Here is a 72,089-nt window from a genome sequence, read left to right on the forward strand (position 1 = left end):
CGGTTCTCGCATGGCCTCGCCATGGGTAAAACCCCTTCGCTCCCACCAGATGTACCACACCGCCACCACCGCAAGCTCCTTCCTGGTCACCCCGGGGAGCGATGGTACAGTGGCATTGGGCATGAGCAACAGATCACCTAGGACCGACGAGCCCTCCAACTCCGCTTCACAAAGTTCATTAATAGTGGGTAGCAAACCCAGCTTAGTCCAGATTTCTTGGACCCTGTTGCATCTGAAGAAAGAATGGCGTACACTTTCACAATCAGCTTCACAAATTGGACAGTCAGACATTGTGATCATATGTCGGTTTGCTAGCACACCTCGACACGGAATTGCACCATACAACGCTCTCCAAACATGCACTTTAACTTCTGCCGGTACTCGAAGCTTCCATAGAATGCGCCATACAGGACTAGTACTTGAAGACAATACCGAATTCGTTTGTCTCAACTTTCGTCCATGTTGATGATCCCACTCCATGTGATAAGCCGTCCTGACCGAGAAAATTCCTGATTTGTTGTAGTGCCATGAAACAAAGTCCTCCATCATCCCCGTAGCCAGTGGTATATTCAAAATACGATTAGCATCAATTGGCCAGAAATATATATCTAATAATTTGCTCATCCCAGCACCCATTCTCCTCATCCATCAGTTCAGAAACTTTTGTAGGTAGGATATTACCTCGTGGAGTCATTACCTTTCTATTTGGGCTGCTGGGTATCCAAGGATCACTCCAAATACTTATTTGAGTGCCATCTCCCACTCTCCATATATAACCTTTTTTGAAAGTCTGAATACCACTCCACAAACTTTGCCATGTGTAAGAGCTGTCTTTCTTGAGAGGACAGTTCAGCAAATCATCGTCCGGGAAATACTTTGCCCTTAATACTCTTGCACACAAAGAATCAGGTTCTGCTAACAGTCTCCAGCACTGCTTTGCTAGGAGCGCCAGATTGAAGCAGTGTACATCTCTAAACCCCATACCTCCATTGCTCTTTGGCACACACATTTTCCACCACGCAAACCAGTGCATATGCTTCTTGTCATCCTCATCTCCCCACCAGTACTGTGACATAGCAGTTGTTATTGCATTACAAATCTGTTTTGGTAGCTTAAAGACTTGCATAGCATATGAAGGAATAGCTTGAATGACAGCTTTCAACAACACTTCTCTTCCTCCAAAGGAGAGTTTCTTCTCCTTCCAGCCTCTGATCCTAATTAGGATTATATCAACAATATACCAATGACACGGAGTTTGCCATGCGCTGGGACCGAGTTGCCGCATGTTCGCTCGTTATCTTTGTTGATATTGTCAACGCAATTGTAAGGGCCTCTCCTAGTTATTTCTTGTTAGACAATAATAATAATTTGACACATTTATTTATTTTTTATTGTAAAATAAATAAAAATACATAATTATTTTTAAAAATATGGGGGTTTTCTCGCAAACGTAGATTGGACATGATATTCATGGAAACAGTTATTAGGAAGAAAATCAAAGCTTAAAGAGTACATTTCGCTATAAATCAAATGTCAGATTTTTTAGCATGGCAAATTGAATGTTAGAGATAGCAAATCTTTGCCATGTTTAGCTTTCTGTCAAGATTTGACATGCTTGCTAAAGAAAATCCCATCCTCGCAATAGAAAACATTCGATTCGCCATGCTTACAAATCTGATCTTTGATTTTCAGCATTGCCCTAAAAAAAGCTAACATCATAAATTCTCGAAAAAAGGGGATAAAAAAGATAACATCAAGCTTTCTCGTGGGAAAAAAGGGCAAAGGAAAAATAGGAAACAAATTATAATCGCAAAGTTCTAGTGTAGCCGCAAATCTCGGGATCGTCCGTGCAGCCGCACTAGTTGATTTCCTCTGTAGATCTGCAGGTAACTGAATCCCGCTCCAGTTCTTGTGCGATTTTCTACTGCTCCCCAGATTCCTTCACGCTGCCCGCTGACAAATTTGTGTATTTGGGGTTTCGTTTTCTACAGGGAGGATCAGGGCATTGGGGTTTTTCCACCAGACTAGCTAGCTAGAGGCGCGTTCATGTCGCAAGAACTGGAGCATGCGGAGGTGGCAGCCATGGCGCCCGACGAGGTTCCGACGCCCTTGGCCACCCCTGTTCTTCCGCGGGCCAAAAGGGTGAAGGAAGTGTAAGAAAAAAGCTTTAGGTTTATTGCAATCGGTTCATTTGCCTAGCATTAGATCACTTAAGATATGATTAACAGAGAGGTTTGTGAGATCTTACAGGCTTGCTCGATGTAGGCACAACGGAGCCCATGATCTCCAGTGGCGAGGATGAGCAGCACCAGTGGCGCCAAGGTGATGTAGTCGTGGAGAGGCAGCAGCTCATCCAGGAGCTTCGCGGTGGCAGCAGGAAACCACCGGCACAGCCTTGCGGCGGCTGGCGATGAAAACGGCCTTCCCATTGCTTCAACACACCCCCTAGATCGGTAGGTTTGAGGGAATTAAGGGGCTGGATATTATGTACGTGAACTCAGATTGCCATAAGTATCCAGGCCCCACCTTTTATATGTGTGCTGGCAATAGGAGACCAAAACCATCTGTTGGTTAGAGGTGCCCCCGATCAGGGCGATTCTGTTGGGGTCAACAGCCACGTATGTTGGTTCGTGGCCCATACCCTTAACGATACTTTTTACCCGGTCAGAGCCGAGATCAACCAACATTCCCCCCCTTAATCGTTAGGCTCAACTTCATTCGTCCATTTTCCATAGGAATAATATATAAAAATAAGGTGTTACAACAGTGAATGCAATGCTATTAAACCTCAATACTTATAATACATCAACCTACTTCAAAATGGAAAACATATTACTTAATGGGAGTGGTTTGTTTAGAAGGTCCTTACTTCCAGGATCAAAAGGCTTTCCAACAACCCATGCTAGCAACATAATCATACAATTGGGTGGTAAGCCTTCGATAAACGGATCCGTAAAACATTCAGACGTACTCATACGCTCAACTTCAATAGCTTGATCATGGATTCTATCTTTCACAACAAAAAACATATTGTCAATGGTTTTGGCAACGCCATTTGACTTGTTGTTACTCGTATAGAAAATTGCACATTAATATTGCAGTAGGTGGTTTAGAAATGTTCTCTACCACCATAATTTCGAGAATAAAACTTACTTGACATACAACCTGTTCAGTAGCCTCTTAACATGCCACATAATAAACTGCATCATTACTGACGCCATCATTGTCATTATGGAGCTTTTCCACGATATAGCTCCATATGCGAGGGTGGGGATGTAACATAACGTGGAAACTCAATATCCACACACCTCGCAAAAAACAATGTCTGAATAGCCTACGATATTGAGGTTACTAAGACCTCTTATTATTGAGCATGTAAAATTTATTGCCTTGATTTACTGCGAAACTTTTCAGCGGCCTTTTGAGTGGTCCATTTCTTAACTTGTACATTTGCCAATTATCCCGATCATAAATAGGGCACATTTATACTTGAATACTTATATTTCTTCTGACAGCTGAAGCATAAGGAACTAACATTATCTGATCAGTTCATAATGGTTCCTTGAACACTAAGATGTCCACTTTTATTGCCCTTAACTTTAATAGCAGGTGAGACAGAGTACTAGTACATAACCCCCTTTTTTCGTACTCTATTGACATATGCCATCATAATAAAACTTATACTCCTTTTGGACCAATATATTGGCAAAACTCAATACAAGCAAAGTAATATGAGGCATCGCCAAGACTCATACTCATAAATAGAAGATAGAAATTTCTTGGCTCGACAAAAATATTTCATCTTCACAAGGTAGTGAGCTTACTCCCCCTCGACTTATGGTATGAGTGTCCCAACGCTTGTCTTGTTTCATAATTGTATTTCTTTGAATAATATGCCTTATGTCAACTTTATCTTCATGACGGAACCTTACTATTGAGTCATACATACATTTTTAACTCGGCCAACACAAGAGCATGTTATAATAATAACACAAGCGTCACAACAACTCACCAAGAAAACTCTATTGAGTTACATCATTATAGCTCGTAACGTTCATCCTATATGGCAAGAACGCGCTAAGATGATCATTCACACACATTATCAAACGCAGGGAAATTGTTAAGGCTCAACACTAAGTGTTGCATTAGGAATTTCTTCTCAAATTACCTAATGCATATGAACAAAGATCTAATGGAGTTATCCTTAAGATTCATATTCATATGCTCCAGGTTCCCTGATAATCACTTTAAAAATGGAGAACATAAATCCAAAAACTTGATGACAATCATCTTAGCTCTAAACCACAACACCGTTGGGTAGAAGATGGGAAAGAACTTCATGAGTTGCGACACATGATTATAAAACAACGTTGGTCAGAAATATAAACATGAGCCACATGATACCGACAAACTTGCCACTTCAATAAAGTGTGACACATGATTATAAACGACGTTGGTCAGAAGTATAACCATAGTCACATCATAATCAACATTAGATTAGCAAGCTTGCCACTTCAACATTCATGTGTGCTTCATAATTCTCATAAGGGAGCAAGTACATGTAATTTCTCATAAAAAAAGAAGTCAAGACATTCATGTGATCTTTCACTCGCTATAATCATTCATTCTCCAAAATAAGACTTCTCGTTGGTTCCATCCTACTCAGAGAATTAATTAATGCGTTCATCATTTCCAATATTCAATGAGACATTCCATTCTCCCCCTCAAAATGTGGTAAACATGACCACAATTTTGACGAGGTCTCATTATTCACATACATCTTAAGTGTGCCATGGCACATATCATTATTGCAAATACTTCGTTCATAAATATTCTCACCACATGGTAAGACCATCATAAAAGGGTTGATTATGAAGGACAAAAGGTTCATATGAATAAACAAAATGTCTTCTATTGCTTTATTCTTTATTGTCCTCGTAGCAAAACCCCTTAAAGCCCATCTTCAACGGGTAAATATCTTTAAATGTTCCTTAATAGAGCCCAATTACTTATTGACATATACCAAAAATAACATTCTTTATCTTAGAGGAGATGGTATGCTTCATGATAAGGAGTGAAATATGGTTTCTCCCACTCAATTGCTTTCAAGTCATACTTTTCCATCTTGTCATCAGAGTTCACAATAGAAAACTCGTGAAGGTCCAAAACCTCTATCATGAAGAGAGCCCTTTCCTTCCATTTGTGAAAATCAGCTCCGTTGTTCAAATAAATGAACTCAACTTTGTGGTCCGTTGCTAAAAAAAGGACACGATTTTATGAGCATCATTATTAAACATCAGACAAAACACATGAATGGCCTCAACCAAAACAAGATACTCATGTTCTAATCCGTATCACCGTTGGGTTGAAAACGGAGAAGAGCACTTTTGATCCAAAATTTGGACATAACAATAATCAACGTTGGTCAGAATATTGTCATATACCATTAAACATATGCTCATAAATGACATCTCTAATAAAAACTTCCTGTTTTGGCTCTAGAAACTTCGAATCACATAATGATCAGCAAAATTATTACTAAATTAATAGCCAAAAGATTAATATAAAGCACCATTATATGGTGCAATCCTATGTGTTATCAGACACATGGATTCATAATTTATCACTGATCATCTTGCATTAAACTTTGACATCATAATGTCAATAACATCAATAAAATATGTCTAAGGTTTATCATTAAAAGACTTCAATCACATCAGAGTAAACATTAGATTGACACCCTTTGTGTAATGACATCATAAACATTCTCCAAACAAAATTTGGACATTACACCATGCTTTCACCGAATAATAACATTTGGTAAACTTTTAACAGTCAATAAATGACAGCTCATGACCATGATATGACATTAAAGTTCTCTAAATATTCTTCTTCTGTGAATCATTATGCCGAGCCTCCATCACCTTCTGTCAGTGCATGCCAAAAGACACAAAATGCACCTCACATAGTGGTTTAACATTATGGCTCATCATCATTAGACTGCGTAGTGCGGTGCGGAAAAGCCGAACCACGCGGCCACTAACACTTCCTTAAGATGGCCTCGACCAGACTTGAGAGATGATCACAACTTAAACTTTATGCTCAAGTAAAATCTTCGAACAAAATGTCCAGAAACTTTAGAGAGTTACACGTAATCATGCAAATAAAACCATCTCATCACGTTAATAATTCAACATTAAAATGCTATTAAAGAGAGATTATCACTAAAAATAGTACCATATAAATAACATCATAATCTCATAGCATTATTCACCCCTTAAATTTCGGGCATTCTCCAATTTAAAACAGTACATAAGACATTATTTGAAAAATTCAAACTCCATAAACTGTACTGAAAACAAGAAAATGCCTGAATAATTAATCATACATATTGGCCACATCATTCTCATATTAAATATAAATTTGACAACATTAATTTTCAATGTCAATGGATATTTAAAATGATACTCAACATTAAATTTCATGTGTCAAAATAAAACAAAAAAATATTTCTTATTGGCTCCTTTTAATTCTGTAAACATAACATAATTTTCTAGCTATTCTCATTTAAAACAGTGCAAGAAATTATGAGAATCATCATAATACAAAACAGCACTGAATAAGGGAAAATACACAGAACATCAGAATTGGCCCATGAGAACTACCTCAGAATTTTATTGATTCGGCCTAGGAGAAAAGATTCAGAGGAAAGAAAAAATCCTCCCGGGCTTAGACAAACTGGGCCGAAGCCCAGCCGCAAAAGCGTCCTGTAAGACTCCCGAAGGCCCATGCGGCCACCACCTTGATCGTGGCCGTACGATTGAATCGGACGGACCAGATCGATCTCTAGTGGAACAAAACCGCCACCAGTCAAAACCCTAGCCCTCATTTTTCACCATCCCTCCCGATTTTCTCGCTCTCTCCAGAGGAGTGGTCCAACTGCGGCGGCGACGGCGAGGCGCGCGCGCACAAGAAGACACGGCGGCGCGAGGCACGCCGGACATGGCGACGCGGTAGCTTCGCTCGCCGGAGCAGCATGCACAAGGACTTGGTCCGGCGCGCTCCTCCGTCGAGCGTAGCTCCGGAGACGCGACCACGTAGCCGTGGCGTTTACGGGTATTTCGCCGGCGGCTGCCGGCGCACGCTTTGACGGCGACGGCGAGGAACAAGGCACGAAGTCCAGCAGCGGTTGCATCTTCTTTCCGCGCGCCGTCCCGAGAGACGGCGGCGTTCCGGCCATGGCGTACACGCACGGCGGACCCTAAGGACGGCATGCTCATAAACGTAAGATCCAGCCCCTCTTTAGTTTCTTTTCTTTCGATTTGAGGCATGGGATTGACTTTGTAGGGTTCCCAAAAATTTGGGGATTGACTAGAGTTAGGGTTCGTCTGAATTGGGGCTTTCTTTAATTGCGCCAATTCATCATATTCTAATCGATAACAGGGGCTAGTTATCATGATTACATTAACATTATGCGGAAGCATGGCAAAATAATAATAATTAGACTAGCCGAATGGGTTAATCATCATTATTCTCTGATTAGGACTAAACCCCCTAGCGAATTAGATCTTGACCGAAAAGAACGAACCCTAATGCTAGACGGCTAACACCAACAGATTGTCTGAACTTAATCATTAACCTTAAACAGTGTTCATCTGAACTTAATTGATGATATTAACATAATTAGATGATCATTAGGGATCTAATCTAGGCTTACACGACTCAAGATACCATTGTTAGAAAAAAGCTTTAGGTTTATTGCAATCGGTTCATTTGCCTAGCATTAGATCACCTAAGATATGATTAACAGAGAGGTTCGTGAGATCTTACAGGCTTGCTCGATGCAGGCACAACGGAGCCCATGATCTCCAGTGGCAAGGATGAGCAGCACCAGTGGCGCCAAGGTGATGTCGTGGAGAGGCAGCAGCTCATCCAGGAGCTTCGCGGTGGCAGCAGGAAACCGCCGGCACAGCCTTGCGGCGGCTGGCGATGGAAACGGCTTTCCCATTGCTTCAACACACCCCCTAGATCGGTAGGTTTGAGGGAATTAAGGGGTTGGATATCATGTACGTGAACTCAGATTGCCATAAGTATCCAGGCCCCACCCTTTATGTGTGCTGGCAATAGGGGACCAAAACCATCTGTTGGTTAGAAGTGCCCCCGATCAGGGTGATTCTGTTGGGGTCAACAGTCACGATACCTTGGTTCGTGGCCCATACCCTTAACGATACTTTTTACCCGGTCAGGGCCGAGATCAACCAACAGGAAGATCCGGCCATGGCGGCTAAAGACTGGTCCAGTGGTCCATGCTCCCGCCCGAACTCCTCCGCCTCATCGCCGAATCCTTCCTCGATACCAACGACGTCGACTGCTACATGGACTTCCGCGCCGTCTGCCCCAGCTGGCGTGCTGCCACCGACGACCCAAAGGACAACACCTCCGACCGCCCCTTCCATCCGCGGCGGTGGATCGTCCTCGACGAGGTTTTCCACAGCGATGGGAAACTTTTCCTGCTGAACGCCGACACGGGCCGCTTCGTCCACAGGAAGCTCCCGCTGCTCAGCGAATACTATGTGGTGGCGACCACTAACAGTGGCTACGTCGTCCTGGCGGACAACAGCCCTCCTCACGTGGCTAGCGTCCTCAACCCTCTCACCGGTGTCGTCGTCCGCTTTGCGGTGCCCGTGCCCCTCGACGCCGGGGTTGCTCATGTCGTCTCCCATGGCGGCTCTCTGCGCACGCTGGTTTTACAATGCAAACTCCTCTCGCAGACATTACATGGCCGGCCCCGACTTTCAGCGTTTCGCCGTCCTTATGGCCGCGCCAGATTACGATCTCCTACTCAAGGCCGCCGTAGGTGGTGGCGTCTACGCGTACCTCAAGCCATTCGTACATGATGTGGTCACTGTTATCTACAACTTCTTGGGGATCTATCGTTTTGATCCTCTCAAGTTCTTCTCCGGCCATGCCAACTACGGCCGGGGTTTCCTTGTTGGTCTAGCTGGACAGATGCTGCTCGTCTTCAAGCCAAGTGGAATCCACTATCCCCGTGTTCTCAGATTCGATAATGCGACATGCCAGCTTGTGCTTGTGCAGAGAATCGGCAAATATGCCATCTTCGTTGGCCATCAGAGGTGTCTAGCTGTGGATTCTGACAAGTGACAGGTTCCCAGGCGTCGAGGAGAACTGCGTCTACTACATTCAACATCTGGGTTCATCCACTTTCATATACAAGTGCAACATCACGGACAAGAAAGTGGAGAAGATCTCTGAATCAGACGATTTCGTGAGGCGGGACAAGCAGTTTGTCCTAGTGGCCGGCCGTCCTTTCACCACCATCCATATTCTCTCCAGCTACACCATTAACATCCCAGATTCTCAACTCGCCATGCAACAGATGTCATGAAGGGCCGGCAAATCTTCATTCTACTTTGGGGATAGTTACCATGATGACCGACCGGCAGGACTATAATTTTGCTAAGTAAATGTTCCTGTTTTCTCTACAGTCTTTTCCTTTGTTATTATTTTGGACTTTTGGCTATGCATTGCCTTGTTATGGGTAAGAAACAGGTTGTTTGTTGTCTTAATCAAGACATGGTACGTATCAACCTAATGCTACACCAATTGTGTCCACTTCTTCCCTTGTATTACTTCTTAGCAATGCAATCTATCTAGCGCTTAATTTCTAGCAGTACTCGAAAGTTTTGCTAGCACCGTGAGTTACTACTGGAAAAGTTTCGAGAGTGCCATTTAAATGCCGAGTTCACCTGGTGTGAAGCATGAATGATGGTAGTCATTTGGAAGTAGTGGTATGAGCTAGAACACAATACATACTGCTGTTGTCTTTTAAAAGATAGAAAATGAACTCTCCACTTAACCTTTCCACAACATTCATTCAAAATAATGACCTGCCCAAGAGAAAAAAAAGTTACTCATCCTTGCTCAATACATGGACCCTCGATTACTGGAACATATATAATGTTTGGCCCTAGCTATATTGTGGTTAATTCGTAGTAGAACCACAATTTACAATCCTTGATCTCCAATGACTACAGAATGATATAAGCATCCAACTCCAATCTAGGTCAACTTGACCCGTTCGGCAATCCACCAACTCCTAGGACTTGTGGAGCGGTTGTTCCCTCGCTCCAAGATTTTGAACTACAGTTCCATCCGCTCCTGGAGCGGAGCCGTGGAGCGGAGTGACACCGAACGGGCCCTTAATCCTACATTGTACATGGATATGAGTGTATCCCAATTTTCATTGCTTGGATATAGTCAAATAAGATTGACTATAAAGCACTAGATTATCACTCACAGCTATTACTACCTTGTAACTTGATCTAGCTATATGGCAAAAGTAAACGAGTTTGTGCTGAAATTTTTAAATTTCACCCCTGAACCACCTAATCGTCTATCCAGTCAGCAAATTGATATTATTTCTAAGAACTTTTTTTTGATATGCTAACTTAATGAATTGATGATCTCGATGGCAGACCATGCTAACTTAATCCTTCTTCATCAAGCATGGCAAATCTTGGCAAACCATGCTTGCTCAAGGAAATTGACAGCCTTTTTTTTGCGGGGAATTGACAGCCTTGCCACAACATGATTTGCCATCTCCGACGTTCATTTCGCCATGCTAAGAAATTTGACGTGGGATTCCTAGCGAAATCCATTTCTAAGCTTTGATTTGCTTCCTAAGAAGAATATCACGTCCTATCTATGCTTCCAAGGAAAAATAACTTGTTTTTGGTAATAATTATAGTTTTTTATTTGTTTCCAAAAAAATAAAGAAATATATCGATTATCTTTCTTTAACAAGCAATAACTAGTAGAGGCCCATACAATTGCGCGGACAATATCGGCAAAGATAATGAGCGGAGATGCGGTAACTCGGTCCCAACGCATTACAAACTCCATGCCGTTGGATTTGGTTCGCACACGTCGTGTAGGTTGGGTATGTTGATGTCATGCACGAGGTGGCTACAAGAGTAGGAATTCCACTGAACGCCAAAAAAAGAGAGTAGGAACTCCACTTTCAATAGTCATGGCATCTCGTTCCAACGGTGATTAAATGTCTGTTTTGTTATAGTGATAACTTGGAATGAACTTACAGAACAAAGCGCCCTCTTTGCGAGAAGATTGACAGGATTATGATGGGCGATATGGTTGACCGTGAGATTGACGTTGCTGCCAGATTTCTAGCTATACCAATCTTATCGGGTGAAGTAAAAAAGGCCAAAAGAAATACCAACCAAAAAGTCACTTTGGAACCCGGGTGCATTGGAGCCCTATTTTTTGAACAGTGCCAAAATGCTATTTTGAAGTTTCAAAAAATTCTGAAAACAAATCAACATGTTTATATAAATGTATGTTACACATGTGTAAATTTTGATGCTGAAATAAGTAACCATGTGACTTACACAAAAATGACAAAATCACGATTTTGGAAAGATGAAATGTATTATTCACTATTTGAAAATCACCATTTTTGTCATTTTTGTATAGGTTGCATATTTACTTATTTCATCACCAAACTTTACACATGTGTAACATACATTCATATGATCACGTAGAATTTTTTTTGGAATTTTTTGAAACTTTAATGTGATTTTCAAAGTATTTAAAATAAGGTCCTCCAATACACATGTGTTTCAAAAATCCACTCTCAATACCAACATCCTTTGTTAAAGCAAAATGAGAAACAAATCATAATATTATTTGACACTAAACGAGTTTCTAAGGGAAGTAGGTCATAATGGCTAGCTTTATTGAATGGGAATATTGGTTGCATCCTAAGAAAGTTTTAAGGCATAAGTTCTTTTTTTGTGGAAAATTAAGGCATAAGTACTCATTAGGCAACATAAATGTCTTCATTGCATAGTTACTTTTCAAGCGGAATAATTATTGGTCAAAACCTTTCCTTAATAACCAAGAAAAATATGACATACAGTTTGAAATGAAGGAGTTTTTTTTGCAGGAGACATATTGTATTTTCCGAAAAAGGCTTTCGCCCCGCTTTATATATAAAGCATAGACCAACAGTGTCCAGTACAACCGCACGCACCCACCACAAACGCACACACACACCCAAGGCAGGATACATAGGCGAAGAAGTGAAGCCGCATATGACGAACCGAAGAAGTGAAGCCCCTCCTCCTTCCTCGCTGCCGCCCAGGGGCGCAGCCGGGTGAAGCCCTGCTATTGCCGGCGGCGGCGGGGCCCCTTTGTCTCCCCGCTCGGGCGGTGCTGGCGCGGGCCGGTGTCCCGGGCCGGGTCGTGGAGCTGCAGCCGGGCTCCATGGCGGCGCGGCGGGCTGGGGCGGCGCCCTGCCGTCCCTGCCTCCCCCCCGCGGCAGGCGGCTAGGCGGGTGGCGCGTGTGCCCGAGACGGCGGCGACTCCAGCGCGGCCAGATCTGGCTCATGGCGGCACGGGCTGCGGGCGGCGCGGGCTGCCAGTGGCCACCTCTGCCATGACCGCGGCAGTTGGTGGTGGCGGTGCGGGCCAGAGGTTGGAGACGTCGACCGCGGCGGCTCTTCCGGATCTGGCCTCTCGGCGGCGTGGGCCGCGATGGCTAGGGCTGCGGGCGGCGACCCTGACCGAGGCCCCCTCGGCTGGTCGGGGTGGCGGCGCAGTGGCGGTGGCTGTGCGGGTGCGTGCCCGGCGGCTGCCGTGGTGGTGGCAGGTTGATTGCGGCGGCGGCCAGATTGTTCTGGCGTCGGCTCGTCTATAGGCTACCTGTATCGGCCTTCGACTCCTCTCCTCGGCGTACGTTCGCTTCTCTCGCCGATGAGCTGGCCTTCTCCCGGCTGTTGTCCACCGACCGTCTCGCACCCGGTGTCGTAGGACTGAGCTGGTTTCACGCTCGGCAGCAGGACCGGCCGGTCTCGCGCCCGGCAGCAGGACTGCGCTCGTCTCACGCCCGGCAGCAGGACTGCGCTCGTCTCACGCCCGGCAGCAGGACCGGCCCGTCTCACGCCCGGCGGCAGGACTGCGCTCGTCTCGCGCCCGGTGTCGCAGGACGGCTCGATGGAGGCTTGTCGCCGGCCTATTGGGTCTCGGCGCTGGGACCGGCCAGGGGTGCGAAAGGCGGAGCCTTTCCGCCTGTCTCTGCGGTTGGGGTATCGGTGGGGCTCGGAGGGCTTGGTGTCAAGGTCTTGGATTCCGGGGCGGTTGCCCTGGTGGTGGCGGCGCGGTGCTCATGGGCAGAGCTCGTGCCTCGGTGCTGCCCGGCTGCCACGGCTGTGTGGGCGGTGTGGTAGCCGGGATGTGGCGTTCGGTGGCGGTGTGTGTTGGCCGGGGTGAAAACCTCTCTATCTTCGGACGGACCGGCGACGGCGAAGATCGCTCCCTTCTTGAAGGCGTCATCGCGACTATCACTGCCCATCGTGTTGCTCCAGGGGAAACTCTGATCCTCGGATCGGGCGGTGGCGGCGCTCCAGTGCCGTATCCTTCCTGAAGGCGCCGCCTTGGAGCCCAGACATATTGTATTTTCACGCAACTATGTAGATATTTCATAATTATAATCATCATGCATTAATATGATGTATATCAAGAACCAACCATCAGTTGGTTGTTTAGTGGAGTTATTGTACTCTTAGACCATTAAGGATAAAGAAACACTATGTTTTATGTTCAACGTTTCTTCTTAAACCGGATTTTTTCTGCGAGACGATATCCATGTAAAGATGGAAATGTGTCTAGGCAACAACCGACTATATGAAGTTGCCACATTATCTACCGCCAAACTAATAAACAACATGTATAATAGCTAATTACTAAGAGGTAATAATTTGTTAATATATGATGCACCTTATACTCTCATAATGTTTTTGAGTTAGTGCTGCAGCTGGCTGATAATCTATATCATGCTTCACTTTTCTCTTAGCTAACTCAACAAAACTATAATACTTTAATCTTTGTTTACATTATCTTATTGTGCTTGCTAAATAAATCCTCCTAAATCATCTAATCTTGTACTGTGTGCTTAAGAGTAGAACTTGAAAGTCTTGGCGTCAAGGATGATTTGGCGCAACCCGCCGATCGGGGACAACAGCATGAGCGCAACTCCGATGGCGATGAATATCCAGTTGAGGAACCATGTCACGCTGTATCTGGCGGGCTTGCGTAGCATGAGCCAGATGATGCAGGGCAGGAAGTAGGTGGTGGGCGCGAACGCGAAGCCTCCGAAAAACCCAAGCAGGCCGTCGAAGAAGGGGAAGGTCATGCCGACGAGCATCGTGAGCGCGACGTAGGCGGAGCGGGCGGTGAGCCGCAGCGGGAGGCCGGGGGCGAACTTGAGCTTCTTGACGAGCACCGTCTCCATCATGTCGAAGACGGGCATGGCGAACACCTGGTAGCTGCCGATGACGTGGACGACCACCATGAGGTTGGCGAGGGCGATGAGCCACCGCGGCTTGTCGAGCGTGATGAGGATGTTGGGGTCGACCGAGTTGCCGAAGGCGTAGTACCCGCCGAAGGCGACCGAGAAGTAGCAGAGCGCGACGATGGCGTACGCGACGAGCACGCCACGCCACATGGGCTTCTTCGACGGCTGCTCCGGGGTGGACGGGATGGTGGCCTGGATCTCGAGCACCACGTTGTGGCCGGCGAACGCGAACGCCACCGCCCCGAGGGCGTTGAGCGCGCCGAACACGTGCCCTGCCGTGGTCGCCGCCTTGAGCCCGTAGTCGACGGCTCCAACTGCAGCAGGGTGTTTGTGTAGCACGGACGCGAAGAAGGCGACCATGGAGTAGCAGATGGACATGACGGCGGCGGCGGCCGAGACGCCGGAGATGGAGTTGAAGTTGGGCATCTGCGAGAGCAGAAAGTGGACGGAGCCGAAGATCATGATGAAGAAGGTGAGGCGTATGTCCTCGCACCGGCCGTTGCAGACGAGGTCGTGGAACTTCTTGAGCGACTGGCCGCCGGTGACCATGTAGACGATGTCGGTGCCGACGTCGACGACGAGCTGCTGCGGCACGACGATCCAGAGCCCGAGCTTCTTCCCGAAGGCGTGCTGCCCCAGCTCGTGGTACCGGTCGAAGCGCTTCCCCGGGACCATCTCGTGCATCTCCACCATCTGCCACAGCGTGTAGAGCGTGATCCCGAAGGAGCTGGCGATGACCGCCACGCCGGGGCCCCAGCCGAGGTGCGACATGGCGAACGGGAGGCCCAGCACGCCGGCGCCGACCATTGCCGTCACGTTGTGGAAGGCGGAATAGTACCACTTGGCGGTGCGCGAGGAGGTGATGGGGAGCCAATCGTCCAAGTTCACGTCCTTGAGCTTCGCCTCCGACTCCCGCTCCTTCACCGTCTCCACATACTCCTCCATGATATCCAGCTCCGACGGCGGCGACGACGACATCGTTCCTCCTTGTTCAACCGCACGCAGTTCGATAGATCGATCGACCTCCATGATTATTCACACGACACGTACGAAGCTACAATCAATCAAGCTAGCTAGCTGGCTTAGATTGTTCGACCGCACGCAGTTGTTCGATCGTCGTCGTTGTCTTGCTCTGCACCTCTTTTCGATCGTGGTTCGTGAGTAGAGGCAGGTGGGTAGCGCTAGCTTCTGCCTGTATATCTAGGCGCAACAAGCCAAGAACGTGAGACTTCCGGTCTTCCCAGCCCACTCGGATTCCGCATGCAACCGCGGCTCGGATAATCGATGCATCAACGTGATCCCTTATGTTAGCTAGCCAACAGCACCAGAACGGAATTTTGTGTTGTGACCGGACTGACCAGCTTTGGAGACTGGAGTGCGAACGAGCAGCGGAAAAGATCCAAACCAAACCTTGAATTTGTAGGCAAAAACTAAATCAAACCCTGAAATCTCAATCCCTAAAATCAGCACATCAAATTCTTTAATCTCGGTCTATTTTGAACCTTGAGAGGACTTAGCCGGTATTCGCGTGCTCTGCGGTTTTTCTTTGATTGTTTTTCTCTTTTTTTGTTTTCCTTTTTCTTTTTCACACATGTCTAACTTTTTTAGTACCGAATCAACATTTTTAACGCACACATGAAATATTCTTGATAAAATTTTGATATTTGCAAATACATGATGCATTTTTTCATGCAAAAAAGTACATTCTGTAAAAATTTTAAAATACATGTTTAAAAAAATGAATGTCTGGTAACATTTTTCCAAAAACTACATGTTTTACATTTTCTTAATGATAATAAACATTTTTATAAAGCTACATGAACATTCCTTTACATTGTTCAACATTTTTTTCAAACACATGTCACGTATATTCTATTAACAGAAATACACAATTGTGCCCAGGGCCGGTCCTGAGATTTCGGGGGCCCGGGGCGAAACTAGAACTCGGGGCCCTTTTCTAAAAATGGTAACTACGTGTTTGTACACCATCAAAATAATAATAAGCATGCTTAAATTGCATTTAACAACTATGTATAAGATAAAAACAATGTAGTATATGATAATTAATTTGTCGAGAAACTTAAGTTACTCACCGCAAGGAATATGTAGCGGCGATGTTGAGATGAAAGATAAATTTTCACACACCTCTTGTGAAGCCGGACACAAGTAAAACTCCATATATTAGGTGTGCAAGAGTTGATCTATCCACCAATAATCTATCCTGAAAAAAAAAACAAAAGTATATAAAAAAAATCCATATAGAGAGGGTAAGCAAAATCATGCAATGTATACTAGGAAATATGAAACTTGAGAGTGCATAACTAAATTTTTTTCCCACATGAGTGCACATACTGGAATTGCATCCGGTTGAAATGCCTGAAAATGCATAGTGTCACAACCATGAACTTGATTACAAGAATGAAGATTTATATAAGCTAATTCTTGGCCACCAAAATAATATGTACTCTATATACATAGAAGTTCAAATCAATTAGCAATTTACATGGGCCTCTAAAACTTCCAATGACGTGGTGTCACAGGCTCACAGCTATAAAATAGTAGCCATATACTGATATACATAGAAGTTCAAATCAATTAGTAATACACTTGGGCCTCTAAAAATTCCATTGATGTAAATCTCCTATATAGTGGCCCACAAACGAGGTCATTGCAGAACACAATGTGAAAATTTCTGGACTAATTGGGAGATTGATAAATCATATACATATAGTTCGTCTGATTCTGGGCATTATTCAGAATCAAGAGATCCTTGGCAATGTCTACAGAATGTAAAGTTATGCAATCATATCTCCAAAGTTGTGAGCAGTTACACACAATCAGTGCCAAAACTGAACCCTAACAATCACAATACTTAAGAAATCCTCCTTTGTCGTTTCAATGTACCATCCAACTAGATCGCTAATACAAGAAGCAACAGTCTCGAGAAGCACCTTGGAGATGGGTTCCTTTTTTCAGAAAGGGGAAATAAGAGAGATGCATTACCACATGTACTGAAGGAGGATGAAGGCAAGGTGCGCGGACTAGGGATGTCTGATGTCTCGGCGGCTGCGTGGCCGACGTACTCCCGGAACAATCATGGGGCCTGTCGTCTGCTGACGCCGGCAAAAATCATTGAATCAGCCCTTGCGGCTCGGCTTCTCGGCGTGGCCGGCGATGGGCAACTGCCGCGGGGCACGATCTAATCTATGCGTCATCAGAGGGCTGTGTGTCCTGCCGCCTGTTGACCTCCCGTTTGGGCTGTGTGCTGGGCCAAATCGACTAGTAATATACATGATATACATACATAAATGGGGCCCCCTGATTCCGGGGGCCCGGGGCGGCCGCCCCCCCCCCCCCCCCCTCAGGGCCGAGCCTGATTGTACCCGCGTGCCGGTTAGACGACTCAAGCGGCCGGCCACATACTCTCACATGCATGCATGTATTTTTTTTGTCTTCTAGTGCTTGTGGCTTTTGGCATTAAATGCATTTGTACTAGCCACTTCGGTTTAGCAAAAACAAGTCTATTTGCATTTATTTTGAGTTTTTGAATTTTTAAAAACTCATATCTTTTGAACCGCGCATCCGAATTTAGATCTGTTTTCACCGTTGGAATCTCCGTAACGAAATCTTTAAAACTAGACCCCACATGGGTATGTTACGACGAACTTTTTTTGATGCCAACTGTAATGCTATACGGTGCAACTCTACTATTACACGATGCAACTTTAGTATTGCATGGTGCAATTTTTTACAAAACCAATTTTAGAGCTACATGATCCAATTTTCTATGTGGTTGTCACTCAGCAACCATGACAACCAATTTTGTGAGATGTGCAACTAGTCTACTGTCCCAACTAACTAACTTGTAGTTGATGTGCAACCCTCCTTCCTAGTCTTGGATGTGTATTATCACTATGAGCACCCCCCCCCCACCTACCATACTAGCTATATGTGCAACTTAGTCTGTTATTTCAGCCAACTACGTAGTAGTCGATGTGCAACTTTTCCTCCTTTCCTAGCTACTTGTGGATGTGTGGATTCACTTGATGGGGGAATAGACAAAGTTGCACATATATAGTCTGCAAGACAATCGGCCGAGACAACAGAAAAAGTTGCACATCTCACTAGCATGGATTGTTGGATGGTAAAAATTACACATCCATGAGGGAAGAGAAAAGTTGCCTTTAGGTGGGGCCCTAAAGTTGGACATCTCACTAACAACCGGTGGTTGGGACAAGGTGTTAGTAGTGAAAACTACACACCCATGAGGTACAGGAGAAAGTTGCACGTTGACTGTAGGGCAGTTGGCCAGGGTAGTATCCAAAGTTGAACATCCACTGCTAGGCAGTTGATAGGGATAGCATCCAAAGTTGCACATCCACAGCTAGGCAGTTGGCTGAGACAACAACAGTGAAAACTACACATCCATATACAGGGAAAAGTTGCACATCAACTAATAGTCAGTTGGACAGGGCAGTAGACGCAGTTGAACATCTCAATTAGATGGTAGTTTGGGGTGGAGGTAGCATCAGTAAAACATCCACGGGGTAGAGGGAAAGTTGCACATCGACTATCGGCTAGTTGCACATCAACTACTAGACACTTGCACCAACCGGAGACTAAATTGCACACAAAACAGTTCATCGAAGCATACCCATGAGAGGTCTAGAGGGAGTAGCTATTATGTATGAAGTTGTCGCTTATCGACAATTTTCCTTAGCTATAGTCGCTACATAGACGTACAAGTGACAATTTTCTATGTATGGCAATGTTGCTTATCGTCATTTTCCCCATATAAGAACTTTGTATTGCAATGTTGTTTGAATTTAGTGTTTAAATCCCTTCAATTGAGCGCATGAGTACAGAGTTGATGCAATAAAAAAAACATGGATAAATTTTGATAGATCTCTACTCCTAATGTCTCAGTTGGTAGTCTCCGTTTCGGATTTATTTTCGTCCCACCTACCATGGTTTTTTTGGTACCTCCTCTCATCTTCTCTGGGTTTTTTCGTCCCCTCTCCCTACTTCATCGGTTTATTTTCGCGTCACCCTCTCACACAACGAAAAAAATTGAACGGATCAGAACTTTCCATACTGACGCAAATTATTCAGTAATGTCTTTATGTAAAAGAATCAATCACAATCAATCTCTAAAGATTAAATCTAAATTAATTAATCTTTATAACGTTTGTTTCCTTCTGAATCACATCCATAACTTTCCTTCCTTGTTTGGGCAGAAACTGTTTGGTAGCAGAGATTAGGAAGCTTCGTATGAGCGTAGTAATAGGAAGTATTCTTTTTCTTGATGATTCGTTTTCACGCATGATGATAGTAAATTAGGCCAACATTCACCACTATTTATCAACGACATCAATCGTATCCATTCCTACCTTAAGGGAATCCACTAGCTACGTCTTTTTTAAGGGGATCGGATCCGCTCGCTACGTCGTCGTCACACGTTATTTTCACAAGCAACTCCCCTAAAAAAATATAGCGCCCTACCTCAACTTCCCTACCTGGACGCCGCCGCCGCCCACCGATCTCGCCGCCTCCCGGCGATCCCCTCCTCCCTCCCGCAGCTCGAACGACCCACTTTTTTGGCCACGAGCACCGCCTGCCTCTTCGCCCACGCGTCGCCCCTCCTCTTCACCATAGCCACGAGCACCATCCGAGGCGGAGCCTGTTGGGGAACGTAGCAGAAAACAAAAATTTTCCTACGGTTTCACCAAGATCCATCTATGAGTTCATCTAGCAGCGAGTGATTGGATGCATCTACATACCTTTGTAGATCGCGAGCGGAAGCGTTCAAAGAACGGGGTTGATGTAGTCGAACACGACGTGATCCAAATCACCGATGACCAAGTGCCGAACGGACGGCACCTCCGCGTTCAACACACGTACGGAACGGATGACGTCTCCTCCTTTCTTGATCCAGCAAGGGGGGGAGGAGAGGTTGATGAAGATCCAGCAGCACGACGGCGTGGTGGTGGATGCAGGGCGTCACAGTAGCAGGGCTTCGCCGTGTACTACGAGGGAGAGATGTAACAGGGGAGAGGGAAGCACCAAAGGCTGAGGTATGAAGTCCTCCCTCTCCTCAACTATATATAGGAGGGCCAAGGGGGGGTGCGCCAGCCTAGGAGATCCAATCTCTCTAGGTGCGGCAGCCCAGGGGGGGGCGCATGGGCTTTTGGGGCTGGTGCCCTTGGCCCATGCAGGCCAAGGCGCACCCCCTACAGCCCATGTGGCCCCCCGGGACAGGTGGCCCCACCCGGTGGGCCCCCGGGACCCCTCCGGTGGTCCCGGTACAATACTGATAACCCCGAAACTTGTCCCGATGGCCGAAACAGCACTTCCTATATATAATTCTTTACCTCCGGACCATTCCGGAACTCCTCGTGACGTCCGGGATCTCATCCGGGACTCCGAACAACATTCGGGTTACTGCATATACATATCTTCACAACCCTAGCGTTACCGAACCTTAAGTGTGTAGACCCTACGGGTTCGGGAGACAAGCAGACATGACCGAGACGACTCTCCGGTCAATAACCAACAGCGGGATCTGGATACCCATGTTGGCTCCCACATGCTCCACGATGATCTCATCGGATGAACCTGCTACAGCTCCTAAGTTAGTTGGGGCATACGTTAAGGGAAACAGTTAGCCATACAATGAACGGGCTCTGAGCTAGCAGCCATAGGGTTATGGAACAAGTCAGAGCATGATCCCGTGACCAGACACTTGGTCACTTGAGCTCATTATGATGATGCATTACCGAGTGGGCCCAGTATTACTACTACGTAATGGCTCACCCGGGTCACTATGGAGAGGCAATATACCTCATGTTAGTCAGAGTGTCAACCCAACAGATACTTTCGGAGATACCTGTAGTGCACCTTTATAGTCACCCAGTTACGTTGTGACGTTTGATACACCCAAAGCACTCCTACGGTATCCGGGAGTTACACGATCTCATGGTCAAAGGAAAAGATACTTGACATTGGAAAAGCTCTAGCAAACGAACTACACGATCTTGTGCTATGCTTAGGATTAGGTCTTGTCCATCACATCATTCTCCTAATGATGTGATCCCGTTATCAATGACATCCAATGTCCATAGCCAGGAAACCATGACTATCTGTTGATCAACGAGCTAGTCAACTAGAGGCTTACTAGGGACATATTATGGTCTATGTATTCACACGTGTATTACGATTTCCGGATAATACAGTTATAGCATGAATAAAGACAATTATCATGAACAAAGAAATATAATAATAATACTTTTATTATTGCCTCTAGGGCATATTTCCAACAGTCTCCCACTTGCACTAGAGTCAATAATCTAGTTACATTGTGATGAATCGAACACCCATGGAATTCTGGTGTTGATCATGTTTTGCCCTAGGGAGAGGTTTAGTCAACGGATCTGCTATATTCAGGTCCGTATGTACTTTACAAATCTCTATGTCTCCATCTTGAACATTTTCACGAATGGAGTTGAAGCGACGCTTGATGTGCCTTGTCTTCTTGTGAAACCTGGGCTCCTTGGCAAGTGCAATAGCTCCAGTGTTGTCACAAAAGAGTTTGATTGGCCCCGACGCATTGGGTATGACTCCTAGGTCGGTGATGAACTCCTTCACCCATATTGCTTCATGTGCTGCCTCCGAGGCTGCCATGTACTCCGCTTCACATGTAGATCCCGCCACGACGCTCTGCTTGCAGCTGCACCAGCTCACTGCTCCACCATTCAACATATACACGTATCCGGTTTGTGACTTAGAGTCATCCAGATCTGTGTCGAAGCTAGCGTCGACGTAACCCTTTACGACGAGCTCTTCGTCACCTCCATAAACGAGAAACATTTCCTTAGTCCTTTTCAGGTACTTCAGGATATTCTTGACCGCTGTCCAGTGTTCCTTGCTGGGATTACTTTGGTACCTTCCTACCAAACTTACGGCAAGGTTTACATCAGGTCTGGTACACAGCATGGCATACATAATAGAACCTATGGCTGAGGCATAGGGGATGACACTCATCTCTTCTATATCTTCTGCCGTGGTCGGGCATTGAGCCGAGCTCAATTTCATACCTTGCAAAACAGGCAAGAACCCTTTCTTGGACTGATCCATTTTGAACTTCTTCAAAATCTTATCAAGGTACGTGCTTTGTGAAAGACCTATGAGGCGTCTCGATCTATCCCTATAGATCTTGATGCCTAATATATAAGCAGCTTCTCCAAGGTCCTTCATTGAAAAACTCTTATTCAAGTAGGCCTTGATGCTGTCCAAGAGTTCTATATCATTTCCCATCAAAAGTATGTCATCTACATATAGTATGAGAAATGCTACAGAGCTCCCACTCACTTTCTTGTAAACGCAGGCTTCTCCATAAGTCTGCGTAAACCCAAACGCTTTGATCATCTCATCAAAGCGAATGTTCCAACTCCGAGATGCTTGCACCAGCCCATAAATCGAGCGTTGGAGCTTGCACACCTTGTCAGCATTCTTAGGATCGACAAAACCTTCCGGCTGCATCATATACAATTCTTCCTTAAGGAAACCATTAAGGAATGCCGTTTTGACGTCCATTTGCCATATTTCATAATCGTAGAATGCGGCAATTGCTAACATGATTCGGACGGACTTTAGCTTCGCTACCGGTGAGAAAGTCTCATCGTAGTCAACCCCTTGAACTTGTCGATAACCCTTAGCGACAAGCCGAGCTTTATAGATGGTCACATTACCATCCGCGTCTGTCTTCTTCTTAAAGATCCATTTATTTTCTATGGCTCGCCGTTCAACGGGCAAGTCAGTCAAAGTCCATACTTCGTTTTCATACATGGATCCTATCTCGGATTTCATGGCTTCTAGCCATTTGTCGGAATCCGGCCCGCCATCGCTTCTTCATAGTTCGAAGGTTCACCGTTGTCTAACAACATGATTTCCAAGACAGGGTTGCCGTACCACTCTGGTGCGGAACGTGTCCTTGTGGACCTTCGAATTTCAGTAGGAGCTTGATCAGAAGTATCTTGATCATCATCAATAACTTCCTCTCTAGTCGGTGCAGGCACCTCAGGAACATTTTCTTGAGTTGCGCCATTTGCCGGTTCAAGAGGTAATACCTCATCAAGTTCTACTTTCCTCCCACTTACTTCTTTCGAGAGAAACTCTTTCTCCAGAAAGGATCCGTTCTTGGCAACAAAGATCTTGCCTTCGGATCTTAGGTAGAAGGTATACCCAATAGTTTCTTTAGGGTATCCTATGAAGACGCATTTTTCCGACTTGGGTTCGAGCTTCTCAGGTTGAAGTTTCTTGACATAAGCATCGCATCCCCAAACTTTTAGAAACGACAGCTTAGGTTTCTTCCCAAACCATAATTCATACGGTGTCGTCTCAACGGATTTCGACGGAGCCCTATTTAAAGTGAATGCGGCAGTCTCTAAAGCATAGCCCCAAAAAGATAGCGGTAAATCGGTAAGAGACATCATAGATCGTACCATATCTAATAGAGTGCGATTACGACGTTCGGACACACCATTACGCTGAGGTGTTCCAGGCGGCATGAGTTGTGAAACTATTCCACATTTTCTTAAGTGTGTGCCAAATTCGTGACTCAAGTATTCTCCTCCACGATCTGATCGTAGAAACTTGATTTTCCTGTCACGTTGATTCTCAACCTCACTCTGAAATTCCTTGAACTTTTCAAAGGTTTCAGACTTGTGTTTCATTAAGTAGACATACCCATATCTACTCAAGTCATCAGTGAGGGTGAGAACATAACGATAGCCACCGCGAGCCTCAACACTCATTGGACCGCACACATCAGTATGTATGATTTCAATAAGTTGGTTGCTCGCTCCATTGTTCCTGAGAACGGAGTCTTGGTCATTTTACCCATGAGGCATGGTTCGCACGTGTCAAATGATTCATAATCAAGAGACTCTAAAAGTCCATCTGCATGGAGCTTCTTCATGCGTTTGACACCTATGTGACCAAGGCGGCAGTGCCACAAGTATGTGGGACTATCATTATCAACCTTACATCTTTTGGTACTCACACTATGAATATGTGTAGCAATACGCTCGAGATTCATTAAGAATAAACCATTGACCATCGGAGCATGACCATAAAACATATCTCTCATATAAATAGAACAACCATTATTCTCGGATTTAAATGAGTAGCCATCTCGTATTAAACGAGATCCTGATACAATGTTCATGCTCAAACTTGGCACTAAATAACAATTATTGAGGTTTATAACTAATCCCGTAGGTAAATGTAGAGGTAGCGTGCCGACGGCGATCACATCGACCTTGGAACCATTCCCGACGCGCATCGTCACCTCGTCCTTCGCCAGTCTCCGTTTATTCCGCAGCTCCTGCTGTGAGTTACAAATATGAGCAACGGCACCGGTATCAAATACCCAGGAGTTCACTACGAGTACTGGTAAGGTACACATCAATTACATGTATATCAAATATACCTTTGGTGTTGCCGGCCTTCTTGTCCGCTAAGTATTTGGGGCAGTTCCGCTTCCAGTGACCCTTCCCTTTGCAATAAAAGCACTCTGTCTCAGGCTTGGGTCCATTCTTTGACTTCTTCCCGACAGCTTGCTTGCCGGGCGCAGCAACTTCCTTGCCGTCCTTCTTGAAGTTCTTTTTACCCTTGCCCTTCTTGAACTTAGTGGTTTTATTCATCATCAACACTTGATGTTCCTTCTTGACTTCTACCTCTGCTGATTTCAGCATAGCAAATACTTCAGGAATGGTCTTTACCATCCCCTGCATATTGAAGTTCATCACAAAGCTCTTGTAGCTTGGTGGAAGCGACTGGAGGATTCTGTCAATGACCGCGTCATCCGGGAGATTAACTCCCAGCTGAGTCAAGCGGTTATGTAACCCAGACATAGTGAGTATGTGCTCACTGACAGAACTATTTTCCTCCATCTTACAGCTGAAGAACTTATCGGAGACTTCATATCTCTCGATCCGGGCATGAGCTTGAAAAACCATTTTCAGCTCTTCGAACATCTCATATGCTCCATGTCTCTCAAAACGCTTTTGGAGCCCCGGCTCTAAGCTGTAAAGCATGCCGCACTGAACGAGGGAGTAGTCATCAGTACGTGTCTGCCAAGCGTTCATAGCGTCTTGGTTCTGTGGGACGGGTGGATCACCTAGCGGTGCTTGTAGGACATAATCTTTCTTGGCAGCTATGAGGATGATCCTCAGGTTCCGGACCCAGTCCGTATAGTTGCTGCCATCGTCTTTCAGCTTGGTTTTCTCTAGGAACGCGTTGAAATTGAATACAACGTTGGCCATTTGATCTACAAGACATATTGTAAAGATTTTAGACTAAGTTCATGATAATTAAGTTCATCTAATCAAATTATTAATGAACTCCCACTTAGATTAGACATCCCTCTAGTCATCTAAGTATTACATGATCCGAGTTAACTAGACCGTGTCCGATCATCACGTGAGACGGACTAGTCAACGTCGGTGAACATCTTCATGTTGATCGTATCTTCTATACGACTCATGCTCGACCTTTCGGTCTTCTGTGTTCCGAGGCCATGTCTGTACATGCTAGGCTCGTCAAGTTAACCCTAAGTGTTTTGCATGTGTAAAACTGTCTTACACCCGTTGTATGTGAACGTAAGGATCTATCACACCCGATCATCACGGCGTGCTTCGAAACGACGAACTTTAGCAACGGTGCACAGTTAGGGGAGAACACTTCTTGAAATTGTTATGAGGGATCATCTTATTTACTACCGTCGTTCTAAGTAAACAAGATGCAAAACATGATAAACATCACATGCAATCAAATAATAATAGTGACATGATATGGCCAATATCACATAGCTCCTTTGATCTCCATCTTGGGGCTCCATGATCATCCTGTCACCGTCATACTCATCGACATGTAAGTTGTGATTCCTTGTACAATAGCATGAACATCTCATACATCACATATAGATCATTCATCATTCATCACAACTTTGGCCATATCATATCACAAAGCACTTGCTGCAAAAACAAGTTAGACGTCCTCTAATTGTTGTTGCAGGTTTTACGTGGCTGAAGTAGGGTTCTAACAAGAACGTTTTCTTACCTACGTGAAAGCCACAATCGTGATTTGTCAACTTCTATTTACCCTTCATAAGGACCCTGTTCATCGAATCTGCTCCAACTAAAGTAGGAGAACAGACACCCGCCAGCCACCTTATGCAACTTGTGCATGTTAGTCGGTGGAACCGGTCTCACGTAAGCATACGTGTAAGGTTGGTCCGGGCCGCTTCATCCCACAATACCGTTGAAGCAAGATAAGACTAGTAGCGGCAAGAAAGTTGACAACATCAACGCCCACAACAAATTGTGTTCTACTCGTGCAAGAGAACTACGCATAGACCCACTGTTGGAGAACGTTGCAGAAAACAAAAATTTTCCTACGGTTTCACCAAGATCCATCTATGAGTTCATCTAGCAGCGAGTGATTGGATGCATCTACATACCTTTGTAGATCGCGAGCGGAAGCGTTCAAAGAACGGGGTTGATGTAGTCGAACACGACGTGATCCAAATCACCGATGACCAAGTGCCGAACGGACGGCACCTCCGCGTTCAACACACGTACGGAACGGATGACGTCTCCTCCTTTCTTGATCCAGCAAGGGGGAAGGAGAGTTGATGAAGATCCAGCAGCACGACGGCGTGGTGGTGGATGCAGGGCGTCACAGTAGCAGGGCTTCGCCGTGTACTACGAGGGAGAGATGTAACAGGGGAGAGGGAAGCACCAAAGGCTGAGGTATGAAGTCCTCCCTCTCCTCAACTATATATAGGAGGGCCAAGGGGGGGGTGGCGCCAGCCTAGGAGATCCAATCTCCTAGGTGCGGCGGCCAAGGGGAGGTTTCCCTCCCCCCAAGGCACCTAGAGGTGCCTTCCACCATTGGGACTCTTCCCTTTGGAAACCCTAGGCGCATGGGCCTGGGGGCTGGTTGCCCTTGGCCCATGCAGGCCAAGGCGCACCCCCTACAGCCCATGTGGCCCCGGACAGGTGGCCCCACCCGGCCCCCGGGACCCCTCCGGTGGTCCCGGTACAATACCGATAACCCCGAAACTTGTCCCGATGGCCGAAACAGCACTTCCTATATATAATTCTTTACCTCCGGACCATTCCGGAACTCCTCGTGACGTCCGGGATCTCATCCGGGACTCCGAACAACATTCGGGTTACTGCATATACATATCTTCACAACCCTAGCGTCACCGAACCTTAAGTGTGTAGACCCTACGGGTTCGGAGACAAGCAGACATGACCGCGAGACGAACTCTTCCGGTCAATAAACCAACAGCGGGATCTGGATACCCATGTTGGCTCCACATGCTCCACGATGATTCTCATCGGATGAACCACGATGTCGAGGATTTAATCAACCCCGTATACAATTCCCTTTGTCAATCGGTATGTTACTTGCCGGAGACTCGATCGTTGGTATCCCAATACCTTGTTCAGTATCGTTACCGGCAAGTCACTTTACTCGTACCGTAATGCATGATCCCGTGATCAACCACTTGGTCACCTTGAGCTCATAATGATGATGCATTACCGAGTGGGCCTAGTGATACCTCTCCGTTATATGGAGTGACAAATCCCAGTCTCGATCCGTGTCAACCCAACAGACACTTTCGGAGATACCTGTAGTGCACCTTTATAGTCACCCAGTTACGTTGTGACGTTTGATACACCCAAAGCACTCTTACGGTATCCGGGAGTTACACGATCTCATGGTCAAAGGAAAAGATACTTGACATTGGAAAAGCTCTAGCAAACGAACTACACGATCTTGTGCTATGCTTAGGATTAGGTCTTGTCCATCACATCATTCTCCTAATGATGTGATCCCGTTATCAATGACATCCAATGTCCATAGCCAGGAAACCATGACTATCTGTTGATCAACGAGCTAGTCAACTAGAGGCTTACTAGGACATATTATGGTCTATGTATTCACACGTGTATTACGATTTCCGGATAATACAGTTATAGCATGAATAAAGACAATTATCATGAACAAAGAAATATAATAATAATACTTTTATTATTACCTCTAGGGCATATTTCCAACAGAACCGCGGTGCCTCCACAGATGCGCGGTAGACACCATATCCAGCAGAGACGGCGGTGTAAATCTTCTCCCACTCTGCTCCTTCCCCTGGTTACCGGCCTGCTCCACCTCCCCTCTGCTTCGTGTGGATCTGCTCATGTGCAGCAGTAAACTTTATTTAGGTAGAACTATTCTTCTAGGATTTTTTTTTACTTACAAATTAACTTTTTGAGCCAATGCTTACGGCATGAAGTATTACCTAGAGTTCCTTAATCAATCTGCTTGTCCATCGTTTCATTTGGTTCAGTTACTATCAACAAGAACGCATTGTGAAACCATTAGCTTATGAATGTGTGCTCTTCCTGCAATAATAACATTTGCAATGTAAGGGCCGAGGCACACCCATGCATCAGGATGATGTGCACCACGTGGGAAGTAATACTAATATGGCCTAAGTGGATAATGAAATATCCAAAGATACACTTGACTGGATCAATTTTTTTCTCTAGAATTGTTCCTCATGATGCGCGATGTAGATGCTATATTTTTAAAATTTCAAATCACCTATGCATGCCAATGTGATTCTTGTCCTTTTCATTAGACAGTGTGTTCCCATCAATCCATCCATGCACCGAACCGATTTTTTTACTCTGTTCAGGTTGCAATTACGAACGAGTAGCATATGTATGCACTGAACTACTTGCATAAGACAGTGAAATACTTCTTGCTCGCGTGAGTGGAATTTTGGAATAGAGAAAGAACATACAACAAAGATCACGTAATTAATTGATTACATAAACCAAGATCACATAAAACAAGTTTGATAGGTCCGTTGCATCCCACGGGCATTTTTGCTATATGTACTAACATGTTCTATTTATTTCCTTTGATCGGTCAACACTCCTATGTCCTATGTTGAAGGAAATATGCCCTAGAGGCAATAATAAAGTTATTATTTATTTCCTTATTTCATGATAAATGTTTATTATTCATGCTAGAATTGTATTAATCGGAAACATAATACATGTGTGAATACATAGACAAACAAAGTGTCACTAGTATGCCTCTACTTGACTAGCTCGTTAATCAAAGATGGTTATGTTTCCTGACCATGAACAATGAGTTGTTATTTGATTAACGAGGTCACATCATTAGTTGAATGATCTGATTGACATGACCCATTCCATTAGCTTAGCACCCGATCGTTTAGTATGTTGCTATTGCTTTCTTCATGACTTATACATGTTCCTATGACTATGAGATTATGCAACTCCCGTCTGCCGGAGGAACACTTTGGGTGCTACCAAACGTCACAACGTAACTGGGTGATTATAAAGGAGCATTACAGGTGTCTCCAAAGGTAGATGTTGGGTTGGCGTATTTCGAGATTAGGATTTGTCACTCCGATTGTCGGAGAGGTATCTCTGGGCCCTCTCGGTAATACACATCACATAAGCCTTGCAAGCATTACAACTAATATGTTAGTTGTGAGATGATGTATTACGGAACGAGTAAAGAGACTTGCCGGTAACGAGATTGAACTAGGTATTGGATACCGACGATCAAATCTCGGGCAAGTAACATACCGATGACAAAGGGAACAACGTATGTTGTTATGCGGTCTGACCGATAAAGATCTTCGTAGAATATGTAGGAGCCAATATGGGCATCCAGGTCTCGCTATTGGTTATTGACCGGAGACGTGTCTCGGTCATGTCTACATTGTTCTCGAACCCGTAGGGTCCGCACGCTTAAGGTTACGATGACAGTTATATTATGAGTTTATGCATTTTGATGTACCGAAGGTTGTTCGGAGTCTCGGATGTGATCACGGACATGACGAGGAGTCTCGAAATGATCGAGACGTAAAGATTGATATATTGGAAGCCTATGTTTGGATATCGGAAGTGTTCCGGGTGAAATCGGGATTTTACCGGAATACCGGGAGGGTTACCGGAACCCCCCGGGAGCTATATGGGCTATAGTGGGCCTTAGTGGAAAAGAGAAGGGGCTGCCCTAGATGGGCTGTGTGCCTCCTCCTTCCCCTAGTCCTATTAGGACTAGGAGAGGTGGCCGGCCCCCTCCTCTTCTTTTCCCCCTCCGCGAATCCTATTCCGACTAGGATTGGGGGGGGGGGGGAATCCTACTCCCAGAGGGAGTAGGACTCTCCTGCGCCCTCCTCCTTGGCCGGCCAGCCCTCCCCCTTGGATCCTTTATATACGGGGGCAGGGGGCACCTCTAGACACACAAGTTGATCCACGTGATCTATTCCTTAGCCGTGTGCGGTGCCCCCTGCCACCATATTCCTCGATAATACTGTAGCGGAGTTTAGGCGAAGCCCTGCTGCTGTAGTTCATCAAGATTGTCACCACGCTGTTGTGCTGACGGAACTCGTCCCCGATACTTTGCTGGATCGGAGTCCGGGGATCGTCATCGAGCTGAACGTGTGCTCGAACTCGGAGGTGCCGTAGTTTCGGTACTTGATCGGTTGGATCGTGAAGACGTACGACTACTTCCTCTACGTCATGTCAGCGCTTCCGCAGTCGGTCTGCGTTGGGTACGTAGACAACACTCTCCCCTCTCATTGCTATGCATCACATGATCTTGCGTGTGCGTAGGAAATTTTTTGAAATTACTACGAAACCCAACAGTGGCATCCGAGCCTAGGTTTTATGGTTTGATGTTATATGCACGAGTAGAACACAAGTGAGTTGTGGACGATACAAGTCATACTGCCTACCAGCATGTCATACTTTTGTTCGGCGGTATTGTTGGACGAGACGACCCGGACCAACTTTACGCGTACGCTTACGCGAGACCGGTTCCCTCGACGTGCTTTGCACATAGATGGCTTGCGGGCGACTGTCTCTCCAACTTTAGTTGAACCGAGTGTGGCTACGCCCGGTCCTTGCGAAGGTTAAAATGGAGTCTATTTGACAAACTATCGTTGTGGTTTTGATGCGTAGGTGAGATTGGTTCTTACTTAAGCCCGTAGCAGCCACGTAAAACTTGCAACAACAAAGTAGAGGACGTCTAACTTGTTTTTGCAGGGCATGTTGTGATGTGATATGGTCAAGGCATGATGCTGAATTTTATTGTATGAGATGATCATGTTTTGTAACCGAGTTATCGGCAACTGGCAGGAGCCATATGGTTGTCGCTTTATTGTATGCAATGCAATCGCGATGTAATGCTTTACTTTATTACTAAACGGTAGTGATAGTCGTGGAAGCATAAGATTGGCGAGACGACAACGATGCTACGATGGAGATCAAGGTGTCGCGCCGGTGACGATGGTGATCATGACGGTGCTTCGGAAATGGAGATCACAAGCACAAGATGATGGCCATATCATATCACTTATATTGATTGCATGTGATGTTTATCTTTTTATGCATCTTATCTTGCTTTGATTGACGGTAGCATTATAAGATGATCTCTCACTAAATTATCAAGAAGTGTTCTCCCTGAGTATGCACCGTTGCCAAAGTTCGTCGTGCCCAGACACCACGTGATGATCGGGTGTGATAAGCTCTACGTCCATCTACAACGGGTGCAAGCCAGTTTTGCACACGCAGAATACTCAGGTTAAACTTGACGAGCCTAGCATATGCAGATATGGCCTCGGAACACGGAGACCGAAAGGTCGAGCGTGAATTATATAGTAGATATGATCAACATAGTGATGTTCACCAATGAAACTACTCCATCTCACGTGATGATCGGACATGGTTTAGTTGATTTGGATCACGTGATCACTTAGAGGATTAGAGGGATGTCTATCTAAGTGGGAGTTCTTAAGTAATATGATTAATTGAACTTAAATTTATCATGAACTTAGTCCTGGTAGTATTTTGCAAATTATAGATCAATAGCTCGCGTTGTTGCTTCCCTGTGTTTATTTTGATATGTTCCTAGAGAAAATTATGTTGAAAGATGTTAGTAGCAATGATGCGGATTGGATCCGTGATCTGAGGTTTATCTTCATTGCTACACAGAAGAATTATGTCCTTGATGCACCGCTAGGTGACGGACCTATTGCAGGAGCAGATGCAGACGTTATGAACGTTTGGCTGGCTCAATATGATGACTACTTGATAGTAAGTGCACCATGCTTAACGGCTTAGAATCGGGACTTCAAAGACGTTTTGAACGTCATGGACCATATGAGATGTTCCAGGAGTTGAAGTTAATATTTCAAGAAAATACCCGAGTTGAGAGATATGAAGTCTCCAACAAGTTCTATAGCTAAAAGATGGAGGAGAATCGCTCAACTAGTGAGCATGTGCTCAGATTGTCTGGGTACTACAATCGCTTGAATCAAGTGGGAGTTAATCTTCCAAATAAGATAGTGATTGACAGAATTCTCTAGTCACCATCACCAAGTTAGTAGAACTTCGTGATGAACTATAATATGCAAGGGATAACGGAAACAACTCCCAAGCTCTTCGTGATGATGAAATCAACGAAGGTAGAAATCAAGAAAAACATCAAGTGTTGATGGTTGACAAGACCACTAGTTTCAAGAAAAGGGCAAAGGGAAGAAGGGGAACTTCAAGAAGAACGGCAAGCAAGTTGCTGCTCAAGTGAAGAAGCCCAAGTCTGGTCCTAAGCCTGAGACTAAGTGCTTCTACTACAAAGGGACTGGTCACTGGAAGCGGAACCACCCCAAGTGATTGGCGGATAAGAAGGATGGCAAAGTGAACATAAGTATATTTGATATACATGTTATTGATGTGTACTTTACTAGTGTTTATAGCAAACCCTAAGTATTTGATACTAGTTCAGTTGCTAAGATTAGTAACTCGAAACGGGAGTTGCAGAATAAACAGAGACTAGTTAAGGGTGAAGTGACGATGTGTGTTGGAAGTGGTTCCAAGATTGATATGATCATCATCGCACACTCCCTATAATTTCGGGATTAGTGTTGAACCTAAATAAGTGTTATTTGGTGTTTGCGTTGAGCATGAATATGATTTGATCATGTTTATTGTAATACGGTTATTCATTTAAGTAAAAGAATAAATTGTTGTTCTGTTTACATGAATAAAACTTTATATGGTTACACACCCAATGAAAATAGTTCATTGGATCTCGATCTTAGTGATACACATATTCATAATATTGAAACCAAAAGATGTGAAGTTAATAATGATAGTGCAACTTATTTGTGGCACTGCCGTTTAGGTCATATTGGTGTAAAGCGCATGAAGAAACTCCATGCTGATGGGATTTTGGAATCACTTGATTATGAATCACTTGATGCTTGCGAACCATGCCTTATGGGCAAGATGACTAAAACGCCGTTCTCCGGAACAATGAAGCAAGCAACAGATTTGTTGGAAATCATACATACTGATGTATGTGGTCCGATGAATATTAAGGCTTACAGCAGGTATCATTATTTTCTGGCCTTCACAAGATGATTTGAGCAGATATGGGGATATCTACTTGATGAAACATAAGTCTGAAACATTTGAACAGTTCAAAGAATTTCAGAGTGAAGTGGAAAATCATCGTGACAAGAAAATAAAAGTTTCTACGATATGATCGCAGAGGTAAAATATTTGAGTTACGAGTTTGGTCTTCAGTTAAAACAATGTGAAATAGTTTCACTACTCACGCCACCTGAAACACCACAGCATAATGGTGTGTCCGAACGTCATAACCGTACTTTATTGGATATAGTGCAATCTATGATGTATCTTACCGATCTACCACTATCGTTTTGGGGTTATGCATTAGAGACAGCTGCATTCACATTAAATAGGGCACCATCTAAATCCGTTGAGACGACACCTTATGAACTGTGGTTTGGCAAGAAACCAAAGTTGTCGTTTCTTAAAAGTTTGAGGTTGCAATGCTTATGTGAAAAAGTTTCAACCTGATAAGCTCAAAACCCAAATCGGAGAAGTGCGTCTTCATAGGATACCCAAAGGAAACAGTTGGGTACACCTTCTATCACAGATCCAACGGCAAGACATTTGTTGCTGAGAATGGATACTTTCTAGAGAAGGAGATTCTCTCGAAAGAAGTGAGTGGAAGGAAAGTAGAAAACTTGATAAGGTAATTGTACCTTATCCCTTATTGGAAAGTAGTTCATCACAAAAATCTGTTCTTGTGACTACTACACCAATTAGTGAGGAAGCTAATGATGATGATCATGTAACTTCAGATCAAGTTACTACCGAATCTCGTAGGTAAACCAGAGTGAGATCCGCACCAGCGTGGTACGGTAATCCTGTTCTGGAAGTCATGTTACTAGACCATGACGAACTTGCGAACTATGAGGAAGCGATGATGAGCCCAGATTCCGCGAAATGGTTTGAGGCCATGAAATCTGAGATATGATCCATGTATGAGAACAAAGTTTGAACTTTGGTTGACTTGCCCGAAGATCGGCAAGCAATTGAGAATAAATGGATCTACAAGAGGAAGACGGACGCTGATAGTAGTGTTACTATCTACAAAGCTAGAATTGTCGCAAAAGGTTTTCGACAAGTTCAAGGTGTTGACTACGATGAGAGTTTCTCACTCGTATCTATGCTTAAGTCTGTCCGAATCATGTTAGCAATTGCCGCATTTTATGAAATCTGGCATATGGATAAACAAAACTACATTCCTTAATAGATTTATTAAAGAAGAGTTGTATATGATACAACCAGAAGGTTTTGTCAATCCTAAAGGTGCTAACAAAATATGCAAGCTCCAGCGATCCATCTATGGACTGGTGCAAGAATCTCGGAGTTGGAATATACGCTTTGATGAGTTGATCAAAGCATATAGTTTTATACAGACTTGCGGTGAAGCCTGTATTTACGAGAAAGTGAGTGGGAGCACTACAACATTTCTGATAAGTATATGTGAATGACATATTGTTGATCGGAAATAATGTAGAATTATTCTGTAAAGCATAAAAGGAGTGTTTGAAAGGAGTTTTTCAAAGAAAGACTTCGGTGAAGCTGCTTACATATTGAGCTTCAAGATCTATAGAGATAGATCAAGACACTTGATAAGTTTTTTCAATGAGTACATACCTTGACAAGATTCTGAAGTAGTTCAAAATGGAGTAGTCAAAGAAAGAGTTCTTGCCTGTATTACAAGGTGTGAAGTTGAGTAAGACTCAAAGCCCGACCACGGCAGAAAATAGAAAGAGAATGAAAGTCATTCCCTATGCCTCAGTCATAGGTTCTATAAAGTATGCCATGCTGTATACCAGATCTATTGTATGCCCTACCACTGAGTTTGGCAAGTGAGTACAATAGTGATCTAGGAGTAGATCACTGGACAGCGGTCAAAGTTGTCCTTAGTGGAATAAGGATATGTTTCTCGATTATGGAAGTGAAAAAAAAGGTTCGTCGTAAAGGGTTACGCCGATGCAAGTTTAACACTAATCTAGATGACTCTAAGTCTCGGTCTAGATACATATTGAAAGTGGGAGCAATTAGCTAGAGTAGCTCCATGCAGAGCATTGTTGACATAGAAATTTGCAAAATACATGCGGATTTGAATGTGGCAGACCCGTTGACTAAGATTCTCTCACAAGCAAAACATGATCACACCTTAGTACTCCTTGGGTGTTAATCACATAGCGATGTGAACAAGATTACTGAATCTAGTAAACCCTTTGGGTGTTGGTCACATAGCGATGTGAACTATGGGTGTTAATCACATGATGATGTGAACTATCGATGTTAATCACATGGTGATGTGATCTAGATTATTGACTCTAGTGCAAGTGGGAGACTGAAGGAAATATGCCCTAGAGGCAATAATAAAGTTATTATTTATTTCCTTATTTCATGATAAATGTTTATTATTCATGCTAGAATTGTATTAATCGGAAACATAATACATGTGTGAATACATAGACAAACAAAGTGTCACTAGTATGCCTCTACTTGACTAGCTCGTTAATCAAAGATGGTTATGTTTCCTGACCATGAACAATGAGTTGTTATTTGATTAACGAGGTCACATCATTAGTTGAATGATCTGATTGACATGACCCATTCCATTAGCTTAGCACCCGATCGTTTAGTATGTTGCTATTGCTTTCTTCATGACTTATACATGTTCCTATGACTATGAGATTATGCAACTCCCGTTTGCCGGAGGAACACTTTGGGTGCTACCAAACGTCACAACGTAACTGGGTGATTATAAAGGAGCATTACAAATGTCTCCAAAGGTAGATGTTGGGTTGGCGTATTTCGAGATTAGGATTTGTCACTCCGATTGTCGGAGAGGTATCTCTAGGCCCTCTCGGTAATACACATCACATAAGCCTTGCAAGCATTACAACTAATATGTTAGTTGTGAGATGATGTATTACGGAACGAGTAAAGAGACTTGCCGGTAACGAGATTGAACTAGGTATTGGATACCGACGATCGAATCTCGGGCAAGTAACATACCGATGACAAAGGGAACAACGTATGTTGTTATGCGGTCTGACCGATAAAGATCTTCGTAGAATATGTAGGAGCCAATATGGGCATCCAGGTCCCGCTATTGGTTATTGACCGGAGACGTGTCTCGGTCATGTCTACATTGTTCTCGAACCCGTAGGGTCCGCACGCTTAAGGTTACGATGACAGTTATATTATGAGTTTATGCATTTTGATGTACCGAAGGTTGTTCGGAGTCCCGGATGTGATCACGGACATGACGAGGAGTCTCAAAATGATCGAGACGTAAAGATTGATATATTGGAAGGCTATGTTTGTATATCGGAAGTGTTCCGGGTGAAATCGGGATTTTACCGGAATACCGGGAGGGTTACCGGAACCCCCCGGGAGCTATATGGGCTATAGTGGGCCTTAGTGGAAAAGAGAAGGGGCTGCCCTAGATGGGCTGTGCACCTCCTCCTTCCCCTAGTCCTATTAGGACTAGGAGAGGTGGCCGGCCCCCTCCTCCTCTTTTCCCCCTCCGCGAATCCTATTCCGACTAGGATTGGGGGGGGGGGGAATCCTACTCCCAGAGGGAGTAGGACTCTCCTGCGCCCTCCTCCTTGGCCGGCCAGCCCTCCCCCTTGGATCCTTTATATACGGGGGCAGGGGGCACCTCTAGACACACAAGTTGATCCACGTGATTTATTCCTTAGCCGTGTGCGGTGCCCCCTGCCACCATATTCCTCGATAATACTGTAGCGGAGTTTAGGCGAAGCCCTGCTGCTGTAGTTCATCAAGATCATCACCACGCCGTCGTGCTGACGGAACTCTTCCCCGACACTTTGCTGGATCGGAGTCCGGGGATCGTCATCGAGCTGAACGTGTGCTCGAACTCGGAGGTGCCGTAGTTTCGGTACTTGATCGGTTGGATCGTGAAGACGTACGACTACTTCCTCTACGTCGTATCAGCGCTTCCGCAGTCGGTCTGCGTTGGGTACGTAGACAACACTCTCCCCTCTCGTTGCTATGCATCACATGATCTTGCGTGTGCGTAGGAAATTTTTTGAAATTACTATGAAACCCAATACTATGTAGGTAAGAAGGAAAGAAAACCTAACGGTACAACCAGCAAAACAGTCAACGGCGAGCTTCATCGCCACGTACGTGTCGTAGTACCTGGCCATCACCGTCTGGGGCATCGAGGACTTAACGCTGGTGAAGAAGGCGTGGGTATTGGTAGAGCTCCAAGAAGCTGCCCTTCGTCCTGCCCGCCATCTTCACCATCGGTCTCCGGGTGACCACCCTAGAACTCGGCGACACTACCAAGGCGACACGGTCCGGGTTGATTCGGTCCCTCATCGAGCCACCATTTGGACCGGCCAACCACCATCGGCGTCAACGTGCTGGGGCAGCGACGAGGTGGGCTGCGTGTGCGGGTGCTGTGGCGAGGTGGTGGACATGCGGAAGCGCCAACGATGAGGTCGGTGATGTGCCGCGGCAAGTGCGCGGCTGTTAGCCATGAACCTTCCGTAGCAGTTTTTTTCATGAGCCCATATTTTTTTGTGTTCGGGCCTTGCCATAATTAGCGGATTAACCATGAAAAAAACATGATGTTCAGTTTGTTGTCAAATGGTGCCGTGATTTTCGGATCAAGCCATGTTTCTCATGTACTTCCTATTTCCTGTTCGACTGAATAGAAGAGCAGAAAGTGAAGACACCAACACGACTGAAAGCAGTCATATTCAGTTATAGAGGTATACATTTATACAAGATATACACAGGCAGGTGTGGCCAGTAACCCAACTAACTCCTAAGCTGACCTTGCTAATCCTTTACTCATGATAAAGACGCAGACGATAAGGAAAGGTTGTTGCGGAGAGAGCAATGGGAGAGAGAGAATCGCGTGGCGGCAGGTGGACCTGAACATATGCTTCAACAAAGAAAACGGCAGCGTAGGATCATGGTGCGTGATTATAGGCGGAGGCTATTAAATCTCACTCGGAAATCACAGCTGAGCGATTCTCGCACGATCCGAAGTTTACACCCAATCGGTCGTTTTCCCTAGTTGATGGCCTGCATGTGTCCTGTGCTAAGACGGTCGCAGCCATGGCAGTGAAACCCGCAGCTAGAACGCTACCAGCGCCAAGTTGAGAACTCGAGATCGTCAGCGGTGCATGCACGACAGCGGCGGCAAGAGGCTATGGTACATGGGGAGGAGAGAAAAGAAGGAGAGGGGAAGCTTGGGGATATGGTAGTTTACCCGGGGGCTGCCGGTCGGCATGCTGAGAACGAATGGCGGTGGCAACGACATTTCTTCTCAATCCTCTTGGTCGGATCGGTTGAAGACCAGACCGGATCGGACCGACAATTTTCCAGGCCGATTTTAGCAGAGCAGATCATCCATTTTCTCTAACAAGCCAGGACCGAGCGAGTCAAACACCGATTGAGCCACGAGCGGTACTTCCAGCCCTGCCCACCTTCGAAGCGAAGCTCCTACTCCACGTGAAGTTGATCGCGCTATTGCACTTGTACGGTAGGAGCCACGGGCACGACATGGTGAAGGGCTAAAGGGCTGATCGAGGGTGAGACTCGGATGCTGGTGGCACAGCTGACCATGGACGAGATCTTCACCTGCACCAAAAAGTTCAAGCAGGAGGTGTTCAGCAGCGTGCAGAAGGAGCTGGACCAATTCAGCCTCTTCATCTACAATGCCACCGTGAAGCAACTGGTGGACGTGCCAGGGCATGAGTACTTCTCCTACCTTGGCGAGAAGACACAACAGGAGGCAGCGAGCAGGGCCAAGGTGGATGTTTGTGGAGCGGGATGGCCTCACGTGCCAGAACGTCGCCAAGGTGGACGCCGAGAACAAGGTGCTCTCTGTGCGGCAGCAGGGCAAGGCGCTCAAGGAGAAGGCCAAGGGCAAGGCGGAGGTGCGGGTGTTTGAGAACACTAGGAAGGCCGACAACGTGGCCTCAATGACCAACCTCGCCATGAAGTGGAAGGCTGGGACTGGCAGGCCAAGGTCACCGAGGTTGAGGCCGCCAAGGCTGTCGCCATCCGTGATGCCGAGCTACAGATGGAGGTTAAGACGAAGAACGTGCTCTGCCAAACTGACAAGCTCAAGGTTGAACAACTCAGCAAGTCCACAATACACTACGACACACAGGTTGGTTATGCAATAAGCATGTATAAAAATATAGTACTAGGGACAAGAGAAATTCATACTTATTGACCTCAGCATTTTATATTTTGTAGGTTCAAGAATCAAACACGCTCTTCTACAGCTGGCAGAAGGCGGCGGATACGACATTGTATAAGGAGATGAAGACGGCGGTGAGGTGAAGCGACCGAGCAGAAACACATGCATGTCTCGATATGGGAGGAAAGGGAGGGAGATAAGGTGAGGTGTTAGCGGTGAAACATGCCACACGAGGAAAGGGGTGAAGAGATGACCTTGAGGAGGGAAGTGAGCTCGGTCCATGGCATGGATCAGAGTAGACGAAGGTTGATCCATGGTTTGGCCAAAGGGGTGATGAGCGAGGGAGAAGTAGAAGGCCCCCTCTCATATCTTGGTGCGCGAGCAAGTCTGTCGAGGTGGAAGAAGCCTGTCATTTCATGACGGCGTTGGTGACCTTGGCGTGATGTTGTTTGCCGGTTTGTGGGCGGATCAGGCAACCGTCTGGTCTCTCGATCCCCCCTTCACTAATTTTGGTGAGAAGAGGGGAGGGATGAAAGGGTGGAGGGGTGGGAGATGAGGTCGCCGATTCTGTTGGTTGTGGGGGCGAGGGCGGAGAGAGGAGAGTGAGCGACACCGGTGAAGTCTATGGATCTAGAGATGGAGGGGAACAATAGAGTGAGTGGTGCGGAGAGGGAGTGGATAGAGTGCGGTCGTTCGAGAGAGGACAACAAGTCATATAGGAGGGGTGTAATGGGAATATCATAAAAATAAAGCTTTATTTATACCTGTACACTATATATATTTAGAATAACATAAAATATTTTCTCAATAAATTACTTGAAAATATCCAAGAAATTACGGATGACCGACTATCATTATATAAAGGGGGAATCTGTTCTTTGCTCATGGAGAAATGTAACATAGTTTTTTATGGGCAATATACCACATACCCTAAATAGTAGATATTCGTGAGAATAACCATCAACATGTGATTTAGAGGTGAGTCTAAAATTATTTAAATTGGGATGCCACTCAATCTACTAGAAACTGCTCATTTCTTGGATTTGTCCAATGAATATATATTTTCCATACCACCATCATAAAAAAATTATTCTAATCTTTGTTTATATTAGAATACCTTTGTAGGTCATAAAAACTGATGAATTTGATTGTGCTTCGGAGATGTCGACTGACAAAGACCCTGATGTAACGATGATGAAGGGGGCTAAGAATTCAACAAGTTTTACACAACCAAAAGAGGTGCATGCAAATAATTGTTCTTCTTTGTATGTATGTTGCACATGATATAATACTCAACAGGTATATTTCTCTCTCTCTATATATATATTAATATATATATATATATAATTTTGTAGAATATGAGAGAGATGGAGATGGATTATGTCGGGGTTAAAAAAGAAACCCATTCAGAGGGTTTTTGGGGCGACGTCATTGGAAGGGGACAAAAATTCACCATGTTTTATACAACAAAAAGATGTGCAAGTGATGATATCCCACAACAACGACACACTTAAAATAAAGCAAACCGGCAGGAATTACGATAAATGTTTATCGCAACATTTATTTCCAACTGGTATTCCGATGAGTAAGTTCAATGATGTTCATATAACTCAAGGAAAATATTTCAAAAGCCCGTAGCAACGCACGGGCATTCTACTAGTGTATATAGCGACTCTGAGTTGAGTGCGGCGCTTCGGTGCCCAGACCCAGCTGCATCGGGTCAGAAAAAAATCAAAACACATATTAGAAAAATTCAAAAAAAATTCAAGTTTTTTTGTGTGGTAGATAATTTGATGTATGAGGTCTACTCTAATTTTCAGATCATTTGGACATCTGAGTATCTCTCAGCAAAAAAGACAAATCAGGTCAGAACAGAACATGAACATTAATTTTTTTACAGACCTTGGATTTGTCTTTTTTGCCTAGAGATGCTCCGATGGCCAAATGATTTGAAAATTGAAGCGTCCCTCATGCATCAAATTATCTATGACACAATTTTTTTTGGAATTTTATGAATTTCTCAGTTTTTATTTTGATTTTTTTCGTGAGCACAGGTGCAGTTGAGCCTAGGTTCAGAAATAGATTATCATTTCCCCGCATATAAGAACTTTTGTATTGCAATGTTGTTTGAATTTAGTATTTAAATCCCTTCAATTGAGCACATAAGTACTGAGTTGATGCAATAAAAGAAAAACAAGGATAAATTTTGATAGATGTATATAGCGACTCTGAGTTTACCTAATACTTACATGTTTTAGAGGTTACAAATATGCGGAAATCCCAGTCACAAAAATTACCATCCCGAACAAAGTCGAGTCAAAATTTGACTGAATTTACTTGAACAACAGAAAGGGAGACCGTGTCCATTCAATATCTCCTCTCTTCGTGCCCACCGGCAAAGGAAAAATCACGCGAAATGAAAATTTTCCAACATCGCCATGGACATTAGAGCATCTGTACCGGTCTTAGACAATTAGGCGGTCCATTCGATCACTGATTGGTCACAATTTTTTAATTCAAACAAACGCTTTAAAAGGGCCTCAAATGTTCGGACTGACAGGCACCCCTCATATCCAGCCAAAAAATACGGCGGATATGAGGGCGCCCCCGCCACGTCGGACTGACGGCGGAGTCCCAGGCGGAAACGCCTAGAAACCCGGGGAATCCCGACGGTCCGAAACTCGTCTCCTCTGTCGAATCAGTGGCGCAGCTCTGGTGGGCTGCGTAGTGCCTAGCCCGGCTATTTAAATCGCCCGACGGCATCGAAACCCTACCATCCATCCATGTTTTCCTCCGCCTGTCCGCCGCCACCACATTCCATTTCACCCGTGCCTTGTAGCCATGCCCCCATGCCGTCGGGTGAGGAGTGAGCCATTTCTGATAACAGAGTGCCGGCTCGAGCTTCTTGAGCAGATCCGGGCTAGGTGCGAAGCCTGGATCGCCGCAGGGCTACCTCCAGATACAGTGGACCCGGAGGAGTTGGAGGAGGAGGAGGATGTGGGGGACGCGCTGAGGACACGGATCTGCAGACGGAGCACCAGGCCATCCTGGATTCTCTCCGGTCGGAGTTGGCTGCGGTGGCCAGACGTCGTCGCCAGCAGGAGATGAAGGCGCAGCAGGTTGTGAAGGAGGCGAAGATGCTCGCCTATGAATGAGGTCGAGCAGGAGGAGGATGAGCCGGAGCCCTCCTACCCGTTCGTCCAGCCGGCGCCCGGCATTGTCGTCTTGAACATCTCTGACGATGAAGAGTAGTTAGGGTAACACGTAGTATGTAGTACCTACGATTTCTTTTGTATGCTTTGTATGGATTAGGGGTTGAAATATGAGAGACGTGGATGCAGAGTGATTAATTTGAGGCATGATTAGTTATTTTTTATGAACGCGACTTTGCGGACTTTAAGGGACCGGATTTGTAAAGTTGCGCCTAATTTTTGAGCAGTACGAGCTTTACTCCACCCGAACAAGAGCTTCCATGCCATGCAGAGGCACCTTCATCCCTGTTCTCTCGGTGCTAGCCAACCATCTGTTTCAACCTCCATCATCAGCAGATTCATCCATGTCAAACCAGCATCCTCCTGCCTGTGCTCCCTCCTGATCCGGTGATCCCCATAGTCGCCCCCCATCTGGTTCCGCCATTGAGGGCACATGCGGTGTGCCCTGTTTAGGAACTTGGGACCGGAATTTGATCGATCGCTAACACAGAGTAAAAGACTGGCAGATTTCGTCCCCCCCCCCCCCCCCCCCCCCCCCCCCCCTTCTTGCTTCGAATTTCTCCCTCCTATGCTTTCTAATTATTTCTCCATTGAGTGTGTTTGCTAGTGCACACCAAGTGTTTGATACTTGTTCTATGTGATTGGTTCAGAATTTCGCGGGGATGCGCAGAGGATAGATGGGGAAGTTTCACATCTGATTCTTCTTCATCAAGGTTACACCTTCCCCTATACTGGTTTTAGATTAGCTTTTGAAGTTGTATTTATCAGTGCACAAAGATTAACGCTTGTTCCTTTCAGTGGTGCAGAAAGATCTATGATAGGTTACTAGATCTGGTGGCAATTGGTTGATCAGGTGTGGGCGTGCAGCATGTCAATCTGGTTCTGCATATAGATGAGTTCAACTGCTTCCTCATAGACTTGCTTTATAAAACTGCATTTTTGACTACTACAGTTGTTTAGATGCTAAGTTGCTAGCATTATGCGTCTGAACACCTAGCATAATTTATTTCTTCCTTCGTGCGTTGTTATCCCGTTATTGCTGTGATAATGAAATCCTCCCAGAAAATAATAAACCTGTCAAACCATTGAGTGAGACAAAATGTTATCTTGGCTACATAGTTCATACACCGTCCCTGATATACTTACATAATGTCAGTAAAGCAACAAATTTATTGCACTTTGAATTTGCAAGGGTTGCAATGCTTGGTCTAGTTATGATTGTAGATTTTTTACTCATTTAAAAAGGGGTATATTGAACTCAATGATTCTACTGGGATTGAAAAGAAAATGGCACCCCTGAGTGTGTTTTCATGAGCCCGTGGTAGCACCCCTGAGTGCTAGCAATGCAGCTCCGTACGCCGCCTCTGTCTGCTCTGCCTTCCAAACAGGCACCCCAAGGACTCTCTCCCGGATTGCCGTCCACTTCTCATTCTGCGCGCCTCCCCCTGCCGTAAAGACCTCCTCCACCGGCGTTGCACCGAGCTCCTTCAGCAGTTTGTACCCACTGGCCTGCATCCATATTTATATTCAGCAACATTTCAGTAACCAGTTCAGTTCGTACGAGCTACTGCTTATCTTTCTCGAAAAAGTGCTCCTGTTATCAAGGGCGCGAGAGTGTTAATTAGCGACCTCAATGCGCGCCATGGACTCCAATATGCCGTGCAAGTACTCGGCATCGCTGTCGGGTCGAGGCTCCAGCCTCGGCTCCATGTCGGGGTCAGAGACAGGGAACCTCTCGCCCTTCTTGGGCAGAGGGTAGTAGTCAAGAGGGGAAGGAGATGACGGGTCGATGTCCCTGCTCAGCGTCACCAGCTGGTCGTCGCTGAAGAGTTGCCGGAGCACCACACCCCCGCTGTTGGACGCCCCGCCGACGAGCCACTGGTCGTCCAGGCGGTGGCTGTAGACGCCGAACCTTGCGTCTTCCACGCGGACTCTGCTGACGAGCTTGATCGCGAGCGTTGAACCCAGCGACGTCACCTGATTGATTGATTGAGTACATGGTTCAATTAATCAGTACTACAATGTTGATAATTTCTTCAAGCACTTGCTTACGTACGGTTCATCGATAGAAGTGGAACTCACCGCTTTTCCTGGATCAGTGGTTCGTGCTGCAAGAAAGGCAGCAATGCTGTCGGTTGTCCCAGTACAGACCACACAGTCATTCGAAAAGCCTGATAATGCATATTTAGTCGTCTAAGATGAAGTAGTAATAATATTAGATTATTTCAACTGCATACCGTAGTAGTGAAACAAAAAAAATGTTCCTTAATTTACCATATTGTGAGCGCACATCTTCTTTGATTGGGCCAATGGGAACTCCGGGTGCTCTGACAGAAGAAGGCAACATGTGTGAGTATGGCTGTGACATGAGCCAGCTTGGGTATGACCCAGTCTCTGGATCATACCCTACCTGCAGTAGGATCCATTGCAGGAAAATTTATAAACCCATTGCCTTCCGTACATAGAACCTATATATGTGAACTATTTGCAACAATGTAGTCCAGCTACCTTGAGAGTATTGTTGTAATCACAAACGCCGTATTCTCCATGCAAAAGCCACAGCAGCCAGTCTGATTGGTGCATCAGTATCGCCGAATCATCGCCGCCATTCAAACAATGCTTGTTCCACCATGAGACGAGCTTGCATAGGGTGGACGAACCAGAGCACACTGTGTGATTTGCGGGAGCAATCGAGCTGATCATGGGCAGCGCATCAGGGAAGCTCTCATTGTAGAGGAAAGGGCCGGCAAGAAGCTCTCCATTGTTTCTGCAGCTTGCACAAAAAAGGCACTTACAATGCATTGGTCATCCGGTTTTATCATGGGCTGTATTGATGATTCGAGGAAAGTCAGCAAACCTATCAATGATGAGAGTGGTTGATGAAGTCCCATCAATGGAGATGGATGAGACTGATGGCTGGTGAATGGACGGAATGTCGCCAAGAAGCTGGAAGAGTGCTTCTCTCCAGGAGCTTGCCCAGTTGGTGGTTTGTCCAACCTGCCTAGCAAGTCTCCAACCAAAAGGATGTACATACAGGCTCATAAGGAGTGGAAAAATGAATGAATAAAGTCTAGGTATGGATGCACGTATCATGATGGTAAGTTTGGTTTGAGGCAGGAAGCTAAGCAAAAGAACCTCCCCATGTCAACAAAGATACGATTTCTAGTTAAAAAAGGTTAGAGAGGTGACAGGCTCTTACAGCTGGGTAAGTTCTTTTGCCTTCGGAATGGATGGCCCCTTGCTTGTCGATAAGTGCGTATCTGGCGCCGGAAGTTCCAAAGTCTATCCCGAGGTACAGAGGCCTGCTGCCGCTTTCATTCCCCGGATGATCCTGTTGCTTGAGCATGGTGATCCTTATCCTCGATGTCGTAAACGCAAGGTTCCGCACCCTACTTAATCTTGACAATCCTGAAACGTTGGCAGGAAAAACGTACATCGAATCAAGTTTTTCGCTAGACACTGTTTAGAAACCTAATTTACTGGTGCGTACTAAAGTGTTGACTTGATTTAATTACCTCGTTTTGCAGGGAGGCGAGACAGCGGCTTCGCGGAGAGGCTGAGGATTGGCATGGTGGGTGGTCCGATCCCAAGTGCATTGGTCAGTTGCTGGGGTTGATTTGGTGGTAGGAAGAGACGATGGACCTTGTGAAGAAGAAGAGGTGATGCCTGTTGGGGAAGGATAAGGAACCTTTGGACACAAGACCACCGTTGTGGCTGTGGGTTATGGGGCTGGTCTAACTGAACCGAGTAGTGCGCCCGTTGTCCTCCAGCCGCTTCCTCTGCTCTATTGCTTCTTTTTCCGACTCTAGGGCTTCCAGTTGTTCTTCCTTGGTAAATGTTATATACATAAGCTGAAGTTTCGAAATGTTATATCCGTTATTTTGTCCACAAAATTTACTATGTTAGTGTGACAGTCTTCTGCAATAGACCCGCATTCTTTTACTATCATGTGTACATGCAATCAGGACTATTAAGCAAGCACTGTCGGTGCTTATTTATGCATTATTAGTTACAAATGCAGTTACACATTATTAGTTACAAATTCAGTTACCCATTATAATCTAAACTTATACTCCCTCCGTTCCTAAATATAAGACCTTTTAGAGATTCTACTATGAACATATAAGACCTTTTAGAGATTCTACTATGAACTACATACGGATGTATATAGAGATACTTTAGAGTGTAGATTCACTCATTTTGCTTTGTATATAGTCTATAATGGAATCTCTAAAAGGTCTTATATTTAGGAACGTAGGGAGTAGGATGCATGGATAAAATCCGGCTGAAAGTTTTGTGCAAATGTTATATTTCAATCTGTATTTTTGTTAGCGAAAGCCATTTGGGGCACTTCATCAATCCAAATAATAGTTATACCGTCCACTATATTTATAGGAATAAAGCTAGGGGATCACTGGCCGGCCGGAGCACGCATACATTCCGAAGAACAGAAAGAAGAAGCAAGAAAATGATCCCAGGCCTCAACCAAGTGACGCGCAGCAGAGGCGGTGCAGCCCCGGCGTGGTGCTGCACAGCAGCCCACCCCAGCGGGCACAACGGCCGCTGCAGGCGCGAGCTCTCGCCCCAGCGCGCCAGGCAGCCTGGGGCGAGTGAGCTCCGTCCGTGGGGAGCGCGAGCTCCGGTCTGGACGCGCGCTAGATCCTTCCCGGGCACGCAGGAGGCTCCGGTCTGGGCGCGCGGCAACTTCGGCTCGGCCGCCGCGCGACAGCTCCGTCCCCGGCGAGTGCGAGCTCTGGACTGGGCGCGCGAGAGCTCCGGCTCGGCAGCGGCGCGCGCGAGACTTCCGGCGTGCCGGTGGCGCGCGCGAGTTCCTTTCCCGACGCGCACGAGCTCTGCCTGGGCACTCGTGAACTCCATCCAGGATTCCAGGGTGCATACGAGCTCCGGCATGGGCGTGCGTCTGCTCCGGCCCAGCCACGGCGCACGCGAGCTCCGTCCCCGGCGCGCAAGAGCTTTGGCCTGGGCTCGGCCACAGCGCGCGCGAGCTCCGTGCCGAGCGTGGCACGGCAGCCATGGCGCCCATGAGCTCCGTCTGTAGCGTGATGCGATCTCCGACGCGGCGCCGGCGAGCTCTGTTAGCCTTCCTTGCTACAGCATGGTAGGGATTAGGAGGAATAAATGCCTCTGAAGGCTCAAAAAATGCCTTCAAAAGTCTAACATGGCGTTTCTAACGAATGCTAGCTATAGTTACGAGACAGCCTAATGAGGCACAGATCTTTAGGATTTTCAAAGAACTCATATCCGAAAATCGGGTTTGCTATTTCACATCTAGATGTGAGATATTATCTATCTGACGTCTAACTTCTTTATCTTTATTATTTTCTTTTAAAGTCTGCCATTGATTTGTTTTGTCCCAAAAATTCACGCATAGGCTAATCTTACGGTTGTCCGCGTTCAAGCTCGAGCGTGCTGTGCTCGCGCAGCCTGAAGCCTAACGTGCGTGCATCGTGGCAGCTTGGGCTGGCCCATGTGTGTGGCAGCGTGGGCTGTCTTTTTCTGTTTTCTTCTTCTTTTTTGTCTATTTTCTGATCTGTCTTCGTTCGCTACATCCTTTGCATTTTCTGAGGCCTTTTATCTTTTCTTATTTTTTTATTTTTTCTCCCACTGCGATGCTATGAATGCATATATGTCATATGTTGCGTGCATGCACTTCCTTTGTGCGTGTATATACTGTACAATTGTTGATGCATGTTTTTTGTTGTTGTTTCAATTTTTGTGTTCATTTAAGTAAATCATGTATCGAATTGCTAAAACTCATATAGATGAGTTTCAACGATGTTTCATCTAATTTCATGCAATTTTTTGATCGGGGTTGTCTAGTCCCACACATCCGGTGTCACTCACCCATTGTCCATTTTGCGGCTCATCACACCGTGTGTTTTTTTGTTGGGCCATTCTTTGTGGTTTGTTTTTTCTGTGTTGTAGTTGAAAAGACAAGTTGTTTGTATAAGTCGAAGAGATGAGCTGACCGTTTGCTCATCAGTTCTTCTCATCTCTCTCTCTCTCTCTCTCTCTCTCTCTCTCTCTCTTCTCTTTGTCTTTGGAGCAGAGGTAACCCGAGGATGGATGTGCTTTTAAACACTACAATGACAGGCAACAACCTTTTTTTGTCAAGTCTAACCCTAATATGTAAGAAGCCCGATCTTCTCTTGTCCTACTTTGTGAGTGCACTGTTCATACACAACCTGACCTGACCCATTTTTGGTCCCAGTTGTAACTCCACCCTCAACAAGTAACTGGGGACCCCAACCACTTTTGTCCCAGCTGCAAGTCCACCCCTGACATGCAAGTCCACCCCTACAAGCCCATTTTGACTCGTAACTGGGGGACGAGACTTGCCTGCTCCCCTCCCGTGTGCCCATCCGTGCTCCCGCATACGTGGCTTCATTTGATTGGAACAAAATAAAGTCCGGCCCCACCCCCTTAAAATCAGGGGGGAGATGATTAGATTAGAAAGAAAAAAAAAGAGAAAATACAACCGTTGAATGAGGTGGGAGCACGGATGGGAGCATGGGAAGGGAGCATGCAAGCCGGATCCGTAACTGGGCATGTGTTTCGTCTTTCATCCCAACTCAGGGTGGCCCGCTCGTGGCCCGCACAGGACCGGACCGAACGGTCCGGGCTCGCTAGCAAACTTGATCGGTCCGGATTGGAAAAGTAGGCCCGCTCAGCACCTCGGTCCGGTCCGCATTTTAACCGAGCCGCTCGCCGGCGACGTGGGCGCTGCGTCGAAGTGAGCATCCGGGCTCGCTTTAACCAGTCGAGCCTCGTTCGCCTGTTCGATCTCTGCATCACTGCATGCACGGCGGCTACACATACATGGTGTTCTAGTTCGCCGAGAACAGCCCGTTCAACGAGTGGCTCCACGTCCATGGAGGCGAGGTGATGGGATGGATGACCGGCGAGAACAGCACGTAGTCGGCATCTGCACAGGCACGCACGGCAAGCGGCGGCACACACGCACGCACGCCATATGTCGTTCCTGCGGTGACCGTGGTGTCAGTTAAAAGTTGTTGTCAAACATTCAGTTTCGTCAGGCGTAATTGTACTGTTAAAAGTTCAGCTTCGTCAGTTAGAATTTTCTTCAGTTTGTGACTTGGTCAGTTGGTCTTAGGTTGTTAGCGCAGCCCGTCGATTTAATCGGATCGTAGGATGGCACGATACTAAAACGATCCTAGCGACGATGCAGGGTAGCGGGCAAGGAACGCTGGGATGGCAGAAACAGCAAGGCCTGCACACAGAAAATTGTGGGTGTTTTCCTTTCCTTTTATTCCGTCGAACAGATAACAAAAACCGCAAAAGAAACGAGGTTCGATCCGTTAATTACGGCGTCATCCCACGACCATCTCCACGTCAAAATTGATCCACTAATCACGGCAAGGCCACCACACACGAAATCGTGGGCTCATGGACGCGCTAAAATACTTGCATGTAACGGAAAATCTGCAGGAACAAACATGAGTGGCTAACAGATGCGCCCTGACCGGCGCCACCGCGTCTCGTTGCTGCCATGTGTGAACCATCGCCGATCTCGACCATGCAGTTGTCTTCATCGTGTCCAGGAGCTCGCCGGAGTCATCTGTCGCCGCTATCGTGGTCACCACGTCGCCTCCGCCGCCGCCATGGACGGTCCTCTCGGTCCGGCCCGAGCTTTATCTCCGCCGGTCCGGTGCAGGAAAAGGGGTCCGCCGCGCTACTCGGTCCGGTCCGGTTCGGTCCGCCACCGGCCGGTCTAAACGGTGGCTCGGTCAGGGACCGGACCGGCCTGGACCGTGTCCACCCTGAATCCCAACTACAAGTCGACAATTGACTTGCAATTGGGTATGTAGTTTTGTAGTTGTCCTAATTGCAAGTCCATCTTCCATTCGCAACTGGGTTTATATTTCTCCCATTTGCAAGCCCATCCTCAACTTGCAACTAGGCATATTTTTGTTTTTCATCCCAGTTGCAAGTCTATCCTTGACTTGCAACTGGGCTCGTTGTTTCGTAGTTGTTTTAATTTCAAGTCCATCCTCGACTCGCAACTGGGATCACAATTTTGTTGTTGTCCTAGTTGCAAGTCCACCCTCAACTTGCGAATGGGCCATATTTTTGTTGTTGTCCTAGTTGCAAGTCCACCCTCGACTCGCAACTCGGCATGTGTTATGTTTTCATCTCAGTTGCAAGTCCATCTTTGACTCGCAACTGGACCGTAGTTTGTTTTATCCTAGTTGCAAGTCGACCATTGACTCGCAATTGGGCTCGTAGTTTGTAGTTGTCCCAGTTTTATGTGCATCCTCGAGTCGCAACTCAACTCATAGTTCTCTCAGTTGCAAGCGCACCCTCGACTCACAACTAGCCATGTCTATTGTTTTTCATCCAAGTTGCAAGTCCATCTTTGACTCGCAACTGAGCTCATAGTTTGTTTCATCCCACCCTCAATTTGCAATTACTGGTCTTGTCCCCCACTACATTTCATGCCTTCAATGCTAATGCAACTAGGCGTGGCTGGGTTGGGTTGCGGAATTGACGTTCTCGGGGGTAATTGACCTTTTTTTTCACAGCTGCAAGTCCACCATTGACTCGCAACTGGGGCTCGACCTTTTTTGTCCTAGTTGCAAGTCCACCCTCGACTCGCAACTGGAGCCCAACATTTTTTGTCCTAGTTGCGAGTCCACCCTCGACTCGCCACTAGGGGTCCGATCTTTTTTTGTCCCATTTGCAAGTCCACTCCTCAGCAGCGAGCAAACCGCAGATGAGCCGGCCCAGGTAGCTATGATACATTTTCTATTTTTTGTTTTGTTTTTTCTTCATGATTTTTTTATTTTATCATTTTTTTCTTTCATTGGTTTTCCTCTCATTTTAATCCCAGTTGCAAGTCCACCCTTGACTCGCAACTAGGACCATAGTGTTGGGGAACGTAGCAGAAATTTAAAATTTTCTACGCATCACCAAGATCAATCTATGGAGTAATCTAGCAACGAGGGGAAGGAGAGTGCATCTACATACCCTTGTAGATCACTAAGCGGAAGCGTTCAAGTGAACGGGGTTGATGGAGTCGTACTCGTCGTGATCCAAATCACCGATGATCCTAGTGCTGAACGGACGGCACCTCCGTGTTCAACACACGTACAGCCCGGTGACGTCTCCTGCGCCTTGATCCAGCAAGGGGAGAAGGAGAGGTTGGGGAAGACTCCATCCAGCAGCAGCACGACGGCGTGGTGGTGGTGGAGGAGCGTGGTACTCCAGCAGGGCTTCGCCAAGCACCGCAAGAGACGAGGAGGGAGAGGGGTAGGGCTGCGCCAAGAAGGAGATGTTCTCGTGTGTATGGCAGCCCAAAACCCCACTATATATAGGGGAAAGGGAGGGGCTGCGCCCCCACCTAGGTTTCCACCCCTAGGGGTGGCGGCCAGCCCTAAATCCCATCTAGGGGGCGGCCAAGGGGGGAGAGAGGGGGGGCGCACCACTAGGTGGGCCGTAGGCCCATCTGAGCCTAGGGTTTCCCCCTTTTCCCTTCTCTCTTCGCCTTGGGCCCTGGTGGGGGGGGCGCACCAGCCCACCTGGGGCTGGTCCCCTCTCACACTTGGCCCACGCAGCCCTCTGGGGCAGGTAGCCCCACCTGGTGGACCCCCGGGACCCTCCCGGTGGTCCTTGTACGTTACCGACAGCACCCGAAACTTTTCCGGTGACCAAAACAGGACTTCCCATATATAAATCTTTACCTCCGGACCATTCCGGAACTCCTCATGATGTCTGGGATCTCATCCGGGACTCCGAACAACATTTGGTAACCACGTATATCTATTCCCTATAACCCTAGCGTCATCGAACCTTAAGTGTGTAGACCCTACGGGTTCGGGAGTCATGCAGACATGATCGAGATAACTCTCCGGTCAATAACCAACAGCGGGATCTGGATACCCATGTTGGCTCCCACATGCTCCACGATGATCTCATCAGATAAACCACGATGTCAAGGACTTAATCAATCCCGTATACAATTCCCTTTGTCCATCGGTACGATACTTGCCCGAGATTCGATCGTTGGTACCCCGATACCTTGTTCAATCTCGTTACCGGCAAGTCTCTTTACTCGTTCCGTAACACATCACCCCGTGATCAACTCCTGATCACATTGTGCACATTATGATGATGTCCTACCGAGTGGGCCCAGAGATACCTCTCCGTTTACACGGAGAGACAAATCCCAGTCTCGATTCGTGCCAACCCAACAGACACTTTTGGAGATACCTGTAGTGTACCTTTATAGCCACCCAGTTACGTTGTGACGTTTGGCACACCCAAAGCACTCCTACGGTATCCGAGAGTTGCACAATCTCATGGTCTAAGGAAATGATACTTGACATTAGAAAAGCTTTAGCATACGAACTACACGATCTTTGTGCTAGCCTTAGGATTGGGTCTTGTCCATCACATCATTCTCCTAATGATGTGATCCCGTTATCAATGACATCCAATGTCCATGGTCAGGAAACCGTAACCATCTATTGATCAACGAGCTAGTTAACTAGAGGCTTACTAGGGACATGGTGTTGTCTATGTATCCACACATGTATCTGAGTTTCCTATCAATACAATTATAGCATGGATAATAAACGATTATCATGAACAATGAAATATAATAATAACTTATTTATTATTGCCTCTAGGGCATATTTCCAACAGTCTCCCACTTGCACTAGAGTCAATAATCTAGTTCACATCGCTATGTGATTAACACTCACAGGTCACATCGCCATGTGACCAACATCCAAGAGTCTACTGGACTCAATGATCTAGTTCACACCACTATGTGATAAACACTCAAAGAGTTCTGGGTTTGATCATGTTATGCTTGTGAGAGAGGTTGTAGTCAACGGGTCTTGCCATATTCAGATCCCTATGTATTTTGCAAAACTTTATATCGTAGATGCTGCTACCACGTTCCACTTGGAGCTATTCCAAATTGTTGCTCCATTATACGTATCCGGTATCTCTACTCAGAGCTATCCGGATAGGTGTTAAGCTTGCATCGACGTAACTCTTTACGTCGAACTCTTTATCACCTCCATAACCGAGAAACATTTCCTTATTCCTCTAAGGATAATTTTGACCGCTATCTGGTGATCTACTCCTAGATCACCTTTGTACCCTCTTGCCAAACATGTGGCAAGGCACACATCAGGTGCGGTACTCAGCATGGCATACCATATAGAGCCTATGACAAAAGCATAGGGGACAACCTTCGTCCTTCCTCTTTCTTCTGTTGTGGTCAATCTTTGAGTCTTACTCAACTTCACACCTTACAACTCAGGTAAGAACCCCTTCTTTGACTGATCTATTTTGAACTCCTTCAAAAACATGTCAAGGTGTGCGTTCTTTGAAAGTATCATCAGGCGTCTTGATCTATCTCTATAGATCTTGATGCCCAATATGTAAGCAGCTTTATCCAGGTCTTCCTTTGAAAATCACTTTTCAAACAACCGTTTATGCTTTCCAGAAATTCTACATCATTTCGGATCAACAATATGTCATCCACATATACTTATCAGAAATGTTGTAGTGCTCCCACTCACTTTCTTGTAAATACAAGTTTCTAGCAAACATTGTATAAACCTAAAAGCTTCGATCACTCCATCAAAGCATATATTCCGACTCCGAGATGCTTGCTCTAGTCCATAGAAGGATTGCTGGAGCCAGCATACCTTTTCAAAACCTTTTATTGTATCACATACAACTTTTCTTACGAAAACTGGTAAGAAAACTTGTTTTGACATCCATCTGTAAGATTTCATAATCGAAAAATACAGCTAATGCTAACATGATATCGACGGACTTAAGCATCGCTACGGGTGAGAAATTCTCATCGTAGTCAACTCCTTGAACTTGTGAAAAGACTCTTTCCCACAAGTCGAGCTTCATAGACGGTAACATTACCTCCCACGTCCGTCTTCTTCTTAAAGATCCATTTATCTCAATGGCTTGCCGATCATCGGGCAAGTCCACCAAAGTCCATACTTTGTTCTGATACATGGATCCTATCTCGGATTTCATGGCTTCTAACCATTTGTCGGAGTACGGGCCCACCATCGCTTCTCCATAGCTCGTAGGTTCATTGTTGTCTAACAACATGATATCCAAGACAGGATTACCGTACCACTTAGGATTAGTACATATCCTTGTCGACCTACGAGGTTCGATAGCAACTTGATCCGAAGCTTCACGATCACTATCATTAACTTCCTATTCAACAGACGTAGGCGCCACATAAAACATCTTTCTGTGTTGCATCACTCTCTGGTTGAAGTAAAGGTTCGACAACCTCATCAAGTTCTATCTTCCTCCCACTCAATTCTTTCGAGAGAAACTCCTTCCCGAGAAAGGACCCGTTCTTAGCGACAAACAATTTGCCCTCGGATCTGAGATAGAAGGTATACCCTACTGTGACCTTTGGGTATCCTATGAAGATGTGTTTGTCCGCTTTGGGTTCGAGCTTCTCAGGCTGAAGCCTTAAGCATCGCAGCCCCAAACATTAAGAAACGACAACTTCGGTTTCTTGCCAAACCAATGTTCATACGACGCCGTCTCAACGGACTTAGATGGTGTCCTATCTAAAGTGAATGCAGCTGTCTCTAACGCATAACCTCAAAATGAAAACGGTAGATTGATAAGAGACATCATAGATCGCACCATATCTCATAAGGTTCGATTACGACGTCCGGACACATCATAACCCAGTGGTGTTCCAGGTGGCTTCAACTGTGAAACAATTCCACAATGTCTTAAGTGTTTGCCAAACTCATAACTCAGATATTCTCATTGATCAGATCGTAGGAATTTGATCTTCTTGTTATGATGATTCTTAACTTCACTCTGAAATCGCTTGAACTTTTCAAACGTTTCAGACTTGTGCTTCATTAAGTAAATATACCTATATCTACTCAAATCGCCAGTGAAGATGAGAAAATAGCGATATCCACCGCACGCTTCAATTCTCATTGGATCACACGCATCAGCATGTATGATTTCCAACAAGTCACTTGCCCGTTTCATTGTACTTGAAAGCTGGTCTTAGTCATCCTGCCCATGAGGCATGGCTCGCATGTGTCAAGCGATTCAAAAATCAAGTGACTCCAAACATCCATCGACATGGAGTTTCTTCATGCATCTTACGCCAATATGACCTAAGCGGCAGTGCCACGAGAAAGTGGTACTATCATTATTAACTCTACATCTTTTGGCGTGAACATGTGTATTACCACGACCGAGATTCAACGAACCATTCACATAGGGTGCATGACCATGAAAGGTATCATTCATGTAAATAGAATAACCATTATTCTCTAACTTAAATGAATGACCGTATTGCAATGAACATGATCTAATCATATTCATGCTCAACGTAGATACCTGATAACATTTATCTAGGTTCAATACTAATCCCGAAGGCAGATGGAGCGTGCGATGGTGATCTCATCAACTTTGGAAACACTTCCAACACACATCGTCACCTCGCCCTTAGCCAGTCTCCGTTTAGTCTGTAGCTTTTGCTTCAAGTCACCAATAATAGCAACTGAACCGGTATCCAATACCCAGGTGCTACTAGGAGTACTAGCGAGGTACACATTAATAACACGTATATACTTTGTTGAAGTTGCCAGCCTTCTTATCTACCATGCATTTGGGGTAATTCCGCTACCAGTGACCGTTCCCCTTACAATAGAAGCACTTAGTCTCGGGTTTGGGTTCAACCTTGGGTTCCTTCACTGGAGCGGCAACTGGTTTGCCATCCATGAAGTTTCCCTTCTAGCCCTTGCCCTTCTTGAAACCAGTGGTCTTGTTAAACCATCAACACTTGGTGCTCCTTCTTTGATTTCTACCTTTTGCGGTCTTAAGCACCGCGAACAGCTCCGGGATCAATTCCATCCCTTGCATGTCATAGTTCATCATGAAGATCTAGTAGCTTGGTGATAGTGGCTAGAGAACTCTATCAATCACTATCTTATCTGGAAGTTTAACTCCCACTTGATTTAAGTGATTGTAGCACCCAGACATTCTGAGCACACGCTCACTAGCTGAGCTATTCTCCTCCATCTTGTTGGCAAAAGAACTTGTCAGAGGTCTCAAACCTCTCAACACGGGCATGAGCCTGAAATCCCAATTTCAGCTCTTGGAACATATCATATGTTCTATGGCGTTCAAAACGTCATTGGAATCCCGATTCTAAGCCGTAAAGTATGGTGCACTAAACTATCAAGTAGTCATCAGGATGTGTCTGTCAGGTGTTCACAACATCCATATACGACGTTGTAGGGGTTTGCACATCGAGCGGTGCATCAAAGACGTAAGCCTTCTGTGTAGCAGTGAGGACACTCCTTGGACTATGGACCTAGTCCGCATCATTGCTTATAATATCTTTCAACTTAATCTTTCTCTAGGAACGTATTGAAACAGGGAGCTACAACGTGAGCTATTTATCTACAACATATTTGCAAAGACAATTTAGACTATGTTCATGATAATTGAGTTCATCTAATGAACTCCCACTCAGATAGACATCCCTCTAGTCATCTAAGTGAAACATGATCCGAGTCAACTAGGCCGTGTCCGATCATCACGTGAGACGGACTAGTCAACATCGGTGAACATCTTCATGTTGATCGTATCTTCTATACGACTCATGCTCGACCTTTCGGTCTTCCGTGTTCCGAGGCCATGTCTGTACATGCTAGGCTCGTCAAGTCAACCTAAGTGTATTGCGTGTGTAAATCTGGCTTACACCCGTTGTATTCGAACGTTAGAATCTATCACACCCGATCATCACGTGGTGCTTCGAAACGACGAACCTTCGCAACGGTACACAGTTAGGGGGAACACTTTCTTGAAATTTTAGTGAGGGATCATCTTATTTAAGCTACCGTCGTTCTAAGCAAATAAGATGTAAAACATGATAAACATCACATGCAATCAAATAGTGACATGATATGGCCAATATCATTTTGCTCCTTTTGATCTCCATCTTCGGGGCTCCATGATCATCGTTGTCACCGGCATGACACCATGATCTCCATCAGCATGATCTCCATCATCGTGTCTTCTTGAAGTTGTCCCGTCATCTATTACTTCTACTACTATGGCTAACGCTTTAGCAATAAAGTAAAGTAACTACATGACGTTTATGTTGACACGCAGGTCATAAATAAATTAAGACAACTCCTATGGCTCCTGCCGGTTGTCATACTCATCGACATGCAAGTCGTGATTCCTATTACAAGAACATGATCAATCTCATACATCACATATATCATTCATCACATCCTTTTGGCCATATCACATCACAAGGCATATGCTGCAAAAACAAGTTAGACGTCCTCTAATTGTTGTTGCAAGTTTTTACGTGGCTGCTATAGGTTTCTAGCAAGAACGTTTCTTACCTACGTGAAAACCACAACATGATATGCCAATTTCTATTTACCCTTCATAAGGACCCTTTTCATCGAATCCGATCCGACTAAAGTGGGAGAGATAGACACCCTCTAGCCACCTTATGCAACCAGTGCATGTCAGTCGGTGGAACCAGTCTCACGTAAGAGTACGTGTAAGGTCGGTCCGGGCCGCTTCATCCCACGATGCCGCCGAATCAAGATTAGACTAGTAACGGCAAGTAAATTGACAATATCGACGCCCACAACAGCTTTGTGTTCTACTCATGCATAGAAACTACGCATAGACCTAGCTCATGATGCCACTGTTGGGGAACGTAGCAGAAATTTAAAATTTTCTATGCATCACCAAGATCAATCTATGGAGTAATCTAGCAACGAGGGGAAGGAGAGTGCATCTACATAACCTTGTAGATCGCTAAGCGGAAGCGTTCAAGTGAACGGGGTTGATGGAGTCGTACTCGTCGTGATCCAAATCACCGATGATCCTAGTGCCGAACAGATGGCACCTCCGTGTTCAACACACGTACAGCCCGGTGACGTCTCCTGCGCCTTGATCCAGCAAGGGGAGAAGGAGAGGTTGGGGAAGACTCCATCCAGCAGCAGCACGACGGCGTGGTGGTGGTGGAGGAGCGTGGTACTCCAGCAGGGCTTCGCCAAGCACCGCAAGAGACGAGGAGGGAGAGGGGTAGGGCTGCGCCAAGAAGGAGATGTTCTCGTGTGTATGGCAGCCCAAAACCCCACTATATATAGGGGAAAGGGAGGGGCTGCACCCCCACCTAGGTTTCCACCCCTAGGGGTGGCGGCCAGCCCTAGATCCCATCTAGGGGGGGGGCGGCCAAGGGGGGAGAGAGGGGGGGCGCACCACTAGGTGGGCCTTAGGCCCATCTGAGCCTAGGGTTTCCCCCTTTTCCCTTCTCTCTTCGCCTTGGGCCCTGGTGGGGGGGGCGCACCAGCCCACCTGGGGCTGGTCCCCTCTCACACTTGGTCCATGCAGCCCTCTGGGGCAGGTAGCCCCACCTGGTGGACCCCGGGACCCTCCCGGTGGTCCCGGTACGTTACCGACAGCACCCGAAACTTTTCCGGTGACCAAAACAGGACTTTCCATATATAAATCTTTACCTCCGGACCATTCCGGAACTCCTAGTGATGTCCGGGATCTCATCCGGGACTCCGAACAACATTCGGTAACCACATATATCTATTCCCTATAACCCTAGCGTCATCGAACCTTAAGTGTGTAGACCCTACGGGTTCGGGAGTCATGCAGACATGACCGAGATAACTCTCCGGTCAATAACCAACAGCGGGATCTGGATACCCATGTTGGCTCCCACATGCTCCACGATGATCTCATCGGATGAACCACGATGTCAAGGACTTAATCAATCCCGTATACAATTCCCTTTGTCCATCGGTACGATACTTGCCCGAGATTCGATCGTCGGTACCCCGATACCTTGTTCAATCTCGTTACCGGCAAGTCTCTTTACTTGTTCCGTAACACATCATCCCGTGATCAACTCCTGATCACATTGTGCACATTATGATGATGTCCTACCGAGTGGGCCCAGAGATACCTCTCCGTTTACACGGAGTGACAAATCCCAGTCTCGATTCGTGCCAACCCAACAGACACTTTTGGAGATACCTGTAGTGTACCTTTATAGCCACCCAGTTACGTTGTGATGTTTGGCACACCCAAAGCACTCCTACGGTATCCGGGAGTTGCACAATCTCATGGTCTAAGGAAATGATACTTGACATTAGAAAAGCTTTAGCATACGAACTACACGATCTTTGTGCTAGGCTTAGGATTGGGTCTTGTCCATCACATCATTCTCCTAATGATGTGATCCCGTTATCAACGACATCCAATGTCCATGGTCAGGAAACCGTAACCATCTATTGATCAACGAGCTAGTCAACTAGAGGCTTACTAGGGACATGGTGTTGTCTATGTATCCACACATGTATCTGAGTTTCCTATCAATACAATTATAGCATGGATAATAAACGATTATCATGAACAATGAAATATAATAATAACTAATTTATTATTGCCTCTAGGGCATATTTCCAACACATAGTTTATTTCATCCCAATTGCAAGTCAACCCTTGACTCGTAACTTGTCTCGTAGTTTCATAGTTGTCCCAGTTGCAAGTCCATCCCTCGACTCGCAACTGGGCATGGAGTTGTCCAAGTCCCAAGCCCACCCCAACTCGCTACTGGAGCCTCTGTTTTGTTTTTCGGGTTTGCTATTTCACATCTAGATGTGAATAATACCTCACATCTAAGTGCATTATTGTAGGATAACTCTTTGCTATAAGATTTTTGTTTTGTATTCCCTTGTTTGTTTTTCCTCATTTGTTTTTCATCTTTTGTTTTTCTATTTTCTCTTTTTGGTCTTTTAAATTCATAATTTTCAATAAATAAATTCACCATTTAATTTATTTCCTGTAATTTCCATGCAAGCGCTCTCTCTATCTTCCGCCTCGTTTGTTTCTTTTTGTTTATTACATATCACGTTGTTGTCTAGGCCTGTGTGGCTTCACTTTTGTCGGCCCTCGACTCACAACTGATGCCTGACATTGTTTTGTCCCAGTTGCAAGTACGTCCTCGACTCGCAACTGGAGCCCAACGTTTTTTCTCCGAGTTGCAAGTCCGCTCTAGTCTCGCAACTGAGACCGGGTCTTTTTTCCTAGTTGCAAGTCCATCGTCGACTCGCAATTGGGGTCCGACTTTTTTCTAATTGCAAGTGCACCCTCGACTCGCAATTGGTGCTCGAACTATTTTGTCCCACTTGCAAAAAAACCTCGACTTGTAACTAGGACATGACTTTTGTTCTAGTTGCTAGTCCATCCTCAACCCGCAATCGGGGTCCGACCTTTTTTGCCCGGTTTCCATGTCCACTCTCGAGTCGCAACTGTGGCCTGACCTTTTTTCCCCGGTTGCAATTGCACTCTTGATTCGCAACCGGGTCTCGACACTTTTGGTCCTAATTGTAAGTCTGCCCTTGACTCGTGACGGGGCTCCGGCCTTTTTTTTGTCCCAATTGAAAGTCCACCCTCGATTCTTAACTAGGCCTCGATCATTTTTGTCCTAGTTACAAGTTCACTCTCGACACAAAATGGGGGTAGACTTTTTTTTCGCAAGTTGCACGACCACCCTCGACTTGCAACTGGGGACCAACCTTTTTTGCCTGAGTTGCAAGTTCACTCTTTACTCGCAACTAGGGCACAACCTTTTTTGTCTGAGTTGCAAGTCCACCCCCGACTCGCAACTAGGGTCCAACCTTTTGCGTTCGAGTTGCAAGTCCACCCTTTATTCACAACTAGGGCCCAACCTTTTTTTTGTCCGAGTTGCAAGTCCGCCCTCGACTCGCAACTGGGGCCCAACATTTTTTGTCTGAGTTGTAAGTACACCCTCGGCTCGCAAGTGGGGCCCGACCTTTTTAAGTCCCAATTGCGAGTCCACCCTCGATTCGCAACTAGGGTCCAAGCTTTTGTGTCTGAGTTGCAAGTCCACCCTTTATTCGCAACTAGGGCCCAACCTTTTTTTTGTCCGAGTTGCAAGTCCGCCCTCGACTCGCAACTGGGGTCCAACCTTTTTTGTCTGAGTTGTAAGTCCACCCTCGGCTCGCAAGTGGGGCCTGACCTTTTTAAGTCCCAATTGCGAGTCCACCATCGATTCGCAACTAGGACCCGATCTTTTTTCCCAGTTGCAATTCCACCGTCGACTCACAACTAGGACTCGACCTTTTCTTTTCCCAGTTGCAACTCCACCCCTCGACTCACAAGTATGGCCCAACCTTTTTGGCCCCAGTTGCAAGTCCAAACTCGACTCACAACTAAGGCCCGACCTTTTTCATTCCCAGTTGAGAGTCCACCCTCCACTTCCAGTAGGGGTTCGACCTTTTTTTGTCCTAGCTGCAAGTCCACCCTCGTCAGCGAACAAACTGCAGAAGAGCCGGCCCAAGTAGCTAGGATACATTTTTTGTTTTGTTTTCTCCATGTTTTTTTATTTATCATTTTTCTTCATTGGTTTTGCTCTGCTTTTATTTTTTCTATTTTTAAAAAATGGATCTCATTTTCTATGATTCTTTTTTCTTTTTTCATAAATTCACAAGTTTCAATAAATGTTTCAAATATGTAAATTTGTTCATTTTTCTAAAATTGTTCATGTTTATCAATTTTTTAGAAGAAATCAAAATGTGTTCATTTTTTGTTCTTTTCTTATTTATCTATTTTCTCTATTTGGGTTTCTCTTTCTTTTTTGTTTTCTCTTGTTTGCTTTTAGTACAATGTATATAAAAAAGTTCGCTTTTAGTTTATCGTATATAAAAAAGTTCATCATGTATCAAAAAAGAATGTTTACCGTATATTTCAAAAAAAGTGTGTATTCAAAAAATGATCATCATATATTAAAGGATTGTTCACCATATATTAGAATTTTTTGGTATTCGTTAACATTTTTTTATAATTTTTAAAAATATGTAAATTCATGAACATGTTTTTTGAAATATGTTTTGACCAAACTTTGTTCCTTACAGAAAATTAATTATAAAATAATAAGAGTGAAAAACGCAAAAAGAAACAAACGTTGGTAGCCTACAAGCTAGCAAGGAGAGATGTACTTGTAAATGTATAACGATCAGACGCAAAAGCTAACAAATAGACATTTACTAGTGAGCAGTTTTTTCGGGAAAAAGCTAGCGATCAGTTTTTTTACCGGTAGCTAGCAACCAGATTTTTTTAGGGAGCTAGTGGCCAGATGTGACGCTAACCGAGTTATTAACTGTTTGTGTTTATTATTATGCAAGAACAGCCATTAGTTCTAGAGGCTATAAGTGAGTGTTTAAGAGTAGGAGGTAGGAAGGTCAACACCTGGTACGTGCGCTCTATTGTTTCCTCTTTTTTTTTTTTCAAAAACTGAGCCGGATAAAGAAAACAAACAAACAAACAATAAAACAGCAGGTTGGCTGGATGTTCTTTGCGTTTTTTTCCAGAAACTGAGCCGAATAAAAAAAACAAACAAACAATAAACAGTAACTTGGCTGGACAATTAACAAAAAAGAATGACATCACCTTAGATGTGAGATATTATCTCACATCTAGATGAGATATAGACAGACCCTCCGAAAATACGCGGCTTCCCTTTTAAAGAGGACAAACTTCAGCTCCCTAAAGCAGTATGGGACTAAATAAATCGGTACTAGCGCTTCGTCACAGGTAAAAAAAATAATTGGCCTTACCATGATTGGAACTGGAGACCCGATAACGGATAGAGATCCAGTGACATGCCTTTAGCATGTCACGCCATAACATGGCCCTTGGATCTGGAATGGACAACCCAGATTGACCACTGTAGCAGCAAAACACTATGAACATGGTCCTGTAGATGAATCACTGTAGCTATTGTACTGTAGATGTACTGTAGACTGAGTACTGTACATGTCATCCCTGGCCGCTGGATCATGATCTGACGGAGGGGAGAGGGGGGGGGGGGAGGCACCATACTGTTCATGGGTGACATGCCCCAGATTCTGGTACATATTGCGACACTCTTTGAAGGACTGAGATCCAGTGACATGCCATGGGCATGTCACCCATGAACAGTATGGTACCTTGCCCCCTCTCCCCTCCGTCAGATCATGATCCAGCAGCCAGGGATGACATGAACAGTACCCAGTCTACAGTACATCCACAGTACAATAGCTACAGTGATTCGTCTACATGACCACGTTCATAGTGTTTTGCTGCTACAATGATCAATCTGGGCTGTCCATTCCAGATCCAAGGGCCATGTTATGGCGTGACATGCTGAAGGCATGTCACTAGATCTCTGTCCTGTTTTGAGGCATTCTTCATTACTGCCAGGGTAGCATGGGACTATTGAAGGCACTTTTGTAGAACGCCTCTAAGAAAGCTAATCTAAGGCGTTTTAGAAAATGCCCTTAACAAAACGCCTCCAATTAATGTCTGTGTTGTAGTGCCTCCCTGATGCAGGCGAGTCCCAGCGGCCAACCTCCTTGCAGCGGCCCTGATGGGCACCATCGTCGTCGTCGTCGTCGTCGCTGTCTTCTGGCTACAAAGGCTGCAGGAGGGCTCGCAGCTGACGTGCAGCATTGCCCGGGCAGCCTCATATTGCCCCATATTTGAGACCAGTTTGAGGTACGCGGGTCAGTCCGAGTTATTACGGAGGAAGTGGGGGTCCGGTTGGGTCAGCTTTTTTTGACTGGTCACTGACCGGGCGGACGTTTCCGGTGTTTAGGGGGAAATGAGGGGTCCGACTGTAGATGCTTTCATCTGGTAACATTCAACACCTTTGGCGTCGGACCCCGGGCTTCACGACTCCCAGGGCTGGAATTTCCGGCCTTGCCGAAGTAACAATGACACAACTCATCATCAACGCAGCGCGCTGCGCTTCCTCAGCACCCCTATGTCCTGGACCGATCCCACCACGCAGGAAATGGAGGCCTTTCGGCGGACCATGTTAGCCGCTAGCCTACAACTCAAGGAGGGGCCGACGCATTTGAGGCGTGGTGGCAAGGATTGATGGACAATGAAAGACGACGTCAACCTCGATGCCAGCCACGAGCAACCACTACTACCCTCGCAGCCTTAGGTCATGAGGCCGACATGGGCGAACGAGTCCGTGGATGCCGCTGTAAGGGCATTTCCTGCCTTAGAGTTTTGGTGATGATGACAACACACGTGTGGACTAATTGTGCCCATAGTTTTCTTAGGTACACATTGAGTGGCGCAAGACGTTTAAGCCTTCCCTCTATGCGGAAAAGATCGAAGACGGAGTGTCCGACGTTTTTATTCCTTTGGTCATAGGATATCCGTACTATTAAGAAGGAATCCATGTCGGAAGGTATTGGGTGAATTTCATCACGTACACATTCTCTGCACCCACCAAATACCCTCCATTCGAGGAGAGAGAGGTTTCCCTTTGTCCTCTGTCCTGTGCAGTTCTGACCATGGCGGTAGTACCACTGGCCTGTAGTTCTGATCTTACCATCGCTCTAAGTGCCGCTCAGGGGTGACTCCCTTCTGTACTGGGTACGGTGGTAGACCGGTGGTGGAACAGAAGTTTCAGTTTGTCTTGACAAACCGGTACTACCTGTGTTCAAGGTGGTAGTACCGCCTAGGACTCCACCATCCAGGGACAGCTGGCCCAGCGGTAGCTCCGGCCTAACCACCGCTCTATCTACCGGCCTGAGGTGTAAACCTTCTGGATGAGATGCGGTAGTCGAGCGGTAGTTCCGGTTTATTTTGATAAACCGGTACTATCGGGTGCGCCACCGGAAGTACCACCCTGCTGCCCTAGCAGGGGTTTCCCGCATTCACCGGTTGTACCGGTGTCTATTGCGGAAGTACCGCTCCTATGCATTTCTGCACATAACGGTTGGATCTGAGGGGACCCTATTTAAGGAGGTGCTTCTCCTACCTCCCACCCACTGTCGGCGTTCTGGGAACGGGGGTCCCTAGACTTGCCTGCCTGCGGCCTGCGGCGTGGCTCAAGTGGGGGCCCAGTGCGGCCCATCTTCATCAGCGCAAGCTCAAGACCCTCGCGAGGGGCCAAGCCTCGCGGGGCGGACGACAGGAAGCTTCCTCAGAGGCAGCCTCATCAGGCAGGCTCGCGAGGAGGCGGAGAGATCAATGCAAGGGTACCTTGCGAGGATCCCATGACGCAAGCCATGACGATCAAGGCCAGGCAGGCGCCGGCCTCCGCAGGGTCCTTGTTTCCCCTTTGGTGCAAAGGGGGCAAGCACAGGCCAATGCATCAGGCAAAGGTTGCCATTCCGGTGCAACGAGACCAAGACCAGCAGAGCGGCAGGACAGAGGTCACCGTGGAGCCCAAGACGACATCATCACGAGTGCTTTTGGCAGCCGAAGACCACCTTTGGTCAGGATAACTTGTACTAGATGTTCCCCTTCAAAATGGCCAATTGTTGGTGCCCTTCCCGCTCAATTATTCGGGGAGAGGCCCAGGGCCTCTATAAATAGAGCTAGCCTCCACAAAGGAAGGGGAGACGGAGGAGGAGAGAGAGGGATCTGGTAGAACCCTAGCAAAAAGAGAAAGAGAGGCGACAGAACTCACCCTAGCAGTTCATCGCACCAGCTCAAGAGCACCTCTCGCGAGGCTGTTCTTCCCTTGTACTGTTCATCATCAGCCCCTGGAGGCAATCCACCACACCACACACTGGAGTAGGGTATTACACCACAACGGTGGACCGAACCAGTATAAACCTCGCGTCTCTTGTGTTGTTCATTATTTTCATCTTAGTTCGCACAAGAGGATCGGACGTAGATCGGTAGGGGAGAGACCTCCGCGCGCACCCCAGTGTTCAAACCTCAAGGGTCCGCCGGAACCTGAAATCTGACACCCACCTTTTTCCTCTCCGTCTCTCTCTCCTCCATTACTGCCATTAAAGCTCTCTTGCCCAATCTCTCTCTCTAGCCACTCAAACTTGTTGATTTGCTAGGGATTGAAGGAGGAGACCTAGATCTACACTTCCACCAAAGGATATTTGATCCCCCATACTTTTTGTGTGGATTTTGTTACTCTTGGGTGCTTAGGCGCCCTAGACGGAAGAGGTCACTTCGGAGCCACATTCCATTGGGGTAAAGCTCCGGGGTTTCGTTGGGAGCCTCCAATTAAGTTGTGGAGAGAGCCCCAACCTTGTTTGTAAAGCTCCGGTTTTCGCCTTCAAGGGCACCAATAGTGGAATCACAACATCTCGCATTGTGTGAGGGCGTGAGGAGAATACAGTGGCCCTAGTGGCTTCTTGGGGAGAATTGTGCCTCCACACCGCTCCAACAGAGACATACTTCCTCTCAAAGGGAAGGAACTTCGGTAACACATCCTCGTCTTCACCGGGTCCACTCTTGGTTATCTCATCCCTTTACTCGTGCAAGCTTACCTTGTGTTACATCCCTTGCTTGCTTGTGTACTTATTGTTGTTGCATCATATAGGTTGCTCACCTAGTTGCATATCTAGACAACCTACTTTGATGCAAAGTTTAAATTGGTAAAGAAAAGCTAAAATTTGTTAGTTGCCTATTCACCCCCCTCTAGTCAACTATATCAATGTTGGGGAACGTAGTAATTTCAAAAAAAATTCCTACGCACACGCAAGATCATGGTGATGTATAGCAACGAGAGGGGAGAGTGTTGTCCACGTACCCTCGTAGACCGAAAGCGGAAGCGTTAGCACAACGTGGTTGATGTAGTCGTACGTCTTCACGATCCGACCGATCAAGTACCAAACGTACGGCACCTCCGAGTTCAGCACACGTTCAGCCTGACAACGTCCCTCGAACTCCGATCCAGCCGAGTGTTGAGGGAGAGTTTCGTCAGCACGACGGCGTGGTGACGATGATGATGTTCTACCGACGCAGGGCTTCGCCTAAGCACCACTACAGTATTATCGAGGTGGACTATGGTGGAGGGGGGCACCGCACACGGCTAAAAGATCAAACGATCAATTGTTGTGTCTCTAGGGTGCCCCGCTGCCCCTGTATATAAAGGAGCAAGGGGGGAGGTGCGGCCAGCTAGGAGGGGCGCGCCAGGAGGAGTCCTACTCCCACCAGGAGTAGGATTCCCTCCCTTTTCCTTGTTGGATTAGGAGTGGAGGGGGAAAGAGGAGGGAGAGAGGAAGGAAAGGGGGGCCCCTCTCCTTGTCCTATTCGGACTAGGGGGGAGCGCGCGGCCCTGCCCTGGCTGCCTCTCCTCTTCTCCACTAAGGCCCACTATGGCCCATTAAGCCCCCGGGGGGTTCCGGTAACCCCTCGGTACTCCGGTAAAATCCCGATTTCACCCGAAACACTTCTGATATCCAAATGTAGGCTTCCAATATATCAATCCTCATGTGTCGACCATTTCGAGACTCCTCGTCATGTCCGTGATCACATCCGGGACTCCGAACAACCTTCGATACATCAAAACTCATAAACTCATAATATAACTGTCATCAAAACTTTAAGCGTGCGGACCCTACGGGTTCGAGAACTATGTAGACATGACCGAGACTCGTCTCCGGTCAATAACCAATAGAGGAACCTAGATGCTCATATTGGTTCCCACATATTCTACGAAGATCTTTATTGACCAGACCGCATAACAACATATGTTGTTCTCTTTGTCAACGGTATGTTACTTGCCCGAGATTCGATCGTCGGTATCTCAATACCTAGTTCAATCTCGTTACCGGCAAGTCTCTTTACTCGTTCCGTAATACATCATCCCGCAATTAACTCATTAGTTGCAATGCTTGCAAGGCTTGAGTGTTGTGCATTACCGAGAGGGCCCAGAGATACCTCTCCGACAATCGGAGTGACAAATCCTAATCTCGAAACACGCCAACCCAACATTACCTTCGGAGACACCTTTAGAGCACCTTTATAATCACCCAGTTACATTGTGACGTTTGGTAGCTGCTACCTCTTGAGCACTGCGTTGGTTTTCCCTTGAAGAGGAAAGAGTGATGCAGCAAAGTAGCCTAAGTATTTCCCTCAGTTGTTGAGAACCAAGGTATCAATCCAGTAGGAGGCTACACGCGAGTCCCTCGCACATGCACAAAACAAATAAATCCTCGCAACCAATGCGATAAGGGGTTGTCAATCCCTACACGACCACTTACGAGAGTGAGATCTGATAGATATGATAACATAATATTTTTGGTATTTTTATGATAAAGATGCAAAGTAAAATAAAAGGCAATGAAAATAACTAGGTGTTGGAAGATTAATATGATGAAGATGGACCAGGGGCCATAGGTTTCACTAGTGGCTTCTCTCAAGAGCATAGGTATTTTACGGTGGGTGAACGAATTACTGTTGAGCAATTGACAGAATTGAGCATAGTTATGAGAATATCTAGGTATGATCATGTATATAGGCATCACGTCTGAGACAAGTAGACCGACTCCTGCCTGCATCTACTACTATTACTCCACTCATCGACCACTATCCAGCTTGCATCTAGAGTATTAAGTTCATGAAAACAGAGTAACGCCTTAAGCAAGATGACATGATGTAGAGGGATAAACTCATGCAATATGATGAAAACCCCATCTTGTTATCCTCGATGGCAACAATATAATACGTTCCTTGCTGCTCCTACTGTCACTGGGAAAGGACACCGCAAGATTTAACCCAAAGCTAAGAACTTCTCCCATTGCAAGAAAGATCAATCTAGTAGGCCAAACCAAACTGATAATTCGAAGAGACTTGCAAAGATAACCAATCATACATAAAAGAATTCAGAGAAGATTCAAATATTATTCATAGATAGACTTGATCATAAACCCACAATTCATCGATCTCAACAAACACACCGCAAAAAGAAGATTACATCGAATAGATCTCCACAAGAGAGGGGGAGAACATTGTATTGAGATCCAAAAAGAGAGAAGAAGCCATCTAGCTAATAACTATGGACCCGTAGGTCTGAGGTAAACTACTCACACTTCATCGGAGGGGCTATGGTGATGATGTAGAAGCCCTCTGTGACAGATACCCCCTCCGGCGGAGCTCCGGAACAGGCCCCAAGATGGGATCTCGTGGATACAGAAAGTTGCGGCGGTGGAATTAGGGTTTTGGCTCCGTCTCTGATCGTTTGGGGGTACGTAGGTATATATAGGAGGAAGGAGTACGTCGGTGCAGCAACAGGGGGCCCACGAGGGTGGAGGGCGCGCCTGGGGGGGGGGGGGTAGGCGCGCCCGCTACCTCGTGGCCTCCTCCTTTGTTTCTTGACGTAGGGTCCAAGTATCCTGGATCATGTTTGGTGAGAAAATCACGTTCCCGAAGGTTCCATTCCGTTTGGACTCCGTTTGATATTCCTTTTCTTCGAAACCCTAAAATAGGCAAAAAAAACATCAATTCTGGGCTGGGCCTCCGGTTAATAGGTTAGTCCCAAAAATAATATAAAAGTGGATAATAAAGCCCAATAATGTCCAAAACAGTAGATAATATAGCATGGAGCAATAAAAAATTATAGATATGTTGGAGACATATCAGTAGCACACAAAGCGTTCCTCCGGTAAACGGGAGTTGCATAATCTCATAGTCATAGGAACATGTATAAGTCATGAAGAAAGCAATAGCAACATACTAAACGATTGGGTGCTAAGCTAACGGAATGGGTCATGTCAATCACATCATTCTCCTAATGATGTGATCCCGTCAATCAAATGACAACTCATGTCAATGGTTAGGAAACATAACCATCTTTGATCAACGAGCTAGTCAAGTAGAGGCATACTAGTGGCACTCTGTTTGTCTATGTATTCACACAAGTATTATGTTTCCGGTTAATACAATTCTAGCATGAATAATAAACATTTATCATGATATAAGGAAATAAATAATAAATTTATTATTGCCTCTAGGGCATATTTCCTTCAGTCTCCCACTTGCACTAGAGTCAATAATCTGGATTACATAGTAATGATTCTAACACCCATGGAGCCTTGGTGCTGATCATGTTTTGCTCGTGGAAGAGGCTTAGTCAACGGGTCTGCAACATTCAGATCTGTAGGTATCTTGCAAATTTCTATGTCTCCCACCTAGACTAGATCCCGGATGGAATTGACGTGTACTTTGATGTGCTTAGTTCTCTTGTGAAATCTGGATTTCTTCGCCAAGGCAATTGCACCAGTATTGTCACAAAAGATTTTCATTGGACCCGATGCACTAGGTATGACACCTAGATCGGATATGAACTCCTTCATCTAGACTCCTTCATTTGCTGCTTCCGAAGCAGCTATGTACTCCGCTTCGCACGTAGATCCCGCCATGACACTTTGTTTAGAACTGCACCAACTGACAGCTCCACCGTTCAATGTAAACACGTATCCGGTTTGCGATTTAGAATCGTCCGAATCAGTGTCAAAGTTTGCATTGACATAACCATTTACGACTAGCTCTTTGTCACCTCCATAAACGAGAAACATATCCTTAGTCCTTTTAAGGTATTTCAGGATGTTCTTGACCGCTGTCCAGTGATCCACTCCTGGATTACTTTGGTACCTCCCTTCTAAACTTATAGCAAGGCACACATCAGGTCTGGTACACAACATTGCATACATGATAGAGCCTATGGCTGAAGCATAGGGAACATCTTTCATCTTCTCTATCTTATGCAGTGGTCGGGCATTGAGTCTTACTCAACTTCACACCTTGTAACACAGGCAAGAACCCTTTCTTTGCTTGATCCATTTTGAACTTCTTCAAAACTTTGTCAAGGTATGTGCTTTGTGAAAGTCCAATTAAGCGTCTTGATCTATCTCTATAGATCTTGATGCCCAATATATAAGCAGCTTCAC

At 45.9% G+C, this 72,089-nt stretch overlaps 2 protein-coding genes, 2 long non-coding RNA genes and 2 pseudogenes across 5 annotated transcripts; 4 read left to right on the forward strand and 2 right to left on the reverse strand.

Annotated features, from left to right (window-relative positions):
- The first annotated feature begins 5,915 nt into the window (after positions 1–5,915).
- On the forward strand, positions 5,916–8,216 carry LOC125545562. The gene is made up of 2 exons (XR_007300094.1): positions 5,916–7,284; positions 7,848–8,216. It is a non-coding gene; the product is annotated as an uncharacterized LOC125545562 (long non-coding RNA).
- A 72-nt stretch (positions 8,217–8,288) lies between these two features.
- On the forward strand, positions 8,289–9,652 carry LOC125545555 (annotated as a pseudogene).
- Positions 9,653–13,990: 4,338 nt separating this feature from the next.
- On the reverse strand, positions 13,991–15,304 carry LOC125550859 (lysine histidine transporter 1-like). The gene has a single exon (XM_048714001.1). It carries the CDS (start codon positions 15,197–15,199, stop codon positions 13,991–13,993), a length of 1,209 nt encoding a protein of 402 aa, XP_048569958.1. The 5' UTR covers positions 15,200–15,304.
- On the forward strand, positions 15,255–40,239 carry LOC125532675 (annotated as a pseudogene).
- Positions 40,240–43,546: 3,307 nt separating this feature from the next.
- Positions 43,547–44,240, forward strand: LOC125545579. Its single transcript, XR_007300095.1, has 3 exons — positions 43,547–43,799; positions 43,959–44,021; positions 44,107–44,240. It is a non-coding gene; the product is annotated as an uncharacterized LOC125545579 (long non-coding RNA).
- Positions 44,241–44,369: 129 nt separating this feature from the next.
- Positions 44,370–47,075, reverse strand: LOC125545569 (D-ribulose kinase). Of its 2 annotated transcripts, none has more exons than XM_048709576.1 (8): positions 46,824–47,075; positions 46,508–46,716; positions 46,166–46,305; positions 45,817–46,075; positions 45,583–45,718; positions 45,391–45,479; positions 44,938–45,285; positions 44,370–44,817 (listed from the first exon to the last, which is right to left on the reverse strand). In XM_048709576.1, exons 1-8 carry the CDS (start codon positions 46,876–46,878, stop codon positions 44,617–44,619), a joined length of 1,437 nt encoding a protein of 478 aa, XP_048565533.1. In that variant the 5' UTR covers positions 46,879–47,075; the 3' UTR covers positions 44,370–44,616. The 2 variants fall into 2 exon arrangements, with proteins under 2 accessions (XP_048565533.1, XP_048565525.1); XM_048709568.1 differs by having other exon boundaries at positions 45,817–46,081.
- Between the last annotated feature and the right edge of the window lie 25,014 nt (positions 47,076–72,089).

The sequence above is a fragment of the Triticum urartu genome, chromosome 1, assembly GCF_003073215.2.
Source record: "Triticum urartu cultivar G1812 chromosome 1, Tu2.1, whole genome shotgun sequence".
In the NCBI taxonomy this organism is placed as follows: Eukaryota; Viridiplantae; Streptophyta; class Magnoliopsida; order Poales; family Poaceae; genus Triticum; species Triticum urartu.

Coding starts and splice junctions, on each gene's coding strand:
- LOC125545569 (XM_048709568.1), bottom strand. CDS start 46,878: ATGCCAATCCTCAGCCTCTCCGCGAAGCCGCTGTCTCGCCTCCCTGCA. Junction 46,717..46,823: donor TCGCCTCCCTGCAAAACGAG/GTAATTAAATCA, acceptor CCAACGTTTCAG/GATTGTCAAGATTAAGTAGG. Junction 46,082..46,165: donor ACCACTCTCATCATTGATAG/GTTTGCTGACTT, acceptor TTTTTGTGCAAG/CTGCAGAAACAATGGAGAGC.
- LOC125550859 (XM_048714001.1), bottom strand. CDS start 15,199: ATGGTCGGCGCCGGCGTGCTGGGCCTCCCGTTCGCCATGTCGCACCTC.